This window comes from Homalodisca vitripennis, chromosome 4 (assembly GCF_021130785.1).
Source record: "Homalodisca vitripennis isolate AUS2020 chromosome 4, UT_GWSS_2.1, whole genome shotgun sequence".
Taxonomy (NCBI): domain Eukaryota; kingdom Metazoa; phylum Arthropoda; class Insecta; order Hemiptera; family Cicadellidae; genus Homalodisca; species Homalodisca vitripennis.
The window spans coordinates 52,617,793-52,689,881 of NC_060210.1; the positions used below are offsets into that span (position 1 = coordinate 52,617,793).

General features: G+C 34.1%; 2 protein-coding genes across 3 annotated transcripts in view; one reads left to right on the forward strand and one right to left on the reverse strand.

Moving 5' to 3' along the window:
• Positions 1-6,118: 6,118 nt before the first annotated feature.
• Positions 6,119-57,817, reverse strand: LOC124359317 (8-oxo-dGDP phosphatase NUDT18). 2 transcript variants are annotated; one of them, XM_046811969.1, is made up of 6 exons: positions 57,479-57,817; positions 51,177-51,367; positions 46,179-46,346; positions 17,081-17,262; positions 16,845-16,950; positions 6,119-16,754 (listed from the first exon to the last, which is right to left on the reverse strand). In XM_046811969.1, the coding sequence occupies exons 1-6, from the start codon at positions 57,582-57,584 to the stop codon at positions 16,509-16,511; spliced, it is 999 nt and encodes a 332-aa protein (XP_046667925.1). In that variant the 5' UTR covers positions 57,585-57,817; the 3' UTR covers positions 6,119-16,508. The 2 variants fall into 2 exon arrangements, with proteins under 2 accessions (XP_046667925.1, XP_046667926.1); XM_046811970.1 differs by lacking the exon at positions 57,479-57,817 and adding an exon at positions 51,491-51,709.
• A 6,148-nt stretch (positions 57,818-63,965) lies between these two features.
• The window catches only part of LOC124359318 (protein takeout-like), a 14,198-nt gene continuing 6,074 nt past the window's right edge, over positions 63,966-72,089 (forward strand). The window contains exons 1-4 of the mRNA XM_046811971.1: positions 63,966-64,071; positions 68,609-68,742; positions 69,816-69,905; positions 70,579-70,726. Of these exons, the coding sequence (XP_046667927.1) occupies positions 68,673-68,742; positions 69,816-69,905; positions 70,579-70,726 (308 nt within the window). The 5' untranslated portion in view covers positions 63,966-64,071; positions 68,609-68,672. The remainder of the gene's footprint in view (positions 64,072-68,608; positions 68,743-69,815; positions 69,906-70,578; positions 70,727-72,089) is intronic.

The following is a 72,089-nucleotide window of genomic DNA, read 5'->3' on the forward strand; positions in this document are numbered from 1 at the left end:
TGTAGAACATCGTTCCAGAATGTGGAGGGGAAATAATTCTAACGTGTTTGACATCTATGCATCCAATACAATTTGGGAAATTCCAAATATTGTAGAACTCTTGGCTGGTGCGAAGAAACGTATCTGACGTAGGTACAGGCATGTGTATTGGTTGCAAAACATTCCATAGTTGTTTCACAGTTTCGCTTACTATTTTGCTTACTGTTGAAGCTCCAATTCTAAATGTGAATGATAGGCTTCTAAAGGATGCGCCGGTAGCCAGATATCTGAAATTAAAAGCACTATAACAGTTAAGGGGTTTTATCTAAATTTTTACTAAATAACAGAAAGTAACAACCCTATTCCTCGCTACATTCACCAAGTGTGTCTGCAGAGATTTTTCCCAGAGGGGGCAAAGCCTACCGGGGGGTTTGGGAGGTACAGTATAGATTACATCCTTCAAGAAAGCGAGGTCTAAGGGCCCTCTCCTTACATTAGAGTTCTATTTAATTTAGTAAACACACTGAATTATTAATTCATTATTTTATTTCAGTGAAAGAAGCACAACAGAAGTGGAAGGGACTTCGTGATTACTACAGAAGTGAGTTCCGAAAAACGCAAAAAGAGAGATCAGGCCAGGGAGCAGATACTGTTTACAAACCAAATTGGCCTTACTTTATGAGTTTGGATTTTTTGAGAGAACAATTTCAGGTAAGACCCTCCAGTGGGAATATAACATTGAGTGAACACCGCTCTGAAAAGAGGAAAGCAGTTCAAACCAAAATAACAGAGGTGAGTGATAATAATCCTGATAATGAGGAAGACGAGCACAATGTAACTGATGATACACTGATGAATGACAATACCCCATCAGTAGCAACCACTACTGTTAACAATGAAACCCAAACGTTTACTCATACTAATGACTTTCGAAAAAGAACGGGTAGGCAAGATCACATACAACAGTTAGTGCAGCTTGAAGAAAAAAAACTTTCAATGCTACAAGAAAAAAAAAGAAAACAAGAACTGGACAAGGAACAAAAAAAGGATGACGAAGACTTCAAGTTTTTCGAAAGTCTAAGCCCCCATCTTAAGTTGATTACTGGAGTGAATAAATTAATGTTTCATAATGATGTTCAAAATTTAGTCATGAAATACGCATACGGTAGTGGGTATGTCGACTCTTCATCACGTTCTACCCCTTTGTCTAGTCATGGTTCTGTGACTGGCCCTTGTACACCAATCTCGATCGATGAGGACTCGTACACTTTGCTTAACATTGGTAATATGCCTGATGCTGAGTCTAGTGTTCATATGTGGAGTGGCAATCCAAACTAATTATTTGTTTGTCTTTTTAAAACTTCATTGTCAATTAATTGCAGTTAATAAATTGATTCGTTTTGATCTGTTTTTATTTAACTATAATATTACTGTACCTACCAACATGAATGGTCTAATAAATATGCAATTATTCTATTCTCAATAACTTCCTAATATTAACGATTAGTCCTATAAATTACCAGACATGTGTTAACCAGTACCCTTACACAGAATACGATTATACACATAAAGGTGAAAAGTATTTTAATTTATTTCAATTTTAATACTGTAAATCAATATTTTATTACTTTAACGTATTTCATTTAAATATATATATATATATACGAGGGTCGTCCATAAAGTAACCGCCGCTTGGGCGTAGCGCGATAAGTAGTGGGGGTAGCGCCGCCATTCTTACATCGGCGTGCGCAGCCGTTCAGTACGCTTCTAGCTGTGCAAGGGAGAGCATCGTGCGATCGCGCGTTCTTTTGTTACAACGTAAAAACATGAGCGCCGTGATAGAAAATCCCGCCAAGTGTGAAGTGCGTGGTGTAATAAGATTTCTGTGGTCGAAAAGTTACACAGCAGCTGAAATTCATCGTGAATTGAGTGCGGTGTATGGCCCAAACATTATGGGCAAAGGTGTAGTCCGTCAATGGGTTCGTTTTTTTTAGAAATGGAAGAACGAACGTTCACGATGAAGACCGGAGTGGTAGGCCATCTCTCGTTAGTGATGACTTGGTGAACAAAGTGGATGAGAAAATTCGCGAGAACCGTCGCTTCACAATCTCGGAACTTTCAGATCATTTTCCGGCTACGACGAGCGATTCAAAACAAGCACTGTGGTCTTCTGACAACTGGTGTTGTGTTTGTCCATGACAACGCCCGCCCTCATACAGCTCAAAGAACAACAGAACTTTTGGAAAAGTTCAAATGGGACGTTTTTGACCACCCCTCCTACAGCCCGGACTTGGCTCCCAGTGATTTCCATCTTTTCCCGTACATGAAGCGGTGGCTTGCATCTCGGAGGTTTGCGAGTGATGAAGAGCTTCAAAACGCTGTGATAGGTTGGCTACGTTCTCAGGCGGCAGATTTTTTTAAAGACGGAATTTCAAAAACTGTTAAAAGATATGATAAGTGCTTGAATTTGTATGGTGAATATGTAGAAAAGTAGAGAAAAGCTGTAGTTGTAACACTTATATAATAAACTTTTTGTATCTCAACTGGTTTATTTTTTATTCCAAAACGGAGGTTACTTTGTGGACGACCCTCGTATATATATATATATATATATATATATATATATATATATATATATATATATATATTAAATATTACGTTTACTTTAATGTGGAGTTGTATCGTTAAGATTTTGGAAAAAACACCCTGATTAGCAAATGCATAATAAATTTGCATAATAAAACTTACCTGAGTGTAATAAGTAGCTTCTCGTCACATTCAATCGGCTGCTTTACAAAATTTGTATATTTGACCTCCATATGAGAAGAAATTAAGTTCAATATATATTCAAAGGTACTGTAATCCATTCTGGTGTACTGGAAAAATCTATCTGGATATTTCTTCAACTGGGGAAACAGATTGTGGTACTCTCCAAATTCCTTACGCTGCCTATTTACAGGGTGCACTGCACAACTTCTATTACCTAAAACAATCATTTTCAGTGCACTATTCTCATACAACACAAAATCGTCATCACTGTCTGAAGACATATTGAAAAGTGAACAACTGAAGCCTCTTGATTAACCGCGTTGATCGCCGCCGTAGGTTCCAACTGGCGACGAGGTTCCCGAGGTGGAAGGGGGAGCAGTGGGCGGAGTCCTAGGCCGGATGGGAGAGGCAATGCCGATAATCTCCTGAAGAGTGTTGTAGGAGGATGCACACAAGCCAAGCTCCTCCTCAGGAAGAAGAAAATCGGCTCCCGGATGTTCTTCCACAAAATGAGCCTTCGCCTGCTTCAGAGCGTAGCGGTGTTGCCGGCAGGAAAATTCCACGTCGCAGCATACAAAGGAGATGTCCCATCACCCCCCAAGTCTTGGTTAAGATGGCGTTTATTGCCCTCTCTTTTTCTCACGCACTGTATCCCCCCCTCGAGGCACTCCGGGCATTGGAGGCGCTGTCCTAGAGGGAGGGCACAAAATAAAGCTTTTTCCATCGCGCACAGAAATTTAAAAAGGAAATAAACAAGAATTATTTTCAAAATGATAAAAAGATTTATAAAAAAGTGATCCAGGCGGCGAAAGCATATGATGTCTCGAGTAAAATTCTTTCCTCCAAAAACGTTTCCAAAACTGTGTGGGATATCATTAACAATAAATCCAAAACTTCCAAACAAATCAAAGTGAAAATTGGAGATAGATTGTTGCAGGACGAAGCCGAGGTTGCCCATGAGTTTAACGGGTTTTTTTTGCATCTGTTGCTTGTGGGCTGGATCCTCGGCCGTCTGAGCCCCAAGTTACCCAATCGCGAAGACAGTGCCCAGCAGCATCTATGATGTTGGCGCCAGTTCTTGAGAAAGAGCTAACCGAAATTATCCAACAGCTCCCAGCTAAAAAAATCAACCGATCTTAATTTAATGTCCATGTGGCTCATAAAAAGTGTTCCCAACACATTCTGAGCCCCCTAACTCAACTAGTGAATTTGTCTTTCCAAACAAGAGTTTCTCCCTCACTCCTGAAAATGGCTAAAGTAACTCCCATTTTCAAAAAGGATGACCCATATTCCATCAATAACTATTGGCCTGTCTCCATTTTGCCAGTTCTGAGCAAAATGTTTGAAAAACTCTTTTTGGTAAGAATGCTTGGATTTCTTAATAGTCACAACCAGCTCTCTGATGACCAATAGGGCTCCAGAAAGGGCAAATCGACGGTAGACGCAGTAGTGAGTCTAGTCGAAAGAGTTGTAGAGGGATTAGAAAGTCGAAACCCCACCTTAAGAGTGTTTCTCAACTTATCCAAAGCATTTGACTGTGTTGACCATAATATACTGCTTGACAAGCTGGAATTGCATGGCCTCTTTTGTGGCTCAGTTCATTCATAAGCCACAGAACCCAAGTGGTTCAAATATCAAACCAACTCTCAACACCAATAGAAATGAAGTATGGAGTTCCTCAGGGCTCCATACTCAGTCCAATTCTTTTCCTGGTCTATGTCAATGATATAAAGTCATCACTACTGCACGAGAGACTCGTGCAATATGCTGATGACACGGCTCTCTGTTTCAATGGAAAATAAAAGGAAGTGTTGGAACAGCAGGCTTTTGTTGACCTGAATAATTGCGTCCAACACTTCCAAAGTCTCAATCTCACAACAAACGCCGCAAAATCCAATTGTTTGAACTTCTCTTTGCGAAGTGGAGATTCTGGGTGTGGGCCTGCCATAATGTTGGCAGACTCCGTTCTAAAAGAAACAGAATCCACTAAATTCCTTGGAATACACCTTGATCAAGGGTTAACATGGAATGCTCACATAGACTCAATTTGTACCAAATTAGCCTCAGGCATTTATGTTATGAGGTCTTTAGCCAAATACTGCCCGAGTCAAGTACTGATGACGGCATATTATGGTCTGATTTACCCACATCTTACCTACGGATTGGTGTTGTGGGGCTCTAGTGCAAACAATCAATTTTTGAGAGCCTTCAAACTTCAAAAGAAAGCGATTTGAATAATTGCAAAATTGAGTTTTAGAGAGTCGTGCCGACCAGCCTTCAAACACTTGCAACTGTTGACTCTGCCCTGTCTGTACATCCTGGAAACAGTTTCATTCTGTATGTCCAAATGTACCCTGTTAGGGGCCGTGACGTGCACGGATATGAGACAAGAGGCAGAGACAACTACCGTTCTGGAAAACATAGAACGGTGGTTTATGAACACTTGCCTTCGCAAGCAGGTGTCCATTTTATCAACAGATTGCCAGCTTCCATTAAAAATGCACCAACACCTAAGGTGTTAAAAACCCGTCTTAAACGCTTTTTAGCGTTAATGGCATTTTTTAATGTCGGCGAGTTTTTGGCATGTTACTGGGAGACCACCCTTTTTGAAAATAGACCCTGGTGTTGAAAATGGTGAAAATTGGCGAGTGACTGGAATTAATGAATGCAAAATATGTATGTATGAATGTGACACTGTGGTATGTTTGCAAAATTTTAGACTAAATGGCAGACTTTTACCATATAATGTATATTGTTTACGGTAATAAAAGGTTTGAATTTGGCCCAGAGACAGGGCACAGAACAGAGTGCGCTCCATCGGAGGGGAGAAGAAGCGGCTGTCATAATATATATGTATAGTATTTTGACAATGTCTATTGCGTCTATAAAAATGTCTAAAAACAAATAAAGAATCTTGAATGTTTTTAAATGAGACATCTTCCATGATAGTTACACAAAAATAAGGGTATAAAAGTACATAAGGTATACATTCTTCTTACGGGGAAAACTCTAGGTCATTTCACTACAGCCGACTTGTAATTCAAACAAATTTATAAATAATGGAGGATAGAGGTTTTTAATAAAATAATATTTTTTTTGTGAGTTCTCTTTTATTAACAAAAATAGATAATATATAAAATTACTAACTGACCTTATACAATCATAACATTTCTTGATTATACTTAGGAAATATATGCTATATTATAACTAAAGAACAATAGTTTAATCGGCAATAAATCATTTTTTATTACAATTACAATAATATATCTGTTATCTATTAGACATACTGTGAATGGTAACAAGAACATAAAGGATGACACATAACAAGTCTAAATTCTTCAAATACAGAACTTTCGATACATGCTTAAGGGGGGGGGGGGGTTATAATTTCTGTAATAGAGAGAAGTGTCCTGTACAATAGGCAGTGTTCACTGTTAGATTTACTCCGAGTGAATGTGAGTTTAAACATAAACCAAATTTATACAGAAACAGTATGACAAACTTGCTTGACAAAAACAGGGACTTGCTTTAGTTTTGTCTTTGCTATTCTTTTTTGTCAGTTAATTTCATTTTCATGAACCATTTTTGAGATGCAGTGTTTCAGCACAGTTACACATAGCCCCACCCCCCTCCTGATAACCAAATTAACAACACGTTAATAATTTTGAATGCTGAAATTTGAATGAAACTTAATTTAATTTGTATTATTATTTAGTTGTGTATTTGATACATTTGTTTGGAAACATTACTTTTGATTCAAGAGAGTTCAAATTTCATTTGTAATAAATGGTTTTATTATTATATTAAAACCATACTCATTTTAGATGTACACAATCACTTTTTCATCTTTAATATTATTATGTGAGACATAAATTTATAAGTAGCTGTATGCCACATAAATAATAGTCATAATGCTTTTTTACAACAATCAATTCATTTATTATTTAAGTCTTACTATATTAAACTGTTAAATTTAATTTAAAGTATAAAAAATAAAATAAATATAGAACTCATTTAAGATTCAGTATTTACAAATTAAACCAAATTTTTTATATAATTTTAACATTTAAAAATGGGTATCATAGTTTATATTATAATTTATATTTTCAAATGCTGCAACTGCGAGGCACATCCAGAAAGTAAGTGAACTGAGGCTCTCACGACCAGAGGGATTTTTTTTACATGTTGACTACATTGCTGTGTAGCCTGATTCCTCCTCTCCGCTAAGAGATCGGAATTAGTTCAGTGTGTTGAGAACTGTGAGAGACGCAACAATATGTTTTGCAAAAAATGTCAATCCAATTTCCAAACAAATGCAAAATAAACTCGGTCCGAGGTTTATGATATAAACCATATGGTGGTAAACATTGCACCATTCCAAATGGTCGAGAGGGAAAATTTATCTCTGTGTTTTGTGCAGTATGACGTAACATGTAAAACAGCAATATTGCTTCAGATTATATAAAAGAACCATTTGAAAAATTCTACATGCCTTCAGAGAAGATGCTTTGAGTGTGAAAAAGATAAAAGAGTAATGAAACAAGTATGAGGGCAGCTGCTCTTCAGTGGGCAGTTAACTTATTTCTGAAAGACCAGCAAAAAGTTAAAATGAAGTTATTGATCAGGTACATGTTTCATTGACATATTAATGCCCTTGAATTATTTTAAGACAGATAAGCACCAGTAGTGGTTTACTTTATTTAATTTTAACATAAGATTTGGCCATGCACAAGGTTGCTGCAAAATTTGTTCCAAAGACTTGTCAGAACAGTTTACTTCTTCTGATCTCTATGTTCTGTTTGAATTGTTTACTAAATGTTCCAAGAAGTTTCAGGCATTCTGACTTTTGCGGAATGACTAGACTGCTAAATGTTTCAGTTCAATCTAGTTTACGGCGATTAAAATATAATAATCAAAGTGTTCTGGAATGTAGCATGTAATATACCGTTCCAGAATGAAATTAGCCAGGAATAATGTAGGCAAGAACCTGTTGGAATGGAACGCCTGGAACTGTCTCGTGGAACTAATTCTGAACTCGCAATGTTCCGTTTGGAACCATTCCAGACCCAGAACAGCCTGGCACACCTCTACATAAAAAAATTATTATATCTTTATAAAAACTGAAATTTTAAATAGAACAATTTTTTTGTAAAACATTTTACTGTTATGCGTAACACATTGAATATTAACATGGATTGGTATATGTAGTAAAAATATAGACAAACAATAATATATAATGCTTTGGCTGCTTTTTTTACAATTTTTAATTAATATAATAGAAAAACATGAATTTGTAACTAATATCTTTTCTAAAATTAATAGGTTGATTCTCAAAAAATTTAGCATTTTTATCAAACGGCAAAACAGACTATCTATCAACAGGTAAAATGACTTTTTTATAATCGATTTTTTAAATACCAGTTACCCATCTCAACTCATATTTATGTTAGTAAATTTTCAGTTTAAAACTGAAATTCACCATATAATTAGTTGTGTAATAAATAAATTTACATTTAATGTGTTTATAATACAAGTTTCTAATTATTACATTTAATGATGTATATATAACAGTACGCTTAATGGTTTTGTGTTTTAACAAAGTACACATTCATAACTCTTAACATCTGTAGGGTGAGGATCACTATTTGTGGTTAGGCCCTACATCACTTTAATTACCTGGCAATTCTTTTACTGTTAAGGACGACTATCACTTGATATACTTTCTTACTGCTAGATAAATTTTTATAGAAATCATACACGAAATGCTCAATTACTTAGAAATCCCAAAGGAAAGGGATATTCAGAGATATTGTGTAATTGAAGTGACATTTTAACCAAAAACAGACCATTAAAATCTTAATCTGACAATAGTTAAGCAGTTCATGATTAGATTGTAAGATTGCTGTGCAATCACACGCCAATCTCAAAACTGTCTGGGAAAAACCTTTACGTGATATCACTAAAATTTTGGACAAAAGTATTAGTATATTAGTTATATATAATATATAAGCTCAAAGAGAGGGGACAACTTAAAAAGCTACATTTTCATTTTATTACCCCTTCAATATAATGTAGGGTACAAGAGGAATGATTTCTTTAATTTAAGAAAGATTTATTAGTATTTTTATGTATAATATTGTTAAAATTGACTTCATAAAAAGATATTATAAGAGTGAGTATTATTTTATATTTTAACACAATAATTAATCACACTTTTTGCTTAAGGAATGATGAATTGAAAAACTTGGGATTGAAATAAAAAGCATATGCTTAATGTACTGAGTTATGACAAATTATAATGATTGCAGTTCACACTGCACAAACTCCAAAGGACAGGAAGTCTTTTTAATGGGTCTTTTACAAGGTAAGTAGAAAATTACATTTTATTGTTTGAGCAAATAAAATCGAAATATTTTAATAACAAGTTATCGGAGTTATATTGTTATTTATTATAACAACTGTTACTACTCAATTGTGTTGAAAACCAAGCGTGCCATGGTGTACCAGCAACATGACGCAGAACTTCATTTCCAATGCTTAAATTTGTATTAAATAAATTTAAAAAAAATCTGTTTCTTTCCATCTAGACAATGTATTTTGTTAATGTATGTAATTAGACTATATGAATGTAAGTGAATACATTAAATTTAAACATTATCAGAGAACCACCCTAGTAAGGATATTAATTGCGTATTGCACTGCAATCCATAAGGAGATTATAATGTAACTATAACAATTATTGAAATATCATTTAAATAGTAATAATATAATACTTTTTTACAACTCCATACATACTGATTTCTTCTCACTATATAAAAGTAAAATGTTGTATGTTTATATAATTGTTTTGGCTACCAAATTGAAACTAAGCAGACATTAACATGAAATTAACACGCCTTCACTGCAGCTCTATCTTGAGTGATAAATTTTCTAATTAGACAGCAAGCGCACTAGGGCATCTACTGCAATGAACATGTTAATGCTATATATTCAAATATATAAAAGATGCACAATGTTTAGATTTTTAGCTTATAACAGTGCATTACATTAATGTATTAGGATGAGATGCAATGAAGATATCAATGTATAATCTAGGGAACCAACAAACCACTATTAACAACTACATACTAAATTGATACTTTTGTCTTCACAATAAATCAATTATTCCCTACACAACCTTTAACCTCCTACTGCTAAACCAGCTATAATACTGGACTAGTATAAACCAACTTAATTAAATGTAAACTGTAAAATATGACTACAATACCTCTTATCAACTTAATACTTGCACTGATCGTTTCCAGTCCCATATCAATTAATGTTATCCTATAACAGCTCTTGACATGATTATACAAGGTTTATTTATTATAAGTGCACAGCAACAAAGTAACAATGTACTGATTCATATTTTCAGACACTATAAAAGACTGAGACTGGTGAAATTGATTAAATTATAAGTTAACCAAATTCCTTCAAAAATCAACTGACAAGATTTATAAATTGTTTGTACTTAAAGAGAAGAACAAACTATATAACTAAGAGACTGGTTACTATAATTAACAATACCATTGTTGAGCAAATACCTACATAGACAAAAAAGTACAAAAGCAGTTGTATTTTACATACATTTATCTGTTGCCGTTGTATACATACAGTACTTTACAAAAAAGTAATAAGTACAATTTTCATTACTAGTTAAATAAAATACTGAAGCTAAGTAATATTAATTTGCATTAATACAAACTAGAACTTATAGACATAATACATACATTACTATGTAATTAAAACATTACCTTTACATTAAAGATAAAACAGATATTGTACCCTGGGAAATGTACATTACTGGAGTACAACACAAACATTATCAATGAATTAGCAGAGATTACAAAACACAAGTAACTCTTCATTTAATTTTACATATTGATGTGAAACATTCTCTAAATCATACTATAATCTACTGCATATATGTGGGTGATTTTGCTCCATACAAAAGCACTGAACAAATGAACGAGAACAGTTCAGAAAATAACCTCTGTTTGCTCACTATATGGAAATTGGAGAGGGTAGCATGACCATTGTTGCGTTAATAAGCACGCCCCGTCAATTGCTATCCAGTCATGGTTGCAGACAGAGAAGGTTGTCTAAGATTTAGTTAGTTTTCTGTAGCTTTTCGAAATGTATTTTGTTATCAAAATTCTGCCAAGTGTGAGGTGCATGCTGTCATAGTTTTCAGAGGCAGCAACTCACAGATAACTTTATATATGGACCGAAAGTAACGAGTGGAGAGTTGTTAGGAAATTATTGTAATTAAAAAAAGCCAATAACAACATGATAAGGAGGAACATGATAGGAACAATAATATCATGATGAGGAGAAAAGTGGAAGGCTCTCTGTGGTCCACAATGAACTCGTTTAAAAAAACAAAACAAAAAACCATGTAAGTATTTGTTACAATAAATGTTCCATTATCTTAGAGCTTTGTGATGAATTTCCACATTTTCCAGGACTGTTTTGTAGAAGATAGTGGCAGAGGGGTTAGGCTACCACAGTTCTGTGCTCAATAGATCCTAAATGTTCTATCAGAAAATCTCAAATCTAGAGAATATCCTCTGCTTTACACTTCCTTACACCCTACAAACAAGAACAATCATCCTTCAACAGAACTGTAACGTGCAATGAAATATGGAGACCAAAGGACAATCAGGTGTGGGGTCATACACACAATGAGCAGAAACTCAAAGATGCAGTCTCTGGCTGGCTCAAGGCACAGGTGGCAATTTTCATATAGAAGAAATGTAAGTTTGTATATATATATATATATATATATATATATATATATATATATATATATATATATGATAAGTGTTTAAATTTATATGGAAATTATGTTGAAAAATAAAGGAAGGACAGAGTTTTAAGATGTATTATAAAACGTGTTTGATTTACTTCTGAGATTATTTTCCGAATAGTACTTGTAATTTTACACTGACTCCAAAAATAATTTTTTATCACCAGTTGGCCTATAGTTTTTTATGAATTAGAATAAAATAAAAGAAATATAATACACAGTGTTAAAAGAAAACTTTAATTATGATACAATAAACTCATAAATATTTATAACAATATATAAATATATATTTATATTTATTTTAATATTTAGTAAGACATTTCAGAAATAAAGAGAGATTGTGTGTATTTTTAATTTCAATATTTTCATCTTAATAATTGGCATTATGTGTTTTTATGTAGAAGAGAAGAGGGTCAAGCCTCACTCCAAAGAGATGATGGGAGAGTGCACATAACTGTATTGGTAGCCATTTTCAGTGTTGTATGTTAAGAATGATCTTAAACCCTAAATCATGTTTTCCCTTTAGAATTTTGTTATATGTCCATTTTAAAGGTACAACTTCTACTCATAAACAACTTTTTACTTTTCTGTGATTATGGTTAATTAGTTACTCAATGAGAAAATTTCTCAGTAGTTTTTACTAAATTTTCCAAATATAGAACTAAACAAATTTTACAAAAACTACAATGACATATGGGTGCATATACACTATTCTTTAAAATAAGTTAGTTTGCCAGATTCATTTTAAAATTATTTTTATATGAAAACTTCTAAAACTGATGTTGAGGAGATCCTGGACATAACAAAGAAACATACTGATTGTTTGACAGAGAAAAGTGAATAAATACAGTTTGTCAAACTCTCTTCCAATCACTTGTTTACTTGAATGATCTATTTAAACTGACTACATAAAATAAATCTCAGAAGTCCTTTCAATCTAAGCTACTTTTAGGTAGGCTAAGAGAATGTTTACATTTTGTGGGTGGCTCTAAAAAAATTTGCTCCAATAAAAATAGAATACTATATAAATTATAAAAGTAAGTACTTAAAAGCCTCAGAGTATCAATTGGCTATACTTTCTAACATTTTATATTTAATCCACTCAAAGCCAATATCGGTTGGACACAAAATCCATAATACAGCACTACAAACTGTTAAAAACCAATTGTTAACCTGCTTGGTATCAGTATTATGTAGCCATGTACATAAAGTAAATACAATTTCATAAATTTAAATAGTTTATAATACACTTAAATAAATAGAGCACTTGATTAGAAACTAATGCTATAAATCATAATAATACATAACTTAAAAAAAATACTTACAAAATGTTACAGTGACTTTACTTTGGATGCATTTTCCAACACCATTAGTACATTATATCTAAATGTATAGATTTGTATACAATGTATGTTATATATTGTATAAATTCTTATGTACAATACAGCATTTGAAATATTATTATTATTAAGTTATTACAGTAGCATGCTATTATGCCTCGCGATGAGTATTTTTCTATAGTTTATCTGCTAGGTATTCATTACTTAGCCTAAAATGTGTATAATTGATGGTCATTTGTATTAATGCTGTGTATTAATAATTTATAAACATTAACTTGGGCTGGGAAACTTGCAATTGTTCACAGAGCATAAATCATAATGTGGCTTTTTATTAGATATTTACAGTATTAGCCATAATAAACAGTACTGAAACTGAATCAGCTGTAGTTGCCTTCTCAATCAGCTGATTCAATTGTCGATTGTTGCCACGGCTTCGTGTTCATTACTTCTTTCTTATTTAAGGTTAATCTTTGCTACCATGGTGCTAACAACGGTAGAGAAAGTTTTTATCGTAGAGCATTATTTTCGCTCATACGGAGTTGGACGAGCGTGTGGGCAAATTTTGTCATACACTGCATTACATTTTCAGGAACATTTCCACAAAAATCCGCCAAGTAATGCTGTGATTCTTAGTGTTGTTGAAAAATGTCAAAGAACAGGTACTGTTTTGACACAGCGAAAGGGCTTTTCAGGTCACCCAACTACTGCCTGAACAAAACTACGGGAGAGTGTTGCAGCAATGTTACGGTCACAGAAAAGAAGCCTAATGCAAGCTTCTCTTAAACTGAATATTAGCAATACGGCAATGCGAAGAATGTTTAAAAACATTGGTGGTTTTCCCTACAGGATACAAACTGGACAACCTTTGAACTGTAGGAACAAACTAGCCAAAGTTCAGTACTGTGTTTCAATGTTAGCAATATGCTATGAAGAACCTGATCTGAGTGATGTATGTTTACAGATTAATGCCATGTGCACCTTAATGGTTTCATAAACAAGCAGACAACACGTTTCCTTGGATTCGAACGTCCTGACCTTGTAGAGAGGCCACAGCATAGTAAGCGTGTAATTATTTGGTGAGCCGTGTCTAGGAGGGGTATAGTGGCCCATAATTCTTGAAGGCAACAATGGAGAGACTTACTGTAAATCAGTATCGATATAGAGCCATTCTTGATCGTTTTGTGAGAGACCTCAGGAGATTTTGTCGTGCACAAAACCTGCCGTTAAATTCACAGTGGTTCCAGTAAGATGGCGCAACTAGTCACACAGCCGTTAACAACATTGCTTTCCTCCAACAAACCTTTGGCAACCGTCTCATCTCCCTTAGAACAAACTTTCCTTACCCAGCCCACTCCCCCGATCTTACAACACCGGACGCCTACGTCTGAGGAATGTCGAAAGAAAACATTTTCCGTGAGGATCCACCATCTACCATCGTTCAACTCAAAGTAAAAATAACCATGTGTATTAGGAGAATGGAACAACCCCTATTCATAAAAATGATGCAAAACCTACAAAAACGGTACGAGTGTTGCCTCAAACTGAACGGGGGTCATATTGAACATGTTAATACCAGAGTTTAACCAATTTTGCTTCTTTTGACTTATATTTATTGGTCAATTCTATATGTAATGTTACTGTGTTTACCATAATAAAATATTAACATTTCAGTACTGTTTATTTTGGCTAATACTGTATTTATTGAATTTGGATTTCAAGTTGATACTTTATAATTAAGTAATTTGATAAAGAGGGTAGTAAATATAGATTTAAAGATCTTTTAATAATACAAAATATCTTAATAATAGTGATGGACGTGACTGCCAACTGTAAAATATACTAAAATATCATATTAGCAGACTACTAATATGCATTACAAGAATAAATAAGTAACAAACAAAATAACAATAATCTTTAAAAGAAATACAAGCTTTACTTTATAACAACTACAATGTTCTGAAAAATATATGAAAATCTTTATCCATGTTATTATGTATTTCACAGTGATAGAACCTCTGCATCTAAACTATGATACATTTCAGGGGGGAGGAGAGGGGTGTGTAAAAACACCAAAGAGGAAAATTTGAAATACTATAGATGAAATTTAAATATTTAAAGTCTTCGATGAGGTAGGAACAATAATATTAAAATATTAAATTTAGGCCAGACTGACAAAAATCAAAATGATAAATATTTGTAGCCCTTTGAGTCTTATTGGTGCACCAATGCATTCTGATGTAGACAATCGGTTATACCAGTATAGATTTAATAATGTACTCTTATGAAATATTATAATCTGTTGGATTCAGAATTATTGCTCATGAAAAGTTGTTAATCCTTTCTCTCTTTCTAACCTGATGGTCTTTATTCTGTTATCATTCAATGTTTTAAGCTTTCACCAGCTGTTAGATATATAAGTTACAGTGTCACATTGGAAACAAATTCTCAATGAAGGTATAGCTGAATGTATTTCTATTAAAGATTAAATTTCAAGTTTATCAGACTTAGGTGAACATGACAGTGATAAATGAAATGTTTTATTTCATTATGAGAGTTACATCATTGTAGTGCTAAAACTTATTGTGAACAGAAATAATTGGAGCTGTCAGGATTAAAAGTATTTTTGATAAATAAATTGCTATACTTTTTAAGCAATATCAATGATACATGACTCAAAAATTTGTATGAGAAAATCCCAAAGGCACTATGTTTAGTTCTCATTATCCTAAACAATCTTACAAAATAAATATTCATGTATTTATGCATAAGACACTCTTCAAAAAATTTTTACACAATGTTACATTAAACTAGATAACTAATTCTGTATACTATTAGATTTCAAAATTTGTAAACAAATAAAAAAACATTAGATAGATTTTAAGATAAATTCTTAATAGTATAATAATAATTATTATTATTATGATATCAAATGAAAGAATAAAAGTCAAATGAAATTCAGTCCAATATACTATACCGGTGCCAATTGTAAAATTATATTGCTTCCCTTCCACAGCCAGCATAGCTTGAAGAATATATTCCAATTTTATTTTGGAAACATTAAGCAATAATATTGTTACTAAAATCAAAGGTAGTAATGAAAACATATTTATACACATATTGAAGCTGAGGGATTGCACTGCAAAGTCGAAGGCTAACATTAAATAGATTACTAATTGCTAAATAACTCACAACAATATTTGTATTATAGAATAAGCTTACAGTGTTGTAACCAAAATAAATAATAAACATTATTTAGTGCTTCATCAATTATAAAAAAAACTCAATTAAATAGAATATGCAAAAAATTTTTCTTTTTTAGAAATAAATATTTTGTGACACTTAACATTCACAAATTTTGTTCTCCAACTTAGCAATTCAAGAAGTTTACATTGCTGAGTGCTCTTAGCACCATAACATTGTATTGTGAATATATACAATTTCACTGATTAGAGTTAATCAAATAAAACAAATACAGGAAGATCAAACAATAGAATTAACAGTTTTTTTTTTAGTTATTTCAAACATGGAATTGGAAGTTGAGTGATAGGGAGATGAGGTTGAGGTTTTGAGTGCTAAGAGATGACATGGAGAGGAACAGTAAGATTGCGAGGTACCCGTTGCAACAGACGATCACCTAGCTCTCGACTAACCATGAGCCAAGTGTACTTATCTATTGGGAATACCTCCTCTAGGGGAACTCGGAAGGCAATCAGTATTGTCATGCACAGACCATCGTTGGAGCCCTCCGGCTTCCCGCAATGTTCAACATTCAGCACTCCGTGGGGCTTGTGGGGAGGCACGTCTGCACCAAATATTTCCTGTAGCAATAAAATAGTGTTAAGGTTTCCATAAAACACAAGAAGAAAATTAATAACAGGTGTCCACTATTAAAAGAGAACAATACTCACAACCATGAATTTTCGGATGGTGGAATGTAAATTGTGATGGTGATTAACTTCACAGATTGGCAAGTGTACTTCAGTCTTCTCTGACAGCAGAATGTGAACTCGATTGCTGTAATGATAAAATAAGTTAAGCGTTTTGTAACAAAGTATATATTGCAAACAGACGAGTATAAGAAAAACAATGTAATTAATATCCAATTGGAATATATGATACAATTGATTGAAATCTCTTAACTAACCTGCTCTTTTGACGAACCAGAATAACAAAGCGCAACAGCAGTTTGTGATGAGGCCTGACGGAAGGGAGAAGATTGGGATGTTGTGGTTCAGGTCTGGTACGGAACACATGGCCTCGCTCTACAACAGGAAGTATGTCCTTGCAGCGTAGACTTAGCTGTTCCGGGTCATTCACCCACTTGGCCTACAATGTGTACAACAATAAAAAGAGGAAGGGAAAAAATGAAATACATAAAACAAAATCTGTATCAATGTCTGTATATATTTTGCAGAGCCTGACACAAGTGTTGAAGTGTTGTGGTTTATTATCAGGTATGCTTTCTGCAAGTAATTTATTTTTGTCTGCGTAGCTTTAACGAAAGTTTTACTGACGAGGGTGTTAGCATTGGCAGCACTGCTTAGAGAGTGATTTGTTTTATTTACATAAGAAAAGAGTGAGGAGGAGACCTCTGATTGCTAAAAAGACATTAGTTAGCATTACTTCTTCAGTGACAGGAACTCAGGATGGATAAAGTTGGGGGTAGGAGCTGTCTCCTGTCGAGTTCTCTAACTACATCCTAAATGAGGAATAGAGAGCATTATCTTAAGTCATGTGGCTGTCTAAGAAACGGAGGTCAGATATTTTCCAGGCTCTTCCAGTAAAAGCAAGTAGGGGTGATACTCTCTCTGGTCTGGCTCTGGGAAATCTTTAACACTAGAGATGTCCCAGGCACTCCAACAATTATCCTTTACAGTAAATTAGACCTATTCATCAACCCTTTACCTCAATACCTCGACAATTATGATTAGTGAGTGATATGCTGCTTCTCGCCATCCGTTGGGTTGCACAGATATAAGTGACACACCAGTTTTTCGTGTACCCAATCTAGATTTGACAGTTAGCTATAAACCAGTCAGAAGTAAACTCTCCTGGGGTTGCTGATACCTCACACTCCTAAGTACCATCATTTTAGAAGCATGGTTAAATGTGCTTACTGATAATACCAATGATATAAACAAATTATCACCATTTAAATTTTTCAGTGTAGGATATGAAATAAGCAACACACCTTATATGGTTTTCAGTATTGCTAATAAGTCATATTAATTTGTACATACATTTTACCCAAAATCTGCCATAAAAATGAATAAATGAAGGATATTGAGAGATAAAAATATACCACAAATAATTTTCTAAGAAAGAATTAAATACTCAATAATTAAAATCTACACGGCTCTGAGCATTAAAAAGTTTTTTGTAGTTTTACTTATAATTTGCAAATTTTGGATCCCTATATTCTAAGTTTATTTTTGAAAACTAAAATATAAAATTGTTGGATATCTAAAACACTGTATTTTTTGTACATATTTAAGTTTTCCTAAGTATGTAGAAAAATCCATGTACCGTACCTTAATTATATGTTATGTAAATATAAATTTTTACATTATTTTGAAACTGAAAAAAAAACAAAAAATAAGGTGTTTACTTAGTAACATATTTTTAATGATTGTTACAAACAATTTTTGGGTTATATTGTTATATGCAAATTATTATTTTTTACTGGTACATCAAAAAAACTGTTGATTTTGTTTATTTGCTTTTTTATAATTTTACCATAATTATTTTTTATCTTGAATTGTTGAAATTTAAATTTTTGTTATAGTAATTAGGCATATTTGAGCTATTCTGATGTATGCTAAAACTTGTTTTGGGAAGAACCAACCAAATTAAAAACTGCACATTCAAGCAACAATTTTACAACTAATTTTAGTTACTTTTTGTCTGAGAGAAATATATAATTCCCTCAAATAAAAATAAGTTGTCTATTCTACACTAAAACCATATAATACAAAAGCATGTGATATTTACAAACTATATGATTAATTTTGGTTCAATGAAAACTTTGTAAATCAGCTAAAACAGGCCAGCCATTATCGAAAACAAATGGACAAGAATGGCAAGAATGACAAGAATGCTTTGTTTTCTTAGCAAACACAACCAGCTCTCTGAAGACCAATTTGGCTTCAGAACGGGAAAATCGACGGTAGACGCTGTGGTGAGTCTGGTCGAAATGGTTGTAGAGGGGTTAGAGTGTCGGAATCCCACCATAAGTGTGTTTCTCGACTTATCCAAAGCATTCGACTGTGTTGACCATAATACACTTCTTGACAAACTTGAATCTCATGGCATTCGAGGTGTGCCCCTGCTGTGGATTAAATCATTTCTAAGCCATAGAACACAGACTGTCCAAATTACAAATCACCTTTCAAGTCCATTGAATTTGAGATATGGAGTTCCCCAAGGCTCCATCCTCAGTCCAATCCTTTTTCTGGTCTATGTCAATGACATCGAGTCATCACTTCTGTACGGGAATCTCGTGCAGTATGCTGATGACACGACTCTCTGTTTTAACGATAAATCAAAAGAAGTTTTGGAACAAAAAGCTTTTGTTGACCTTAACAATTGCGTCCAACACTTTCATAGCCTCAATCTCACAACAAATTCCACAAAATCTAATTTTCTGAATTTCGCCCTGCGACCGATGGACGTTGGGTGTGGGCCTTCCGTCATGCTGGGAGACTCCACATTAGAAGAAGTTTACTCCTCTAAATTCCTTGGTATATACCTTGATCGAGGTTTGACATGGAATGTTCACATTGATTCAGTTTGTTCAAAATTAGCATCTGGCGTTTATGTTTTAAGATCTTTAGCCAAATACTGCCCAAGTCAGGTTCTGATGGCGGCGTATTACGGCCTGATTTACCCACATCTTTCCTACGGAGTGATTTTGTGGGGAGCTTGTTCAAACAATCAAATTTTGAGAGTTTTCAGGCTTCAAAAGAAAGCGATTATAACAATCGCCAACATGAACTTCAGAGAGTCGTGTAGACCAGCTTTCAAAAAATTGCAGCTGTTGACCCTGCCATGTCTCTATATCTTGGAGGCAGTTTTATTCTGTAAGTCAAAATTGACGTGCATGAATATGAAACGAGAGGCAGAGACAACTACCGTACTGGGCGACACAGAACGGTGGTTTATGAACACCTGCCCTCGCAGGCAGGTGTCCGTTTCATCAACAGTTTGCCGGATTCCATGAAAAACGTACAAACGCCCAAGGCGTTAAAAACTCGTCTGAAGCGCTTTTTAGCGTCTAAAGCATTCTATAGCGTCGACGAGTTTTTGAATTATAGTTGGGAGACCTCCAATCTAGAAGACTAACACTGGCGTTGGCAGTGGAGAGAATTGGCGAGTAAGTGGTATGGATGAATGTAACGATTGTATGTCTGAATGTGGTATTGTGAACGAATGTAAAAATTATAGATTTATTCGGTATGACTTTTGCCACATAATTGTAATATTATCAACGGCAATAAAAGACTTGACTTTGACTTTGGACAGTTCCTAAAGTGCTCTTTCACACGATCCGGCGCACGCCGTGCGGCGCCCGCCTGGGAAGCTGAATGTTTTCACACGAGGTCGGTTTCGTCCGGCGCGTGCCGTGCGGCGCTCCCATATTTTGACTGTTCAGTACATGCTCAACTATTGAAATGTTAACACCGCGGAAGAACAAAGTGCTAGCCATTTACTTACTGTGGAGACGGCGAAGAAGAAGAAATAGGCGGTATTGGATTCACCCATTGCTTCAAAATCGACATACTTCTGGGTCCTTCAAAGTTTTATTCAATTCATTGCGGAACAGTGAGGAAAGATTCTTTTCTTACTTTCGTATGTCAATCAAATCATATGATGAACTTTATGACAAACTGAAAGACAAGCTGCAAAAACAAGATACAAACATGAGGAACTCCATCCAACCTATGGAAATGCTTGCCATTACAATAAGGTAAGTTTATAAATGTGTTAGTAATTTGTATTTGTAAATATAGTCGATATGTCATTTAAGGTTAGTTTATACAAAAATATTACAAATATGTACATGGATAACATTTATTGTATAAGAAATATACAAAAGAGTAATACTGCTACATAAGAAATTTTATATTTTTACTTTTATCAAATATTAAAATCATTTGAATCTCCTTCGAAATCCAAGGACAAGACACTTGATGCTGGAGTAGCTGTAGCACGATGCGGGGTTGGTGTCCGTGATGGTGGCGTTGGCTGCTGGTTGCTTGCTTCTTGACTGGTTTGTTGGTTCATTGAATAGTACTGTTCACTGCTGGTTGAGGTATGTGGGTGAATCGGACGAATATATGGGTTGATGTAGGTCTGGTTTGAAAATTGCGGAGCAAATTGCGGTTGTCGTTGAGAACAATACACGTTTTGAGGCTGACTCCCGGGATATGGGTAGTGGACTTGCTGGTATTGCGAAGTAGGGACCTGGCTGGTTCCTTGACCCTGTCCTTGGGCCTTGACGTTTTTTAAAACCCCGAGAACGCCTGGCTGAAATTCAACAAACTGGTCAGTAGTAAAGGTCTTTAAAGTTGGAACCATACTTCTGAAGAAGCCAAAGTAAGTTTCTTCTTCGTCATACGGCTGTTCTAAGATTTTCATCATCTTCAGTTCGAACTCGTCTTCGTTTCTCTTCCCTTTTCTTGTTATTTTTGGTTTATTTGGCTGCGCTGGAATACGAATTCCTGTATTGTCTATTATATCTCCCGTTGGTGATACAGGATTATTGCCTTCGGGTACGTTGATGGATGACTCTGTGTCATGTTGGTGAGCTATATTCTTCAAAAATTGAAGTTGGTTGTGATATATCTATTTTTTTATTTTACTAGCTCCAGCTCCTGATCTTTTTGAATCCTTATCTTGTCGAATGTGCTTCATCCACCTATCCCTTATATTTCGCCATTTCTTCAGCAAGTTGTCCTCTGAAATAAAAACCCGCATTATTTATTTGATTATCTATTGAGCATGACAGTTGGAAATAAATTGACATTTTAAGGGGAGACGGTATCTTTTAGGGATAAACAAATATAAAAATCTTTTTACGTAATACCATGTTACTTGAAATATATTTTGTTTTACTTTAGGTTTGTTGGCTGCCCTACTGTTCAGTGTCTATTTTCAGCAACTGGTGACAGCTGTAATATGTTTATATTGTATTCGTCCAAAAGAAAAATCAAACGCTGCCTTCATGGGAAAATCCAAACCCATAACGAAAGTTCAGTATGGTTTGGTTTCAATGAAGGAGCAGTAGGAAAGCTAAATGTTTTGGATAGGCTAGGCATTCGACCTGGAAAGTTTTAGATTTTAGGACTAAAGAGAATCGACTCCAAGAGAGATAAAAAAAGCAAAAGAAGACAAAAAATGTTATGAAAAGGAAAGGAAAAGACATTAAATATGAAAGTACCTAGTTGGTTTTAAGAGTAAATAACCTTGTGAAAACTTTAATTGTACAAGTTAGTTTTTTCATATTTAGGTACACATATTTAACAAACTATGATAACTAACTATGAAAACTCGAAAAAAGGCAGTTATAACATCTGTTGTTCTTTGTTCTAGGTACTTGGCTTCTGGCAACACGTTTACTGACCTAAACTTCTACTACAAACTTGGAATCTCTACAATAAGTAAAATTGTAGAAAACGTATGCAGCAGTTTATGGGACGTCTTGCGTTCGGAGTGTTTTCCAGAGCTGACGGCAGAGAATCTGAAGGAAATATCAGAAGGATTTTGTAATAAAACACAATTTCCCCATTGCGTTGGGGCTGTGGACGGAAAACACCTCAGAGTTGTCAAGCCTGAGCATAGCGGTTCTTTGTATTTCAATTACAAAGGTTATTTTTCTATTGTGCTAATGGCGGTGTGCGATGCAAATTATCGTTTTACCTTCGTTGACATTGGGGCTTACGGATCAGAAGCAGATCCATCAGTTTTCCATAAATCAAGTCTATGGAAGAAAATTCAGGATCAAGCAATAGAATTTCCTAAATCTGAGCCTCTCCCAGGGAGTGAATTACCTAATATGCCTTATTTCTTCCTAGGAGACGAAGCATTCCCCTTAAGTACTAAGCTTATGCGTCCTTTTGGAGGCCACAACTTAACTGTTGAGAAAAGGGTTTTCAACTATAGATTAAGTAGAGGTAGAAGATTGATTGAATGCACATTTGGCATCATGAGCAATAAGTGGCGGATCTTCCATCGACCTATGAATGTGAACATTGATTTAGCTGTCAAGATAACGAAAGCCTGTGTAATTCTACACAACTTTGTTAGAGTGAGGGATGGAAATAGGTTAGAAGATGCATCTACTGTTGTTGGATGGGAAGATTTGCCAGTACGTACCCATCAAGGAACTAACCAGTCATTGCGAGGTGGGATCAAGTCCATCCAGGTTAGAAATGTTTTGGCTAAGTACTTCATGACAAACGTTGGATCAGTGACATGGCAGTTAAAAAAAATCTAATCACCACCCGTGGACAAAAATGTGAACTGTTTATGATATTAAGGCTAATAGTTTTATATATAGTTAAGTAAAAAATAGTAGTCTATTACAAATTCATAACAACAATGTCAGTGTCCTAAACTTTGCATTAAAATTCGTTTTAGAAATATATTAGTGTTTCATATTTATGCAACTTTTTCCTTCAAATTTGAAATATCTTTTTAATTTAATTTTTCTCAGGTACTTTTTTGCTAGTTTCCCACAGACCTTCTTTTGACATTTTAACAGTTCTAGTCTTTTTTATTTACCCAGTACTATTCAAATGTAAATAATCCGGTTATTTCTGATGAACACATTTATCACATGCTATGTGTTTAACTATGAAAAACTTCTAAACGGTACTTACCCAACCGTTTCTTTTCTGAAGCGGATTTGTCTTCAAATCCAGGAAATAGCGCATGACAGATTTCTCTCCAAGCTTCCCTGTTCATGTTTCTGTCTTTATACGCCTCTATCGACTTGTCCCACAGCAGTGGTCTTTCTTCCACAAACATAATTAATTTTTCCATGTCAATATCTTCATCAGTTTCGACTGCCACTACCTCTTGTGTTTCACTCATTTTTACTTAAAAAAACACACACAAAACACTTGAACAAAAACAATACCGAAGTATACGTACGTCTTCACTCTCCAGTGGCAAACCCAAGACTAGAGGTTGGGCCGTGCGGCGCGCGCCGGACCGTGTGAAACCCCCAATATGATACAATAGCCCTTCGCAGAGTAGTCCGGCGTGGACGTCGCGTGTCAGGCGTAGGGGAGTGCGGCGGGAATTTGTGCGCCGCGCGGCGTCTGCGCCGTGCGGCGAGCGCCTGATGTCGTGTGGAAAGACTCATCTACTCCCATAGCCCAACGCCGCATCAGGCTCGCGCCGCACGGCGCGCGCCGGATCGTGTGAAGGAGCTTTAAGGTAAAAAAGATTTGTAGTTAAACTGATCTCTAATTGGTTAATTTTTGTTATTTTGCCCTTGAAATACTATCGTCTCACTGTGATATCTTGTTAAAAACAAATGGTTTATTCAATATTTGCGTTCTTTGTTAAGTAAAAAGTAGGAAAGACTTTTATTCACTGACGGAAATGAAAGTACTAATTCAGAAGATTATGAAAGATATGAGAAATACAGGTCAGCTGAATCAGTCAGTATGGTTGTGTCAGCTGACTTTCAAATTTGTTCTTTTGTTTAAAAAGCTAAAAATTTAAATTATAAAATTATCTTTATAAACAGACACAAAGACACATTTAATCACTTTAACTCACCAATTAGTGTGCACGGTTCTCAATACATCTACTATCATCGGGGAGAGCGTTCTAAAAGTGACAAGCCTGAACAGTAAAGAACCTATTAAATTGTTGTTCGATAAATTGGAATTGATAGTAATTTGGCTCTCCTTCTAGTAGGTTGTTCACTAATATGAGATAAAATTGAAATGATCAGACAGATGAATAGGATATTTGGTTTTGATAGTTAAATATAGAATAGAAAGAATGTGGAATTTAGGTATATATAGTAGTATAAATTTTAGTTGAAGTTTAAAGAGAGACAATTGCTGAAAATATTGTGTAATGTACTCATGATGTCTGAGATTAAAAATAAATCTAAAATAGTAGTTCTGAGCATGCTGGCTGGAGTCCGTTCGAATGCTCAATAGTCATGTCACTCATCACTACGTTAATTAAATGGCTTCAATATCCAAGTTGAGTGGTGACACAAAAGTGGCTAGTTTGTTTGGTAAACAGTGAATGCATTGCAAATCGTTAGCGTAAAGATTAAAATTTTGACATTGCTGATATTCAGTAAAGTAAGATTCAACCCTTCATACAATCATTGGAGAAACCATACTTCTTTAATTTGATAAGGAGGAGGGGGTTGTATATGCAGTCGAAGATCCTGCAGAAGTCAAATAATATTTAAATGGTTACTAGTCTTTTGTCCATTGCCAATCAGATATCATCAGTAACATTCAATAAGGTTATAGGCATACTGTGATTAGATTTGAATACAGATTGGAATTTGGTCACAATATTATAGTTATTAAGAAGAAAACTGTTGGTTTACTACTCTTTTGAGACATTTCGAGAGACAAGAGAGAATGCTTATTTGGCATAGTTCAGAAGGAGTTAGAGTTAGATGTTTTCTGCAATGGGCAAACCAGGGCACACTTCCAAACATCAGAAAAAACAGAAGAATTCAACGAATATTTCAAAATAACAACTATAATACACTGTGTGATTGATAAGGTACCCTTTAGAAAGCATTAAGGTATGTTATCATTCCCAACCAGTTGCTAATCATCCTCGAAAAAGAACCAGCATCCAGCCACATCCTGAGGAAAAGCCCTCAGCTTGGCAACATAATTGCAAACTGCACATTAATATATTAATAAATTTACAAAATAGTCATTAATTACATTGAGGTCAAAGGAAATAAAGGTTTAGACATTTAATTTTGTCAATACCTAGACCCTTAACCTTATTCGATAGCGACCTCGAGGATTCCTGCTGAGACAGATTTCTTTGGTAAAACCTAACTTTGGCATTTCTGATTTGCTGCTGCGTAAGATTCCTAATGCGTAGACTTGTGTCCAATCTTGCGTAAACTTTTACCTCTTGGTCTTAAGGAAAACTGAGCCTCGATGTTTCTTTAAATCTCTTTTGAAATCATTTATTCAAGGGGCGGAGGCTTTAGAGATTCTTTTTGGGACAATTAGTGCATGTTTATTAAATAAATTGATAATAAAAGAGTTAAAATTAATAACCATGTAGTTCACGTTATTGGCGGCAGTAACCTCATGCAAAGCAGCAGTATCCGTGAGAAGGGCAGAATGATCTAATCCTCTGTATTTCCAGTACATAATGGTTTTTGGTATACATTTGGAGTTCAGAGTTAATAGGCAAAAAAATTAGATCACGCTTTGAAAGTTCAGGGACAAGAAGTTGTCCGTGGTGCACTACATGAGCCGGGTCGGAGACAACCATGATATCCAGCGAAGAATCAATTGTGGTAGTATGGTAAGTAGCTTGAAGTGGAAATAAAGTCCAATTACAAGATTACAACATTGTAGACAAGTAAGTAGCAGGTCCAATTAAGTCAAGAGTTCAAGTCTTCCATGATTAAGATATTCAAATTCAAATGACTTTATTTGTATCATATATACAAAAGGGCGAATTTAGGGCCATGAGGCCCTGTCTTACAATTAACTCTAATATAATAGTATAGTACTTAAGTCAAATAAAACTACTACATTAAAACAAAACAAAATTATATAATAAAGGTCTCTTTAAGAATTTAGTACACATACATTCATACAATAAATTCATACGCACATTCACTAGCACCCTATCCGTCCTTCAAGACCTACCCCAACTAACCCATTGCTGACATCGTTTCTAGCAATTTAGCTTTCAGTAAGGCTGCAAACCGGTTTCGACTCCCTACTGACTTAATATGGTTAGGAAGGGAATTTCATGCTCGACAAGCAGTAACAACAAATGATTTGTTGTAAGTTGAGGTTCGATGGCGGGGAATAAGAAGAGTTGATGAGGCCATTCTTGTCTCTCTTGCGCTTGTTTCAGAGATCAATTTAAATTTGTCAGCCAGATATATACAGGCTCTCCAAAGTTAAGACTAGAATACACCAAATTAAGAATTTTTAATAATCTTGTAAAGGCCAATCTTAGAATAGAATTTTGAATATAAATATGCGTTATATGGTTGTCACGTCTTAGATCAAATACAAAATGTAAACAGTAATTTTGGCATCGCTGCAATTTGTTAGCCAGATCCACAGTCATTTCATTGATTATAGAGTTACAATATGAAAAATGAGGAAAAATCAGTGTTTTCACCAGTAAAAGTTTCACACGTTCTGGTAAGAAGTGCTGCATCCTCTTTAGTGAGTGTACTGAAGCAAACACCTTCTTACAGATGCCTACAACAGCATCACACCATCCAAGAGTTGTGTTCATAGTTATACCCAAATTTTTCAATTTGTCACAGTATGGAAGAGAAACGTTATTTACAGTAATTTTGGGCATATTATTTGTGTCTATATAGTTCTTTAGTCGTGAGTGAGAGATGATTATCGTTTGGGTTTTGTTTTCGTTAAGCTTCAGTCTGTGTTTCGTTGTCCATTCCACAAGTTTTTGAATGTTAAAGTTTATATTGCGTATTGTCGTGTGTATATCATGGACCCCACAGTGGGTGTAAATTTGTAAATCGTCAGCGCACATGTGATATCTAGTGAATGCAAGTACTGTACAAATGTCAGTTACGTAAAGTAAAAATAAAAGAGGTCCCAGTATTGAACCTTGCGGCACACTACAAGTCAGCATCCTGTAGTCGGATACTTTGTCAGCCACACTTACACACTGCCGCCGATTCGAGAGATAAGATTTAATCCAGGTAATACTACCCTCGGAAAATCCTAAAGCAAGCAGCTTTCTTAACAACAAACCGAATATAACACAGTCAAATGCCTTGGAGAAATCAAACAATGCCATAATAGTGTACTGACTTCTATCCATCGCTTGGCGAATGTCATCAGTAATACATAGAAGCGTCGTTTCAGTGCTATGATTTGATCGAAATCCTGATTGAAACTTATTCAAAATATTATTTTCTTTGAGGAATATTGAAATTTGACAGTGCACTATTCTTTCCAAGCTCTTTGAAAGAGCAGGGAGAATGCTGATTGGCCTGAAATCTTTTGCTTCAGTGAGAGAAGAAATTTCATTTGTTGGACATATAAGGGCAGACTTCCAATGTTCAGGAAAAACTCCAGTGGTTAAAGATTTGTTATATATAACAGTAACCACAGGAAGCACAGCATAAAAGATTTTTTTCAGCATCTTAATATATATTTTATCAGTTCCGGTGGCATTACTTTGAATCCTGTTTATAGCTTGTAGAGTGTCAACCTGGAGGATATGTTGAAAAGTGAATTTCTGTATGGGAAGATGGGTGGAGGTTGGTTGTCTAGTTCTTGCAGAAATGATTCAATAGCATTTGCATTAGTTGATTGTGATGCAGTAATAAAAAAATCATTAAGTTCATTTAATGGTATATTGCAGTGAATATCTGTTTTCTGCTTAACCATACCTAAAGATTTAACATTCCGCCAAATTTCAGTAGATGAAGATCTTTTTTCAGGAAACAAACTGTATATATATCGCAGCCGAGAGTTACGAAGGTCCTGTTTAACTCTATTGCGGAGCTGACGATACTGAGCGAGGATGTTTGGGTCATTAGTTCTACGAGCTCTGCGGTACAAAGAGTTGCGCTGAGCCATAAGACTGCATATAGCAGGTGTTAACCAGGGGACGAGGCGCTTCTTAGAAACTCTCCTTGTAATTAATGGAGCGTGCTTATCATATAGACCCAGAACAAAGGAATTAAACCTCTCAACCATTTCATCGACTGTTTCGAGGTGGGTAATGGAATCCCAAGGCGTATTTTCAATATCACAAGCAAAAGATCATTCATCAATATTTTTTAAATCTCTGTAGGTTATAAACAAAGACTTAACACTACGAGTTTTAGTTTTTAGAACACAGTATATGAGGTCATGATGTGAGATGCCAGGGACTGGAAGCTGCCCATGAAGGAGGATCTCAGAAGGATCACTGACCACCATAAGGTAGAGTAGGGTATGGGAAGTAGCAGTGTGATGTATGGGATTCAGTGGCAGTATAGTCAGATTGCACAAGTCAAACATAGTAGTCAGTTGATTGTAGTCGTAATTGTGTCTAGTCATTAGAAGATCTGTGTTCAGGTCCCCCATCACCAAGACACGAGTGTAGGTCGGTATGTAGCGCAAGAGAGCATTTTCGAAATCGACCATGAAACCTACCTTCGGAAGCCGGTAGCAGATCCCTAACAGGTGGTGCTCATAGCCTGGAAATACAATTTCAACTAGCATAAATTCAGGCTTAGCTGAATACTCAGAAGGTGAAGAATATAAAAGTTTGTATTTCAAACCCACCCACACATAAAGCGCAACTCCACCTTTTTAATTAATCCTGTCATTCCGCAAGAGTGAAAAACCAGGCAGCGCTACTTCATGAGACAAAACTACCGGCTTAAGCCAAGTCTCTGAAATACCTGTTAAGTCAAAATTATTATACCTAAATATTGAATTGACCTCATCAATATGTCCTAAAAGGGATTGAGAATTTATGTGAGCAATTTTGAGATGTTTTGGATAGGGATCGAGGCGGGCAGAGAGAATGTTGGCTATGGAGGGAGAGGAAGGAGCCGTTCCGGTGTTACAACCATCACTGTGAGGGTCAGTCGCGAGGAGCAGACCCCAGAGGACAGAATAGCGCATGCACACACAAACACACACACACACATGCACGTGCGCACACGCACGACACACGCACGACACACGCACATACAATACGCAAACATAATCAATTCATTTTTGTACAACAAATTAATCATTGTCATTCAAAATTGTTTCAGCCCCTTTGCTCAAAAATTGTTAAGGCAACAAACGTATTCAAAAGTTCTACTTCTTATGCGGGTTTATACTAAAGTGTATATTAACCTGGTCATTTTTAAGATTAATGCAAATATTTTAATATCAATAAATGATCTTATATATCAAATAAAAAATAAAAAAATCTTCTCATAAAAAAATAAAACTGCATATAAACGAATTTAACTTAACTGAAATGATAGCAGTTTAAACGATAATTGTGTAAGATAAATAACTAAATAAGTTAAATAAAAAATATCATTAAATATAATTCTTCTATTGTTGCAAAAGTAAGTAAATAAATAACTAAAAATATTCTATTGGTAAAAAGTACTTTGTTGAACAGAAGAAAAAGAAAAGTTATAATTTTACATTAAGAAATCTGCCTTTTATTCAACTTCATCGAACGTGCCTGTTAATGCCCAGTAATATTTAGATCCTAGGACTGTATTATAAAACTGTACTTTATTGTGCATGCGAAGTCTCTGTGGTTGTTGGCGCAGCCGGCAGATCTTCTATCCTGATGGCGCTGCATCTCCGTCCTTCCTGGTCTATGTACATTGTTCTCCCATCCAGAGTCCGAAAATAGCAACGGCTCTCCCGTCCAGACAGGCTTTTGTCAGATCCTCCCTGATTATAATTCCAGACCCCCGTAGCTTCTTCTTCTCGCCGAAGACCTTCCGACGATCCCAATAGCTTAAGAAGCGCACGATAATCGGTCGATGCTTCACAGTGCCATCAGGCTGTGGTTTGGGGACTTAGCGCCTATCCAGTGGGAGCGGCAGATATCAGGCTCCTGAAGGTGAACACCGAGCTTCTTCTGACAGATATCGATGACCAGTTGATCTGTGTCCTCTCCAGTCGTCTCAGGTACCCCAAACACCCGAAGGCAGAACCGACGCTGATATTGTTCGAGGTCATCTGTCTTGTGATTTAGCTGCTCGGTCAGTGATGCCACTTGTCCTTTTAGCCGGGTGAGTTCGTCGGTGTACGTCCTCAAAGTGTCCGCAATTGCCGCTTGGACCGATATTTTAATATACTCGGCCAGCTTGTCAACAAGTGTACCGAACATATCGTCCTTTAATAACACCTTGTGGATACACTCTTCGATAACTTTGATATCAGTGTTTTTAGACATCTCGACAGTCGCTAGCAGCTTATTGCTGGAGCAGTCAAAAGGTCGGTGCAGATATCGATCGCTCAGCCTTGCCGGTGGTGAGTTAATCATATAATAATTATACGATTTGTCGCAAAACCACTAAAGTTAAATATAAGGTATTTTCACACAAGTGCAACGCAAATACCCAGGAGTAAATTAGCATATGATATGATATATATGTTATTATTGTTGATCTTTACATCTCTGCTACAATTATTGATCTTATGTTTTGTTATGTCTCTAACGAAACATAAGATCAATAATTGTATGGTCAAATTCAACAAGGTACTCGATATTTGGGGGCTTATGACAAATTCCAACAAGAATATGACTTCCATTTACACTTACATCTAGAAACAGAAAAAAACAACCATGTCGTACGATTAAAAATGGACCAACACTTTAAAATAATATAGATATTACTTGGAGGGCTTAACCTTTAGGGGTCCATAGGCAAACTCAGTCCTACATCGCTATCTCGGCCATTCGAATCCAAGGCCGGACTCTGTCAGACATCTGTTGAATATCCAACAAAAAAGTCAACCGGACTCATATTTTATCAATGTAATGTCTCTGTAGATCTTGTGAAATGATTTTAATAACCAGTCACAAGTTACCTTACACTATGGTTTCACTTTCGGCATTATTACAATGCATAGTTGAAAACCTGCATCTGATTATTTTCAGACGGCCAATGACTTGTAGCTTCTGCTGCTGATTGGTCAAATATTTATTTGAAGTGGTTTGTTTGAGAATAAATATCATCAACAAGAATCATATTACAAAAATTACAAAGAGCCTAAGCATAACTGTGGAGTAATGCGTGTATTTTGTAAATAGGTTCAGATATTAAATTTTCTTTTTTTCCATTTTACATTTTATGCACAGTTTAATACGCTATTGTTATAGTAAGGACTTATTTATTTTTAGTTTTTTTAATTATTGTACTGATATAATATTCACTTTTGAAGTGAAAAAGAACCCAAGTAATTTATGTATGCCTAACTATGTTTTAAATAGTCTACTCTGTTCAAAAGAGCACACCAACTAATCCACTTCTACAGCTTACCAATTTAATTAGTACTACATACTTTCATGAGCTAAAATGTGGGTTTTTTTAACGAATCAAATATATTGTATATACAATACAATATACAGCCATGAACTTAATTATGTAGGTACTTACAACATGACTAACACTTATGATGGGTATTTCCTACAGTTTTGACTCAAAAAGGAATAAATTAGGTAAAAACCTTAACAAAAATGTATTAAGTAACAAGAATAAACCTTTAAACACTTTAGTAGTTTTTATTAGTACAATGTACATTTCAGATTAAAAGAATCTATATTCAGGTACTTGTAGGGGGTAAATAAATGAAGTAAATAAATAATTGAAACCAAATTGACAATTAAACCAAATCCATCCTAATCTAAATTTTTACTAATGAAATTGAAGAAAGTAATACAATGAACTACCTTTATTTGATTATAACCAACATCAACATAAAGCACATTTTCAAAATTTACAGAAACCAAAATATACAGATTTAGTTATCCCTTCCTCATCAAATGACACATTTCACAAAAAAAACTGGCTGCATTCAAATCGATAATCAATAGATTATATAAAATTCCAATGAAAACTTAAAATTTTGATAAAGAAATTAAATATTATTAAATAAATCACCCAAAATAATGGATACTAGCCGAGCATGAATGATGAATTATTGAAGAATCACAAAAAGAAAGAAAATAAGAGGAAAGATATATCAAACACATTCAATCTAACTATCTTGAGAAGCACTGCCACAAAATTAACAAATCATTTTATAATCATGGATATCAATTAGCTTTCAAAACTTCTAATAAACTCTGCACTATAATCAAAAATAGAAATAATTCAACACACCAAAATCAAAAAATTTAACAATAGTGGAGTATACACATTAAAATGTGATCATTGTCTAAACCACTATATTGTACAAACCAGCCGATCCTTCAAAATTTGATGAACATATAAAAGTTCATCATCAAATTCAAAATATGCTGATCATCTAAATAACACTGGCCATACATAGAAAAAAATTGAAAACATCTTCAACTTTTACACACTTGCAAGAAAAGTGACCTACTTTAGAACATCTTGAAATTTACAAAAGTGCCAAAACTAACCCCAATATATTATTAAAATGACAAAGATTTTTTAACAAAAAATGTATTATTTGACAGACTTTAAACATTATAAATTTGATCACATATAAAAATAAAATTTAGCCACCAAGGTAGTTAAAACATATGTCAATTTTGGTTGAACACACTAAATCTGAAATGTACATTGTACAAATAAAAACCAACAAATGTGTTCAAAGGTTTATTCTTGTTATTTGTACCTAAACATTTTTGAGGCTACATTTCTAATAAAAAATAATGAATACAAATTTTATTTTTGCATTGCCTAACTTTTTACAACAATGATATGAGGTTCTTCCTTGAATAAAATAAGATTTTATTACAATTTATTGGTTTATAGTGACAAATACATAAGGAATATTGAAATATAGGCATAATCACTTGAGATTATTAATTGGACCTGGTGAGTCAATCTGGTGACAAACATGTAGGCCCCAATAGGTTAATAAAAGTTTATTAGTTAACCAAGAATAATAAAATGAGAAAACTTGAAATCATACTTTGCATTAATTCTTCACCAAACTGTAACATATACAGTGTGTCTTAGGTAATCTGAAACGTTAATCCCTAGACATCAGTTATTTCCATAGTATATATTCAAATATTATATTGTTAGGAAGAAAATTGAATAAACTGGTAATGTATAAGTGGCATTATATCAAAAATCATGTTTACTTAGGTGAAAAACATTGATCTAGCCTCCATGTACCATCAGCTGTTTCTAACTACTTAGTAAACTATGAATCATTTTGCTTGTGTTTGGATGTGTATTTGTTTGGTTATGTTCATTTACTTGTTCATAGTGATACATGCTATAAATGCACTTATATAGAGTATTTTGTCTAAAAGTAATTACTATAGTGTTTTGGAAATAATCTGTTTGGGAGTTTATATTAATGAGTAAATCGAAACTGTTAGTATTTTCCATAACGTTGCTCTATTTCAACAACCACGCAGATGTTCTATTTTTTGTAATGTATCCAATTTCATAACTGTCACTCCAAATGTAAACAATTATATGTCAATTTATTCATATATATTTGGTGAATATTATCGTAACAACAACTTATTGTTAGTTTCCATGTTAATTTTTCTTTTTACAAAATTGTAAAAAGAATAATTTTTGCAATAGTTTTTGTAAATATTTTGTCATGTAACTGCATAGCAAAAAGTTTTACATCAAAACTGTAAGTGTATAACTTATTCTAAATTTTGTGCCAATTCCAAAAATATATAGTTATTCTAACTTTAACCCAACAACAATAAAAAGAGGAAGGGAAAAAATGAAATACATAAAACAAAATCTGTATCAATGTCTGTATATCTTTTGCAGAGCCTGACACAAGTGTTGAAGTGAGCCTGTTGAAGTGTTGTGGTTTATTATCAGTTATGCTTTCTGCAAGTAATTTATTTTTGTCTGCGTAGCTTTAACGAAAGTTTTACTGACGAGGGTGTTGGCATTGGCAGCACTGCTTAGAGAGTGATTTGTTTTATTTACATAAGACAAGAGTGAGGAGGAGACCTCTGATTGCTAAAAAGACATTAGTTAGCATTACTTCTTCAGTGACAGGAACTCAGGATGGATAAAGTTGGGGGTAGGAGCTGTCTCCTGTCGAGTTCTCTAACTACATCCTAAATGAGGAATAGAGAGCATTATCTTAAGTCATGTGGCTGTCTAAGAAACGGAGGTCAGATATTTTCTAGGCTCTTCCAGTAAAAGCAAGTAGGGGTGATACTCTCTCTGGTCTGGCTCTGGGAAATCTTTAACACTAGAGATGTCCCAGGCACTCCAACAATTATCCTTTACAGTAAATTAGACCTATTCATCAACCCTTTACCTCAATACCTCGACAATTATGATTAGTGAGTGATATGCTGCTTCTCGCCATCCGTTGGGTTGCACAGATATAAGTGACACACCAGTTTTTCGTGTACCCAATCTAGATTTGACAGTTAGCTATAAACCAGTCAGAAGTAAACTCTCCTGGGGTTGCTGATACCTCACACTCCTAAGTACCATCATTTTAGAAGCATGGTTAAATGTGCTTACTGATAATACCAATGATATAAACAAATTATCACCATTTAAATTTTTCAGTGTAGGATATGAAATAAGCAACACACCTTATATGGTTTTCAGTATTGCTAATAAGTCATATTAATTTGTACATACATTTTACCCAAAATCTGCCACAAAAATGAATAAATGAAGGATATTGAGAGATAAAAATATACCACAAATAATTTTCTAAGAAAGAATTAAATACTCAATAATTAAAATCTACACGGCTCTGAGCATTAAAAAGTTTTTTGTAGTCTTACTTATAATTTGCAAATTTTGGATCCCTATATTCTAAGTTTATTTTTGAAAACTAAAATCTAAAATTGTTGGATATTTAAAACACTGTATTTTTTGTACATATTTAAGTTTTCCTAAGTATGTAGAAAAATCCATGTACCGTACCTTAATTATATGTTATGTAAATATAAATTTTTACATTATTTTGAAACTGAAAAAAAAACAAAAAATAAGGTGTTTACTTAGTAACATATTTTTAATGATTGTTACAAACAATTTTTGGGTTATATTGTTATATGCAAATTATTATTTTTTACTGGTACATCAAAAAAACTGTTGATTTTGTTTATTTGCTTTTTTATAATTTTACCATAATTATTTTTTATCTTGAATTGTTGAAATTTAAATTTTTGTTATAGTAATTAGGCATATTTGAGCTATTCTGATGTATGCTAAAACTTGTTTTGGGAAGAACCAACCAAATTAAAAACTGCACATTCAAGCAACAATTTTACAACTAATTTTAGTTACTTTTTGTCTGAGAGAAATATATAATTCCCTCAAATAAAAATAAGTTGTCTATTCTACACTAAAACCATATAATACAAAAGCATGTGATATTTACAAACTATATGATTAATTTTGGTTCAATGAAAACTTTGTAAATCAGCTAAAACAGGCCAGCCATTATCGAAAACAAATGGACAAGAATGGCAAGAATGACAAGAATGCTTTGTTTTCTTAGCAAACACAACCAGCTCTCTGAAGACCAATTTGGCTTCAGAACGGGAAAATCGACGGTAGACGCTGTGGTGAGTCTGGTCGAAATGGTTGTAGAGGGGTTAGAGTGTCGGAATCCCACCATAAGTGTGTTTCTCGACTTATCCAAAGCATTCGACTGTGTTGACCATAATACACTTCTTGACAAACTTGAATCTCATGGCATTCGAGGTGTGCCCCTGCTGTGGATTAAATCATTTCTAAGCCATAGAACACAGACTGTCCAAATTACAAATCACCTTTCAAGTCCATTGAATTTGAGATATGGAGTTCCCCAAGGCTCCATCCTCAGTCCAATCCTTTTTCTGGTCTATGTCAATGACATCGAGTCATCACTTCTGTACGGGAATCTCGTGCAGTATGCTGATGACACGACTCTCTGTTTTAACGATAAATCAAAAGAAGTTTTGGAACAAAAAGCTTTTGTTGACCTTAACAATTGCGTCCAACACTTTCATAGCCTCAATCTCACAACAAATTCCACAAAATCTAATTTTCTGAATTTCGCCCTGCGACCGATGGACGTTGGGTGTGGGCCTTCCGTCATGCTGGGAGACTCCACATTAGAAGAAGTTTACTCCTCTAAATTCCTTGGTATATACCTTGATCGAGGTTTGACATGGAATGTTCACATTGATTCAGTTTGTTCAAAATTAGCATCTGGCGTTTATGTTTTAAGATCTTTAGCCAAATACTGCCCAAGTCAGGTTCTGATGGCGGCGTATTACGGCCTGATTTACCCACATCTTTCCTACGGAGTGATTTTGTGGGGAGCTTGTTCAAACAATCAAATTTTGAGAGTTTTCAGGCTTCAAAAGAAAGCGATTATAACAATCGCCAACATGAACTTCAGAGAGTCGTGTAGACCAGCTTTCAAAAAATTGCAGCTGTTGACCCTGCCATGTCTCTATATCTTGGAGGCAGTTTTATTCTGTAAGTCAAAATTGACGTGCATGAATATGAAACGAGAGGCAGAGACAACTACCGTACTGGGCGACACAGAACGGTGGTTTATGAACACCTGCCCTCGCAGGCAGGTGTCCGTTTCATCAACAGTTTGCCGGATTCCATGAAAAACGTACAAACGCCCAAGGCGTTAAAAACTCGTCTGAAGCGCTTTTTAGCGTCTAAAGCATTCTATAGCGTCGACGAGTTTTTGAATTATAGTTGGGAGACCTCCAATCTAGAAGACTAACACTGGCGTTGGCAGTGGAGAGAATTGGCGAGTAAGTGGTATGGATGAATGTAACGATTGTATGTCTGAATGTGGTATTGTGAACGAATGTAAAAATTATAGATTTATTCGGTATGACTTTTGCCACATAATTGTAATATTATCAACGGCAATAAAAGACTTGACTTTGACTTTGGACAGTTCCTAAAGTGCTCTTTCACACGATCCGGCGCACGCCGTGCGGCGCCCGCCTGGGAAGCTGAATCACACACTGCTGAATGAAGCTGAATCGGCACACGAGGTCGGTTTCGTCCGGCGCGTGCCGTGCGGCGCTCCCATATTTTGACTGTTCAGTACATGCTCAACTATTGAAATGTTAACACCGCGGAAGAACAAAGTGCTAGCCATTTACTTACTGTGGAGACGGCGAAGAAGAAGAAATAGGCGGTATTGGATTCACCCATTGCTTCAAAATCGACATACTTCTGGGTCCTTCAAATTTTTATTCAATTCATTGCGGAACAGTGAGGAAAGATTCTTTTCTTACTTTCGTATGTCAATCAAATCATATGATGAACTTTATGACAAACTGAAAGACAAGCTGCAAAAACAAGATACAAACATGAGGAACTCCATCCAACCTATGGAAATGCTTGCCATTACAATAAGGTAAGTTTATAAATGTGTTAGTAATTTGTATTTGTAAATATAGTCGATATGTCATTTAAGGTAGTTTATACAAAAATATTACAAATATGTACATGGATAACATTTATTGTATAAGAAATATACAAAAGAGTAATACTGCTACATAAGAAATTTTATATTTTTACTTTTATCAAATATTAAAATCATTTGAATCTCCTTCGAAATCCAAGGACAAGACACTTGATGCTGGAGTAGCTGTAGCACGATGCGGGGTTGGTGTCCGTGATGGTGGCGTTGGCTGCTGGTTGCTTGCTTCTTGACTGGTTTGTTGGTTCATTGAATAGTACTGTTCACTGCTGGTTGAGGTATGTGGGTGAATCGGACGAATATATGGGTTGATGTAGGTCTGGTTTGAAAATTGCGGAGCAAATTGCGGTTGTCGTTGAGAACAATACACGTTTTGAGGCTGACTCCCGGGATATGGGTAGTGGACTTGCTGGTATTGCGAAGTAGGGACCTGGCTGGTTCCTTGACCCTGTCCTTGGGCCTTGACGTTTTTTAAAACCCCGAGAACGCCTGGCTGAAATTCAACAAACTGGTCAGTAGTAAAGGTCTTTAAAGTTGGAACCATACTTCTGAAGAAGCCAAAGTAAGTTTCTTCTTCGTCATACGGCTGTTCTAAGATTTTCATCATCTTCAGTTCGAACTCGTCTTCGTTTCTCTTCCCTTTTCTTGTTATTTTTGGTTTATTTGGCTGCGCTGGAATACGAATTCCTGTATTGTCTATTATATCTCCCGTTGGTGATACAGGATTATTGCCTTCGGGTACGTTGATGGATGACTCTGTGTCATGTTGGTGAGCTATATTCTTCAAAAATTGAAGTTGGTTGTGATATATCTATTTTTTTATTTTACTAGCTCCAGCTCCTGATCTTTTTGAATCCTTATCTTGTCGAATGTGCTTCATCCACCTATCCCTTATATTTCGCCATTTCTTCAGCAAGTTGTCCTCTGAAATAAAAACCCGCATTATTTATTTGATTATCTATTGAGCATGACAGTTGGAAATAAATTGACATTTTAAGGGGAGACGGTATCTTTTAGGGATAAACAAATATAAAAATCTTTTTACGTAATACCATGTTACTTGAAATATATTTTGTTTTACTTTAGGTTTGTTGGCTGCCCTACTGTTCAGTGTCTATTTTCAGCAACTGGTGACAGCTGTAATATGTTTATATTGTATTCGTCCAAAAGAAAAATCAAACGCTGCCTTCATGGGAAAATCCAAACCCATAACGAAAGTTCAGTATGGTTTGGTTTCAATGAAGGAGCAGTAGGAAAGCTAAATGTTTTGGATAGGCTAGGCATTCGACCTGGAAAGTTTTAGATTTTAGGACTAAAGAGAATCGACTCCAAGAGAGATAAAAAAAGCAAAAGAAGACAAAAAATGTTATGAAAAGGAAAGGAAAAGACATTAAATATGAAAGTACCTAGTTGGTTTTAAGAGTAAATAACCTTGTGAAAACTTTAATTGTACAAGTTAGTTTTTTCATATTTAGGTACACATATTTAACAAACTATGATAACTAACTATGAAAACTCGAAAAAAGGCAGTTATAACATCTGTTGTTCTTTGTTCTAGGTACTTGGCTTCTGGCAACACGTTTACTGACCTAAACTTCTACTACAAACTTGGAATCTCTACAATAAGTAAAATTGTAGAAAACGTATGCAGCAGTTTATGGGACGTCTTGCGTTCGGAGTGTTTTCCAGAGCTGACGGCAGAGAATCTGAAGGAAATATCAGAAGGATTTTGTAATAAAACACAATTTCCCCATTGCGTTGGGGCTGTGGACGGAAAACACCTCAGAGTTGTCAAGCCTGAGCATAGCGGTTCTTTGTATTTCAATTACAAAGGTTATTTTTCTATTGTGCTAATGGCGGTGTGCGATGCAAATTATCGTTTTACCTTCGTTGACATTGGGGCTTACGGATCAGAAGCAGATCCATCAGTTTTCCATAAATCAAGTCTATGGAAGAAAATTCAGGATCAAGCAATAGAATTTCCTAAATCTGAGCCTCTCCCAGGGAGTGAATTACCTAATATGCCTTATTTCTTCCTAGGAGACGAAGCATTCCCCTTAAGTACTAATCTTATGCGTCCTTTTGGAGGCCACAACTTAACTGTTGAGAAAAGGGTTTTCAACTATAGATTAAGTAGAGGTAGAAGATTGATTGAATGCACATTTGGCATCATGAGCAATAAGTGGCGGATCTTCCATCGACCTATGAATGTGAACATTGATTTAGCTGTCAAGATAACGAAAGCCTGTGTAATTCTACACAACTTTGTTAGAGTGAGGGATGGAAATAGGTTAGAAGATGCATCTACTGTTGTTGGATGGGAAGATTTGCCAGTACGTACCCATCAAGGAACTGACCAGTCATTGCGAGGTGGGATCAAGTCCATCCAGGTTAGAAATGTTTTGGCTAAGTACTTCATGACAAACGTTGGATCAGTGACATGGCAGTTAAAAAAAATCTAATCACCACCCGTGGACAAAAATGTGAACTGTTTATGATATTAAGGCTAATAGTTTTATATATAGTTAAGTAAAAAAATAGTAGTCTATTACAAATTCATAACAACAATGTCAGTGTCCTAAACTTTGCATTAAAATTCGTTTTAGAAATATATTAGTGTTTCATATTTATGCAACTTTTTCCTTCAAATTTGAAATATCTTTTTAATTTAATTTTTCTCAGGTACTTTTTTGCTAGTTTCCCACAGACCTTCTTTTGACATTTTAACAGTTCTAGTCTTTTTTATTTACCCAGTACTATTCAAATGTAAATAATCCGGTTATTTCTGATGAACACATTTATCACATGCTATGTGTTTAACTATGAAAAACTTCTAAACGGTACTTACCCAACTGTTTCTTTTCTGAAGCGGATTTGTCTTCAAATCCAGGAAATAGCGCATGACAGATTTCTCTCCAAGCTTCCCTGTTCATGTTTCTGTCTTTATACGCCTCTATCGACTTGTCCCACAGCAGTGGTCTTTCTTCCACAAACATAATTAATTTTTCCATGTCAATATCTTCATCAGTTTCGACTGCCACTACCTCTTGTGTTTCACTCATTTTTACTTAAAAAAACACACACAAAACACTTGAACAAAAACAATACCGAAGTATACGTACGTCTTCACTCTCCAGTGGCAAACCCAAGACTAGAGGTTGGGCCGTGCGGCGCCCAACACACCAAAATCAAAAAATTTAACAATAGTGGAGTATACACATTAAAATGTGATCATTGTCTAAACCACTATATTGTACAAACCAGCCGATCCTTCAAAATTTGATGAAAATATAAAAGTTCATCATCAAATTCAAAATATGCTGATCATCTAAATAACACTGGCCATACATACAAAAAAATTAAAAACATCTTCAACTTTTACACACTTGCAAGAAAAAAGACCTATTGTTAACTTTAGAACATCTTGAAATTTACAAAAGTGCCAAAACTAACCCCAATATATTATTAAAATGACAAAGATTTTTTAACAAAAAATGTATTATTTGACAGACTTTAAACATTATAAATTTGATCACATATAAAAATAAAATTTAGCCACCAAGGTAGTTAAAACATATGTCAATTTTGGTTGAACACATTAAATCTGAAATGTACATTGTACAAATAAAAACCAACAAATGTGTTCAAAGGTTTATTCTTGTTATTTGTACCTAAACATTTTTGAGGCTACATTTCTAATAAAAAATAATGAATACAAATTTTATTTTTGCATTGCCTAACTTTTTACAACAATGATATGAGGTTCTTCCTTGAATAAAACAAGATTTTATTACAATTTATTGGTTTATAGTGACAAATACATAAGGAATATTGAAATATAGGCATAATCACTTGAGATTATTAATTGGACCTGGTGAGTCAATCTGGTGACAAACAAGTAGGCCCCAATAGGTTAATAAAAGTTTATTAGTTAACCAAGAATAATAAAATGAGAAAACTTTAAATCATACTTTGCATTAATTCTTCACCAAACTGTAACATATACAGTGTGTCTTAGGTAATCTGAAACGTTAATCCCTAGACATCAGTTATTTCCATAGTATATATTCAAATATTATATTGTTAGGAAGAAAATTGAATAAACTGGTAATGTATAAGTGGCATTATATCAAAAATCATGTATACTTAGGTGAAAAACATTGATCTAGCCTCCATGTACCATCAGCTGTTTCTAACTACTTAGTAACCTATGAATCATTTTGCTTGTGTTTGGATGTTTATTTGTTTGGTTATGTTCATTTACTTGTTCACAGTGATACATGCTATAAATGCACTTATATAGAGTATTTTGTCTAAAAGTAATTACTATAGTGTTTTGGAAATAATCTGTTTGGGAGTTTATATTAATGAGTAAATCGAAACTGTTAGTATTTTCCATAACGTTGCTCTATTTCAACAACCACGCAGATGTTCTATTTTTTGTAATGTATCCAATTTCATAACTGTCACTCCAAATGTAAACAATTATATGTCAATTTATTCATATATATTTGGTGAATATTATCGTAACAATAACTTATTGTTAGTTTCCATGTTAATTTTTCTTTTTACAAAATTGTAAAAAGAATAATTTTTGCAATAGTTTTTGTAAATATTTTGTCATGTAACTGCATAGCAAAAAGTTTTACATCACAACTGTAAGTGTATAACTTATTCTAAATTTTGTGCCAATTCCAAAAATATATAGTTATTCTAACTTTAACCCGCGAGGACTCGTGTTGTGATAAGTTACGTAACAGCTCACGTGGTGAGATTTTTTCTCACCTTTAGAATCAGGTTAAATGAAAGCCTTAAGACAGTTACAAATACCTATTTATTAGCTCAAACTGAATTTAAATAAGTAATAATGTATAACAAATTGTATACACATGTTTTTGTTACAAAAATAATAACATTTTTGAGGCTAGAAGGAAAACAGAAACGAGAACAAGTTAAGAATTTTCGATAAGCTCTGAAATGTTGTACTGATGTGGTGAATTATTGGCTGTCTTCTTCTTCACTTATGTAGCAGTCGTTGCACGTGAATGTCTGCTTTTTGGTGTGCTCCTTACATAGCAGTTTTTTGGAGGAACAGCATCGATTCTTTTTTGCAGGGCAAAAGTCCATAACTGTTGTTCTATGATTAGTAAATAGGTCATTTGCCAATGGTACGGATGTGTAATAGTTATCCATGGTCAGATTCCTACCTTCATTCAATATCGGTTCTGCAACTCGTTTGACAACACTGGCAACGTCGTTGGGAATCTTGTAAGGACCGTTGGGCTGTTTTGCAGGGTAAATCTCCATGATGACGGTGAAAAATGTTTTGGCATCTGCTACAGCATAGATTTTGATGCCATACTTGGCGGGTTTATTGGCAATATATTGGCGAAATGTAGATCGCCCTCTGAAGGGCTCAAGCATTTCGTCAATGGTGGCAAATGCACCTACATTGTATGTGGCGCGGCAGTGGCTTATAAACTGTTCAAAAATGTCTCTTATTGGGACTATGTTGTCTATTTTTTTCCTTGCATTTCGTGTTTGCCTGTCATCGAAACGAATTTCTTGTACAAGAGAATGAAATCTTCTCTTGGACATTATAGTGCGGAAGATATCTGGGGCAGTTCCATCTGTTGACCAAAGTTCTTCAGTATTTAAATGGTTTCCTTTCTTTATACCAATCAAATACAACAAGCCAAAGAATGCCATGATTTCTTCTTTGTTAGTAAGTGGGCAATCTCGTTCACCTCGAGAATAGTTTTGCTGCATTCGTTGTAACTGCTGGCTTGTAAACTGTACTATTTTCTCTATAATATCATCTGATATGAAAGCTTTCCAACAGTCAGTTACTTCAGTTTTGTCCCTATAAGCTCTTTGTATAGAAGGGAGCTTTTGAACAATATTTTGAGGAGCAGTTCTTGTAACTATTGGTTTATGAACATGCAAAGCTGTGCCGTCATTGCCAACATAGGATAACATAGCTGCATATTACTTGCTGTATTCCGTGAAGTGCTTGGAAGTCCCGTATTGTTCTGTGACGTGCTTGGAAGTCCTTGAATGAGTGGTGGGTTTGGAGCAGTAGAAATATGTTCATCAGGATGCGTATCAGATTGTTCGGAGTTAGTGTTGTGCTCACTATGTTCACTTTCGGCATCGGTATCAGAATGATTTTCAGTACTAACAAAGCTCTCTATTTCTTCTTCTTGAAGCAGCCAGTTAGCAATATTCTCATCGTTGACATTCATTATGAAACATGGTCTGCAAAAACTAATTAAAAAATACTGAGGTCTGCACACTATATAAAACATAAACTAGTATTAGAAAAAATACTAAAAGTGTGATCAAACGATGGAGAACGAGTAAACAACAACAAAAAATTAAGAACTACCGAAAAACTTTTACAAGAAAATCACTGACGGGGTCACTCGCGTGGTGAGAAAAAACTTATCGAGAGCAGTCACACGGTCGCTCGCGTGGTGAGAATACGACTGGCGGGGTGAGAGGGGTGCTTCCCCCTCCCGACCACGCTACTCCCACCACTCAGAGCAGTGCCTCGATGCGTGTATATCCTTCCATAGATGTCTGTTGAGGATCACATGCAGCAGTTCAATTAAAATAAAATTATTTAAATAAATAAATTTTAAAAATGCACTTGGGTGAAGTTGTTTCTCACCACGGGAGTTCCCCGGGTTAACCTCACAACTTATTTGTTATATGGCTTTGTATGAAAAAGCAGGTGTAATTACTGCTCTTTTGAAAAGAGGTTGATCTCTTAAAGAAATAATATTTTTCATAGATAGACATAATCTTATGACTGCATTTATACTTACAGTATATAAGTATGATAGTTAAAACAAAAATAAAATGAAATACTAAATTTTAATTATATTTTATTTAAATATGAACAGTATATAAAAAGTTTTATCTTTCACCAAGAGTCACCTGCGTTTGTGGCCTCCCTGTGAAACTGGTTTGGCTTAATGTTCGACCAAATGGTAGGACAGAGTGAATTTCACAATTGCAACCAGGACAGAAGAAATTAGTTTTCTTTTTGGAGATTTTACTCACATACAGTATACAAACGAAAGTTCGGTTAATTGGAGAGTTTCACGAGTTTATGAGCAGGGCCAAGGACATCACCATGTGGAAGAACAACTTCTCTGGCTGACTCACACATCTGTGAGAGAAAACTTACTAGGATCTACTACACGTCTGCTACACGGTCTGTCAGTTTTACCTCAAAGTCAAAATAAACTTCGTCATCACTAGAAATAGGATGAACCAAAACAAGCTCTCTAAGGTCACATGATTGGTCTCTAAAGCTTTCACCCATAATAAACAAATAAAACTATAACCTACGAAAGCTAAAACACAGTATTAACAACACTAAATCACTATAAAAGACATTTGTCCACAAATACTATTAGTAACTCCAAACATAAAACCTGGCACTTATTTACAGTTTCACAACGTGGATGGGGCAACAATGTGGCTGTTGCATATTATGTTCACGTCAGTTGTCCGATAATCGAAATAAGAACAATAAATTGTTACTATGGTTAATGCTCTGCCACAATATATCAAATAAATATCATTTATATGACCTTTAATACCTAAACTTTAAGTAAATGTACGTGTCTACATTGGCGACTAATATTCGTTGTTGCCAATTCATACAGACCTTCGGCGATGAAAATTCTCTTCATGCCAGCTGTAGGGTTAAGTAAAAACATACTTTTGTAATATTTTTATACAATTACTAATTTATGGAATAGTATAATTTGGAAAATTTAAGAAAATTTCATTTTGTTTATTTAACTTTCAAAATTGTATAACGCTTGTTAATCTTGATTTTTGGGTAAGATGACAAATAAGAATGAGTTAAAATACCTGCAAAGATTCTGAGTCAGCTTGGGCCGGAGTCTTGAGGATACCACCCGTGATTCGGCCAGTGAGCACAAAACGGAACCAAGCTTTGCTGGCACATTCCACCATAATCAGGGATGTGGGCTCCATTGTCAACCCTGTCTCCTCCAGTACTTCTCTCTTCACTGCCTCCTAAGCATACAATAACAACCATAATTCATGTCTCAATTATCATGCCCTTTTATTTGTTCTCCATGCATGTTGTGGAACCTAGTTAGTTTTAATCTACTTACATGATTGTTTCTGATGGTGAATTCTGTTTGATTGAACTACTACCAAATGTATCTACACAAATTTAACTGCATTGTATAGAGGCATCATCATTGTACAGTTACTTAACAAACTTGTTTCCTCCTAAATAACACTCATCTTGTGTGAGCTAAATTATCTATCATATTGACAGATAATGTATTTAACAAGAATAAATGTATAAGAAACACCAAACAATGCTGGATCTTGCTTTCCCCAAATTAATTTATTAAAACACAATTTAAAGCTTTGGATATTTATTAAAATGATCTTGATGTTTAAGTCACTTGTTAAAGGGATTTCCAAGAGAAATTGTAATTTTTGCACTATTGTTAAATATGACTTCCCTGAGAGTAGTAGAAAAATGATTTCCTTTAAGAATTCAACACAACAATAACCTTTTTAACTTCTTTTTAGCTCAATCAATCCTTCTGTACATATCCTTATGTATTGAAAAATACTACATCATTATTGACTATGTATGACTTGAATGGATAATAGGATTATTGACATTTTTATAGTTAAGTGTTATAATAAAAGAAACATAACAATCAGTAAGATATGACTGGACCTAAGAGGATTAGATGACAAATATAAACTTTTACGTGTTCATCGGGAAGTGTTACTGTATTTGTTTTGTTTTGTAACACTTAACCCTTTTAATGACTATAAGGAAGTATGTAAAATGCACAACAAGTGCATTTAACTATATGGACTTGTTAAAAATACGAGGGCTGTTCAATAAAGAATGATCATACTTTTTGTACAGCCATAATCAACGACACTAAAATTTAATCTTATGATATTACATTAGCTTATCACGCAGTTGTAGTTCCATTGTTGAGACTCCTGATGAGAGGCAGGCAAGTTCATACATGTTCAGTATTGCCTACCGTTGCAATGGAGGTATCATGCGAGGAACAATACGTGGAATTCTGCTTTTGTCTCAAAAACTTTTCAACTGAGATTTATACAATGTTACGGGAGATATATAGAGAGTCTGTTCTTCCTACAGCACAGCTCGAAGGGGGTTTCAAATTTTTAAAAAGGGAGACAATCAATTTCAAAGGAAGGTGGACCAGGTGCTCCAGTTACTGCTCATACGGAAGAAAACATCAACACTGATGCTATCATTGTGAGAGAGGATCGATGAATTACCCTGAGATCACTTCCTGAAATATTAAATATTTCATTTGGTAACAACTACATGTTGGTGAGAGAAATATTATATATGAGGTGTGTTGTGCGCAATGGGTTCTAAGATTGTTATTTCCGAAATAAAGGACATTCACATGCAGTGCTGCATGTAGTTAAAATTGATGTTATAGGAAGTTCCGGAGTTTCTTTAAAATGTCATCACTGCTGATGAAATTTGCCTACATCATTTTCCTGATCCTGAGAACAAACAGCAAAGCTCAGTGTGGAAATATCCTTCATTACCATCTCCCACTATCAGCTCACAATACATAATTATAGAGCTATACCAGGAATTGCACATGTTCTAAAGATAAGGTCTGGCACAGAAGGGTTATTAAAGGTGAGAAATATCCGTAATTCTACTATCCTTTCAACAACAAAAATTTCAAGATCCTACAAAAATTAATTTTTTCTCTTGATTGTACTCCTGCAGAATGATATAGGACATGATCTGTACTAAAGCAAAACAGTGATAAAGAAGAGTATCACCCTAGTAAAAATATGTTAATATAGCGTCTAAATTTATGAAGGTGAACTTTTAAAAATTAACAAAATCTGGTTGCAACGGCTTCATGACATTATCAGATTATTAGTGGAATTAGTACTTTACTTAGTAACTTTGTAACAGCGTTATTACGGCAGTAAATCTATAATCATATGTGGCTAACATACATCCCATTATCAACATTTTGAGTTAGGATTAACAATTTCTTCCAGATACAGATTTGTTGCATACAGTTCTTAGTTATAGATTGTGTCCAAGCTGTAATATTGTACTCCAAAACCAAGACCACACATAGTAAAACCTTATGACATAAATCAGAATAGTGAACATTTCTGACTATCTCAGATTTATGCAAATAGTTTTGATCAAATAGGCTCAGTCTAGTTGGGTTAAATCAAGAGTAAGTTAACTGGAATTAGCAATAAAGTCGGAAGGTATCACATTGCAGGGCAAGGAGGCTAACTGGATAGTAGAAGGGAGGTTTTCACTCAGACTTAACCATGGAACACACTATTGTGATTTTGAATGGGGTCTAGATCATTTCTTCTAAAGGATAGGATTTGGAATTCAATGGTAGAGCACACATGGCAAAATGGAAATAAATAGATAAAGTTGGTTAAAAAAAATCAGTCAGTACCTATGTGGACGAATTACAGTTATCACAGAAACAGAATATGAATTGGTAGTGCTGTGGGCAATTACCATAAGGATAAAAGGACAATAAGAGTAGTCAGTGCTGTGGATGAACCACAGAGAGGCTAGAGAGAGAATGAGAGTCGGTAGTGATCTGGGATAACCACAGTTAGAATTGAAAAAGAATAAAAGTTGGTAATAATGTATGTAAACCACAGTTAGGATCGAACAAAAAGATATCAGTAGTACTATGGGAAAACCACAGTTAGGGTCAGAAAAGAACAGGAATCGATAGAGTTCTCTATTAACCACAGTTAAGACAGAAAAAAAGAATAGGTAACACTGTTTAAGAGTAATAGTTAGAATTTAATTGTGTATAAGTCGGTAATACTGTTTAATAACCACAGTCAGGATCGAAAAAGAATGGAAGTCAATAGTGCTATGGGCAAACCACAGTTAGGAACAAAATAAAATAGGAGTTGTTACTGACGTAGGCGAATCAAACTTCAGCGAATCACACCTATGATAAAATTAATAGGTTACGGTATACTTATAATAGGATAAGAGGTTAATTGTGATGTAAGACACCATTTTCTGTTTCAAAACAGTAAATGCACAATATTTTAGGTAAGTGAAACACAACACTTCAAAGCAGAGAGCTTTGGAATCGTAGTTGAGAGTAGTTGGTCGGTACGCTCTATGGATCGGGCTGCACTAGGTCCAGGATGGTTAGAAACTTAGGATAGTAGACTAGTGCGCAGCCCTGGGCATAATGAGTGGAGCCGCGGTGGAGTGTGTGCAGGCAGAAGGAACCGGTTACAGCTGGTCATGCACACATGAGTCCCTTGCACCTAAGCTGCATGAGTAAGACTAAAGTGCCTGGCAGGTGGCACTTTAGTCAGGTGGAAGTAATCGTCATGAGGAATAAGGTTGGTTTAATGTTAAATTAATAAAATGACAAACTGGTAAAGTCTTTGCTAAGTTAATACAATGTGAAATGCTAGGGAGTCATCTATTTTGCAACTGAAATTACTACCTGTGTATCATCTGCACTGGAACATGTTTAGTCTGAAAATCTCCACATCTTGCAATCTATTATGACCTTGATCGATGAATACTTTATCCTGCCTTAAAAAACTGGAAGGTCCAGGTACTATGTTCATTTTCTACTAAACTGAAGAGTATGGTAGATGAGATAAAGCTAACAGCCATTCAGCTAGGAAAGGTATCTGATTCTTTGTACTGGCTAATGATTGAACGATATTGTTTTATGACTGGACTAGCTACAGTTATTCCTAGCTTTTTTTTACACAGAAACTACTTTTATCTTCCTTCCATTTAATGGTAAACAAGTACATAGACTGAACATACCACAAAGTACACCATAAACCATTTTAAAGTACACTATAAGCACATAAGCATCAAGTTGGAAGACTTACGGAGTCACAGTTAGTCCTCTTAAGTGATTTCGTTCTTACCATACATATTGTTCTCTCACAGTCAATACTCAGGGGCCATATCTATACTTCCCATTCAGTATATTACGTATTCAAAGTTTTTACCTCAGCAGTTCCTCTTTTCCATATTTTGAAATGATATCACAGACTGAAAAGTAATGATTTCTCCCAGTAATACACCTAATCATACTTCATATCTTACTGAGTAAGCATGTGACATATATGAAGGAAGATTATGAGACAAACCACACATTTTCTTGTTTTAACCTACAATAGTAACACAGGTAATTTTTCATCACTTTATTTAGTTTAGATTCATGGTAAACCTCATAAATCACATAAACTAATTTGCTTGGAACAGATATTTAAAATTTTTCTAATTAATGTGTCTGTATTAAAATTGATTTTAAAATTAATTTGTTTTTGTTTTTAAAACAACTTTTTAAAATGAAAATAACTTTAAAACACAAAAATTAGTTAAGAAAATTCCAAATATCTGTGCTAAGCAAATTAGTCTATATTGGTGAATGAAATTATTGTTTATTTTGTATTTTCATGAATACATTGTCAAGATCTGAAGCAACGCTTAATTAAAACACTTAATGTATAAACAACAAAGACAGAAGTGTGATAAAAACAGAAACATCAATGGCGGAGAGATGGGAGACGTGGTGAGAGTAACCATGAATCGGTGAACATGGTAACTTGAGTGTAGATCTACATGATGTACAAATAGTTCATGCTTAAACATTGAAACAACTACTGTACACAAAGCAAACATATACCTACAATTCTGAATCCAATTCAGAATAAACTAGCCCTGTTAATTATTTTAATAAAAGTAATTTTTGTTGCAAAAATTATTTAATATTATAAACACAGGTGTCTTTTACGTGTAGATGAAAACACTGAAAATCTTACCTCAATGTCTTCTCCTGGCTCCATTCTTCCTGCAGGCAAATACCACTGTCCAGCACACGAGCTTTTTGCTTCTTGCATCATGAGAATTTCACCATCTTCATTGTAGAGTACTGCCATTACAATATATGTTACTGTACTCTTTGTAACGGGAACAAAGTCAGAAGGTGTTGAAGGCGTAACACCCTTTGCAGCTAAAATAAAAGAACACTTTGTCCATTACTACCAATAAAAGTTGATTAATAGTAATGATCTATTCTAATACTAATGAATTAAGTTCCTAATGATAAATAGTTGAATTTCCTTTAGTAACTTACCTTGACACTCTTATTACGCTACACCATCAAATAAAACCCATTGAATATATAAGCACTATATAATTCTATTCAAAAAGAAATCAGATAAACTGAAAAAGAAATCATTTTTCAAACTACAGAAGTAGCAGGCTTTGAGCTATGCTACTGTTATTTTGACTTTCTTTAGTCTCTTTAGTGTGGTAGATAGGTCAACAGTCCATTACCACACAATTGATTGTACATTATGCATGATGTCTTTTTATTACTCACATTTTATCTAATCACACTGCAATACGAGTGTTTGACTCACTTTTACAAATACCATCTGCCTGAAGTGTCCAATTATATATATCTTTTAGAGATGATAACATTACATCAACATGTATATAAAATTTCTAATTTGAGATTTTTGGTTAGTAACAAAGCAGTTACTCATTATAGTAACTAGGTTACACAGGTTTCTGGCACCTTGGAGATAGAGAGCAAGACACACAACCTTGTTGAAATCTTTTAGTGTAATATATGTTTTTGAATGAGTTGTTACTGAATATCATTCATTATTCTAAACTTGTGTTTTCATATAATTTTGAAATATGTAACTGAGTTACTCACGTTTAATTACAACAGACTATGAAATAATTTCAGGAAACTGTAACATTTAATGCTGTACAGGGTTATCATAAAAGAATAGTGTGGTTTCGAACATGGTTTAAAGAAAACCTGAATTGCTTACAGAATTAATTACTGTTGTTTATTCATCTAATTTGTCGTCTGAGTTTTTTTTACATAATTAATACATTTCAATATGTGCGGCCTTAGTCGCTTGACAAATGTCCAAACGATACTCAACTTCTCTCCAAATATTCATTAATATTTCTTCGGTTATGGTTGTCATTGCTTCATTAATCCTGTGTTTTCAGTGGTTCAGGTCGAGAATTTTTGACGTGACAACGTCTTATAATTCTATGGAGCCGGCTGCACGCACCAAAAATCATAACGTCCTGAGGCATTCCATTTAAGGCTTGAAGTGCAAACGAGAGCGCGGTACATCTGTTCGACATCTGTCTCTCTCCTACTTTTTGTCCATGTGGACAGCTACTATAAAATAATACATGTACATGTTTTCATCAACTATGAAGTACAGTGAAAAGTGAATATGGTTTCAATTGTTTATAGCAGCGATAAAGGTAATGATTCTTTCGATATTAAATATATGTTTAGTCTAAACTAAAAATTTCTAAAGTTATACCAGTTTTTAAAAAAGGTAATACCAAGGGATGTCTCCTGTTACAGGCCAGTGTTGATTCTGTCTTCTTTCTCAAAAATCTTTGAACGTATTGTCTACAACCAACTTCTAAAATATTTAGAGTTCTATAGATTAACAGATAAAGAACAACATGGGTTTTTGCCGGGCAAATCCACTATTACAGCTGAGATTGAGTTTATTGAAAACGTCAAACTTTATAAAATTTTCCACAAAACAAAGTAGACATAAAATTGAACCATTAATTATAATAGGTAATGATATTATAACACAAGAAAACTGTACAAAATTTCTAGGTCTAACTATAGATGAACACTTATCTTGGAATAATCTTGTACAGAATGTTTTAAACAAAATCTCATCTGGAATTTATGCCTTGCATCGTATGTCTAAGCTATGTGACTTAAATGCTTTATGAAAAATTTATTATGCATTAATCCATTCACATCTAGCATATGGGATTAGTATATATGGTGCAACATCAAAACAAAATTTAGATAAAATATTAAAAATGTAAAAGAAAGCAATTAGAGTTATATTACATCTACAGAGACACGATTCAGAAAAATATTTATTCTGTGAGCTTAAAATCCCTACCATATATAGTTTATATGTGACAGAAGTAATACAATTCGTAAAAAGAAATTCTGCTCAATCTCCAACACCTTGGCATGACTATAATACACGTAACCAAATTATCACTGACAAACACAATTTGACATTTTATGAAATGAAAACTGATTATATGGGGAAAAGATTTATAAATTATTTACCTGAGGAAATCAAAAAAGAAACTAACTATAACAAATTTGAAATAAAAATTAAGGAGTATCTTACGAACAAAGCACTTTACTCTATTAATGAATTGGTAGATGAGGCCATGGAAAATAATTGAGGCAATAGTTTTAATGCAATCAAAGTATTAAAAATTGTAAATATTAGTTGTAGGTTAGGTTTAGAAAAGCATATTATAGTATTTATTAGTATTGACGCTATTCATATACATTAGTATTTAGCATTTAAGTATTGTATATTTTATGGAATAAAGATGATTCTCTCTCTCTCTCTCTCTCTCTGATTTATTGTCGAAAATTCGTGCTTTCATCATTAAAATAAATAGCATCGGTCCGCTAGTGCAGCGATTGTAGATTATGCTATAATTGACAAAACTATAACAATAAGTTAACAGAACTATTTCACGATGAGTAAAAAATCAATGGGTTTACTATTTGATCAAAATAATTATCGAGCGTAGCTATGATTTCAAAAAATTACAACATAAATGTTAAATCTTCCACATATCATAACAACGTGTCTGAAATGACAGGTTGGACCAGCCAGCCATCAAAGGGAACAATCAAACACATTGAGGCGGGCTTTTTAAAAGCTAGAGTTACAAACATTTTAATGATGTTTCCAAATTTTAAATTTTAAATTCAAGATTTATGAACAATAATTTAATTACAGTTTATTCTTATAATAAATTATTCAAAATGATTACTTTTTTAAACAAATTACAATTAAATTTGCAAAAATAAATAATCCTAATAAATCGTCCTATTCTCAACAGAATAACACAAGTTGTAAGAGGTTAAATATCACACATGTTTAAAAGTTGCAGATAAAAGTTATAAAACAATTGCTGAACGCGCATTCATACTTGTAAAAACTATGTACATTGTAAAATAAAAATTGACATAATTGTATTTAAATGCGTACAAATAAATGTAACTTGATCAATTCCATTCTGATTTCCATTTACCTCCTCCTTTATATACATACAAAATATCCATCAAACAAATAAAATTAAAATTTTCTTTTGAAAAATGCAACCATTCCATCAGTATTTTCTTATGACGTTTTCACATTCAACTATCATCAGTAAACCAACTTTACAGACAACCGGTTTTTTTTTAATAAACAACGCTTTTGATGTACTCCCACAAGAAAAAAATCATAAGGTGTCAGGTCTGAACTCCTTGTAGGCCACAGCACAGGTCTTTGCCGGCCTATCCATCGATCTCCTAATCTTTTGTTCAAAGCTTCTGTGACCAATGCACTGAAGTATGAGGAAGCATCGTCTGTTGGAAATTAAGTTGATGAATGTTTTCAAGTTCATTTAGCTTAGGAAAGCAATAACTGGTTATTATGTCAAGATACACAACTCCATTAATTGTTTTTCCAGGAAAAGAAGAAAGGCCCTAGTACGCAATTTTTCATCACACCACACCAAACATTAACTTTAGACGAATCACATTGTTTCCAAACAATTACATGTAGATTTCCAGAGTCTCCAATTTCATGAATTGTGTCTGTTAACACATCTATTAATATGGAAAGTATCTTCGTCATTAAAAATAATATCATCTAAAAATTATTCGTTTTCACTTATTCTATCTAGTATTTAGACAGTGAAATAGTAACGGTTTACATAATCATTGGGTTTCAATTCCTGCAGTATCTGGATTTTATAAGCGTGTAATTTGAGTTTTTATATACAAATTTGTGGACTGTTGTTTTGGGATTACCTAATTCAACGCTTCGACAAGGGATGGACTTCCCAGGACTTCTAATTTCCAAATGTTTAATTAGTTCAACTGTTCCATCTGCTACACCTGGTCTGCCGGTTGATTTCTGTTTCTTAACTGATCCAGTTTCTTCAAATTGTTTAAGCCAACGTGTTATGTTATTTTTGTGTAGTGGATCTCTTCCAAATTTACGTCGGAACGTACGTTGAACTAAAATTACGGATTTCAATTCAGCCAACAGTAAAACACACTTTGCTTTATCATTATCTGAGAACATAGTAACTCACTAAACTCACCACAACAACAATACAAGAACTGATTTTGAGGTTAGAACAGCTTATAAACAAACTTTTGGGTTAGAGGCTTTCAGGATACCAGAATAACATCTACAAATTACCCTACTATCTTCCAACGAATTACTGAAACTGCACAATTCTTTTATGATATCAGTAAAATGTCTCATACAGAAAAAAAATAACTACTGGATAAATTAACCTTTTAGATTTATCCCTTTTAGTACCACAGACTCAAGTAATTTTTAATTTTTTCAAGAAATACTAAGAGTCACAATCCATAACATTCCATGCTCATATTAAGAGCGTTGAAGTGATAATGCAGTACTCTTCCATTTGATATAAGTGCAGTGTTGTTGTTTCTTTTACTGGCCTGCAACCAGTCCAGATTTAAACTTTTTTAATTTGCTACTGGAATAACAATACTTTAACCTGTTGGATTAACCATAGATGTAATAATGATTAAAAAAAATAAACAGATCTTATTGTTCAGCAATGTTTATTGTTGTCTAGGCCTATTATGAAGTTTTTCAAACACAGTTTCTATTTGTATGAGAAAACAAAAACATAAAATTAAAAATATAAACAAGTTAATGTAGCCTATTAAAAATATATAACTATAAGCTATCTATTGCTACAAGTAGTATCAAATTAAAACTAATGATAAGAAATCCAGATGCTTGTACTTTTAAAACACACAAGAGGTTGCACTTTCAGTAGTTTTCTGCACTAATCAGAGAATGATATTTTTGTGATTAACAATATTAGCAGCTTGGGAGTTTGTATTATCTCTTCTCATAAATTTCAACAAGTAACCCTTTATCTGTTTGTTTTGGGTCGCTTTTTTTTAAGAATAACACTTTTTTAATCCTCTATACTTAATTAATAGCAATATTCTCTCTTATAAATTCAAAATTATAAATACAATTAGGCACAAAATTTTCTTTTGGAATAGGCCTATAAATGTTCACGCAGCAATTTGCTCAATGTGCAACCTCTTGTATAGTGTAAATTTTACGTCAAATCGTACAGTACTAGTAATGTGTTTATATAGGGAGTGTTTTATATCCAGAATATTTTAATTAGAATATGCTAAGAGACAGTGATTTAATGTAATCAAAGGGGTTTATTTAAAAGATTTCCAATTGAGGGAAAATTGTAAATAATAAGAAAAGTTAGCGAGAGTAATTTACTTTTGCATGGCCTCTAGTGTTTACACAATAAGCGTGATCTCTAACATATTAAAATTCAATGATTTATTTCATGAAAATTATTAAATTATCTTCACCTCACCAAGACAAAGAAAAAAATGAACAGTATTTACAGAGGGTACTATATAACGTAATTAATATTTACATAGCCTACTATTTATTAAGATATATTATATCAATGTACAATTGAATCTTTTTAGTGTAAGTACCAAGTTATAATATATCTGATTATGTTCTTGTATTAATTCATTAAATTTCATTTGGAGGAAGAATTACCCTTATGGTTTCCTGGGGATAAAATGTAAAATTCTCACTGCCTTAATCTTTTGTATTCAGATTCATTAGAATTTTGATACGTTATCTGGTGCTTTTAATCTAATTCGTTTATGCACTATTCATGGTGTAATTTGACAGAAATATCGTAAAAGTGGTTTTTAGATAATTCTCGTCGATTCTTCCAAAACCCAATATTGACCAATTCTGCTTGGCCCCTCTGTAAAAAAATTGGATAGCAATAAGCTAATCGATTACTATAGTAGAAGGGCTACAGTATAATAAACGGCCACCAACACAATCAGGAAGTCGTCAGGTTAATCATAATATTCCAGGCTGTAAAATAACGTTACTACAAAGAAATTGTGACAACAGCTGGGCTTTATAAAATAAGACAACGATCAAGCTAAGCTAAACATTAAAAGTTTAAATAAACATACCTATCGCTTCATTTTGATCCGCCAATGAAAAGTCACATAATTCCTCGCTGTCTTGCAAAGCCGAACCTTCCAATAACAAACTTAAGTTGCTTTCAATTGAGTCCATTTTTCTACTTAGTTTTAAATCCAAGCTAAAATGAAAACGATACGAGTCAAATTTCTAAAACGAAGTTCATAGAGCGTGTCACTAATATATAACGGTATAACTTGATAGTGAAATTCCATTCATACTGTATTTCTCAAGACGAACGACAACAAACAACCTCTCCCAAGATTCATAACATTCCATGTAGATTTTGACATTTCATTTTCACATTCCGCTGTGACTAATGTGTCAGTTCTCACTCAGCTCACAGCTGTGTTACAGTTCCCAGATATAACATAGAGGAACAAACTAATTATAATGTCCTTATAAATGTAGTATAAATATGCATAAAAAATATATATTATCAGTAAACAAATTCAAGTAATCTAATGGTATATACACAGCATGTAGATAAACATTCTGTATATATCATAGCTGAGCCTTTGGTTATTATTGAATGAGTGGAGTATTTGCTGATGTTCTAAAATTAAATAAAGCAGTTCCTATCTTTAAGAGAGGTGATCCTGATCTTCCAAGTAGCTCTAGATCTATTTCGATTCTACCAATTTTCAGTAAAGGCATGAAGGTTATCATGACTCTTTGTGATTAACTCTATGATCTCTAGGTCTTGTTATATTTTTTGAGTAATTTGAGCTGTTCTCAAACGCACAGCACAGATTCAGGAGAGGTTACACAGCTGCCATAGTTGTTGTATCGCTTACTGAAGTGATTTTTGATACTTTTTAAGGAAATTCTACTCTGGTTTTATGTAACATAATCAATACTTTCGAAATAATCTATCATGATATTTTGTGAAGAAGCTTGTACATTACGGAGTACATGAAACTGCATCAAGAACCTTCGAAACCTACATTTCTAGCAGATCCCAAGTTCGATTTAGTTGGAGCAGTTCTGACCTGTAAGAGAGGTGATCCTGCCCTTCCGAGAAGATAGGCCTATTTCGATTTTACCAACTTATAATATGACCGTGGATAACTTGGATCCGGCACTAATTCCAAAGGTTTCACGCTATCCTCTTCTTATGATATTGCTTGATTATAAGCATAGAGCAAGCTTTGTGTTTTCTCTTATTTTACAGCATTATCTTGAATGATCTTACAGCAATGCGCTTACGCGTAACTAATCAAATGAAGGCATTCATCTCAAGTAATTAAAATGCGCGCATTGTTTAAACTAAAATATTTACGGCTTTAACAAACTCGTAATCGGACCATTTTGTTTTTAAATAACCAGGCACATGGCGCTTACCTCAACCATATATTTGTTATCTAAATTTTGTATAAATATTCTTGCTGAGAGTGATCCAGTTCCCTAGTTGTATAATAGAGAATATAATAACAAATACATTCACCAAACATGTATTCTCTCTCAGATGATATCGTAGATATATCTGTGATGAAATTATCATACATAGAAGCAATACACTTTTGTTTTCAGAAGATACGCCATTAGAAGAATGAACCAAATAAGTGATTCCCAAAGAGCCAGGACAGCCTATTTTACCTTGTTTGGATCACGCTTAATACATGGCTTAGTGGCCTAGGGTGGAACAACAGTCTAGAAAAACTTACAAAGAGTATTTATAGTACAAAAGGGGCTACTCGCAGAACTGAATTACCGTGACAGCTACAAAGAAACTTTTAGATAGCAGATCTTATTTACAGTAGTGGCACTCTATATACTTGTGTGACCATCATGTATGCTGTCATTTCTAACCAAACAAGAATAGGAAGCAAGATAAGCATGACAGTGATTGGCAAAAATGTGTTGGAATATGTAGCTTACTGATAGTGGCAGTTCAATGATGAGTCGAAAAAAGGAGCTTCAACTCTAGTTCGGGAAAAAGCGATCAGTGCGATTTGAACCCATTGCATGGTCCATAGAAGCATTGCTGGGTAACACAATACTGCACTATATATTTAACATTGTTATCGGTGCAATCAACTATATTAAAAACATTCCTATAAAGGTAAGATTTTTTTGAATATGCAACGACATGGGCTCTAACCACTCTTTTTTTTATTCTACAGAAGTTCTCGTTGGTTGTCTCTTGGCAACTCCCTTTATAACATGTTTGAGATGGGACACCAAATATATGCTTAACTAAATTATGAAAACCATTCCAATGCCAACAAAGTTATTAATAAGGAGTTTCTGTCGAAGCTTGCTTTTATTACTGTACTCAACTTTTGAGAAGTAGAACATACTATATAAATAATTGCAAGAGTAGAAATCAGATATTGGAAACTTGTTAGATACAGTAAAAGGTTTTAAAAAGAAACTCAATCTGTAGAAGGCTATTATAGCTAAAGGTAATTGCTCAAGATTTCCTACCTTGTAACAGTTTATTGAAGAAATTATTTGAATGTAGAGTACAAGCTTTAAATTACGTGCTTTCACTATATCTTCAAAACTGAGAGTGTATTTTGATGAATATCTCCTTGTTAACGATGCCAAATCTATAATGTGGATATCAAATCCATTTCACGAAGAAATGCATCTAAACATTGAAGAGAGCGAAGAACAAATAGTTAATATCCTAACAGATACTTCGTCAAAGACTTGATTAAAAACGAAATATTTATATCATTTTTGGAGTAGAGCTGTAAACAATAGGCTTCACCACAAATTGCTAGGGAAGTGTTGAGTACGTTAATAATATTGATATTTCCTACCTTTGTGAGGCTGGCTTCTCAGTTGTGGCTGTCATTAAATAAAAATTCAGACTAAATTTAGAAATTGAAAAAGAAGTGCGTGTTGCATTAGACTTTTAGCAACCAACTGGCCTGCTTTAAACAAATATTATGAACTTGATGAATTTGAGTAGATATGATCGGACTAGCTAAACTGTATATAACTTTTATGAAGCAATTATTTAATTATTAAAGTAATATTTAAACGAAAAGGTATTTGTACTTGTTATTTACTTGACTGTATATATTATTTGTTACTACACCAGGTCTAAGGATAAAATAATAATAGTGTTTTTCTCTAACAAACAGTAATAGTGAATGGTAGGCCTACATAGTTTTCAGAATTTATAAAAAATGTTTTACTTGAGATTTTTATGATGGCTGTTTTACAATAATACGCGAAAAGCCATAAATGTACAAATGCGAATGAATTATTATGTGGAATATAGTCACAATACTTTACTTTATTTCTTCATCGCTTCTATAGAGATGAGCAAGGAGCTGGGTCCAGCGGAAAGCAGTACAAATCTAGAAGGAGCCTTGAGTCCAAAATTTGAGAAACATTTGTTTACACATATACAGCCGTACCTGGTACAAAGTACTCGTACTCGTTTAGCAGTAAAAGTAACTGAAGCATTTTAGGAATATTCTGTAACGTATGATTTTAAATCAGTACCCATTATATTTGGCACTCGGTTACTGAAAGTACCTGATACAGGTAGAAGTCACAAGAAATAGTTAAAACTAACCTCATTTCCGTAGTTGATGCATGACAGTAAAATATTTAGCATTGTGAGCTAAATTAAATCACATGTGCAGTGGTATGCATTTCTTAAATAGAGCTTGAATTGTTATATTTTATTATAATTGATTTCACAGTTCCAATATAAATATTACACCACTGATGTTGAATATTACGGTTGAAGAAAGGACTACTGTGATGTGTTGGTATTCTAGTAGATGCATCATAATGCTTGCTGTACCCAAGTTATGTATGAAGAGAATAGTTTATCTGACACCACATCCCGAAAAAAGATAGTTGCTCAACCAAATTAGAAATTACATTATTTTGTCTTTGCTTTTATATACAGTATTTACGTAATATTATATTCTGTTTTAAACTTTGGTTCCCTTACATACATAAAAATTCCTTTATACGTACTGGTTTTTAATAAAATTCTAGTCACCAATTTAAAGTAATTCACTCTTCTAATTATTCAGTATTTTTAATAAATAATGAATAACAAATAACAAATCAAAATACTTTTCAAGATTTGGAGCAAAAGGGGTTCTTTTCAGTGCGCAATAGTGTTTTACATATTTGTTTTAATTGCCAGCTGTTTTGGACACCAGGGAAAAAGAAGAAACCATTAGTGACATCCGACCTCAGGGAACAAAGCAAATTACTAAATATTATGACCAAGCTGGCAAGGAAATGGCGGTGGCCAGCAATGCTTGGCATGTGAGTGTTGAGAGCCAGCTGAGTTTTCATATCCCTGTTGTAAGGTAAGGAAAACAATCACTTCATGCACCAAGTTAAGTATAGAGAACAACTTTTGTTTATACAGTAGGATAAAAATATATTTGACTTTATGAAATGTATATAAATAAAATTCTATTCCTCTATAAATAAAATTGTCACATTATTAAATTATGAGTTTTATCAAACAATAAATTTATCCCGTGAATAATAAAATTTATCTGAACGTGTTATTATATGTATGCTTGTTTTGACAATTGCTTACAATTTTTAGATTGAAGTATTATTGTGTTAAAATATTCAGGATTGTTCAAAATTTTATAAACTTAATACTAACATACGATAAACAAGATAATATTATTCTTAATAAAGTATGTACAACCAATGTCCTTTGGCCATATGCTAAATTATCCTTTTTAGTAACGGTAGATGTATGTGTATGGCATATTTTAACTTGCTTACAAAGTGTAGTATCAGAACACGTAGGTGGACTCCACTCCGCAGCCTGTCCCAGCGGCAAGGTCGAGGTGTTCAACTGGAATGGAACTGATGAACCTTGAATGTGATTGAGGTATAAATAAACGTTTAGTTTTTACTGCCACCCAATTATTGTATATTTTACTACGACCATCCACAGCTTGTGTAGTGCCTGACGCAGTGTTATGATTGGGAAACCTGCACAAGATATAAACATTACAAAATTAATAGTTGTAATATTGTAAAAGACGTTTTTGTGGCTGTAGACCAGTAGTCATCGCCTTAGTTCATACTGTGGTGGACCTATATCGTGTTCGGGAGACTGAGACATCCTAGACGCAGTTTTGTGAGAGATTGAGATATGGAGGTTTTAGGAGATTAAATTGTAAAATTAGGGAGATTTTAACGTAAACGGGAGAACAGCGGTGTGTGGGACACTGAGAAGTGTTGTTGAACACTGTTGCAAGACTAACAAAATGTATTACTAAATCGAAAAAAAATTCTTAATTTCACTCGTGTTCATAATAAATATAACGTTTCAATCTTTAAATACATTTATGCAACAGATGATAAAAATATAATTTATCAAATTTTTAAAAGAATAGAAAAATGCGAGAAACTATCACAATGTCCGTGTAAGGAAAATTACTGTAATAACGGAATACTTTAGAATCTTTTATTAGAACTGCTTTACACAGAATATTATCTCTCTAATAGGTAAATTGTATTATAGGTAATACTGATTGTATTATTATACCAAGTACAAAGAAACGAACTCTAGTCCGTAGCGTAGGCCTACGTAACTCAAGACCAACGCATCGCCACCACAGGCAAACGTTTTAGTTAGCATTATAATAAAATTAGCATATTAGCATTCTAATAATTGGTTGACAGGAACAACAGATAGAGCTCTGAAGTCTATAGGTATGTTACAATATAAAACTCGATAATTGATATTTAGTTATCTCACACGAATTGTTAACATTGTATTTTTATATTAAATTTAAAGACTGTTATATTTTACTCTTTTACAAGTAACAGGATTAAAATACATGTTTTATTACTGGTTACCTTGAATTTATTACGGATTAGTAATGTTATTTTCATTTTATTAGTCTTTTTAAGAATATTTTAAAGTTTACACTGTTAATTACAATTTGATTTCATCTATAGGACCACGTTATAAAAGTACAAACTAATACCTGTAAGAACGAATGCATTAATAATATTGATTATTTGCAAACAATAAATCTAAATTCAAATAACAGATAAAGTACATGTGTAGTTTTTATATGCTATTATGCATAATTAAAGAACTCCCCAGGATCCTATTTTATAAGGATTCAAAGATGCAAAAGTACGAGTAACTTAGCTCTGAACAAGATATCCTTTATAATATGGCACAGGGACACGACTTCCACTTTTTGTAAATTGTCTTATTTACTTTCGGGCGGCCTCGCCCAGACCTTGACGCAATCCCGTGTATGTCTTCAAACGTGAAGTCTACATTTTAAGTTTACAGACACCTGTAGATTTGAAATAATCAAATTTCATTACATTGTAAATTTATATTAATAATCACTGCTATTATGCACTGTAGTAGACCTTATTTTAGGGCCTGGACCATGTTGAGGGGTCGAGGAAGCGTCTCAACAGTATCCTAGTCGTTTAAACCGGTCAGTTTACTCAAATATTGAGGTGCCGACTTCAAGGTCACGTGATCAGACCACGTGGTCAGCCTGAGGGTTAGTGGCAGGTCAGTCTCAGTGTATGTGTTGAGTGCCGAGCTTGCCTCAAGGATGAGGTTTAAGATCTCTAGCGTTCCTGTTTAGATTAGGTAGGAAAACACCAATTATTAAGCTTTACGATAAGTTGTGTGCTGCAGTGTCTAATATTTTATAAAACTGTTGTTTCTGATTTAATAGACATACTAAATATAAAAACAACATTATAGTAGATTCTTGGTTTAAAAAACATACACATTCGTTCGTATTTTAATACTATGTGTATGCTTTGTTGATATACACATATTAAATAGAAACTTATATAACTTATTGTACAATAACTTTATATAAAATAATATGAATGGAGTAATTAGTAATTATAAAATAATCAAACTAAATGAATTGATTAAACAATGAAATCGTTGATTTCTTTTGCGCCAGAGCCATCAACTTTATAGTTGTTGTTATGTTTAATTTTAAATAACTAAGATCGAATATTTAAATGAGTGAATCACAGCCGTTTTTAATGGACGAAAGCCCCAAATCTGACACGTGGATTTCACAGAAGAATATATGCTTATGTCGGTCTAGAAATAATCAATCCCCCTAAACGACGGATTATATTTCATTATTGGGATGCATCCTGTAAAGTACTTAGTCTAAAGCAAGGTGAAATGGCTTTTAGTTATCACCAGCGAGAGACATAGAACGATAGAACAGTGTTTAGAGCAACCCTTCCTGCAACATGTTGAGAGAAACAGTCTTAACGAATATTCCTATAACAAATTGGTGACATAGGTGAGCGTTTTTAGCTTAGGAATCTTTAGTATATAATTTAATTATCATGCAATTCTTAAAATTATTACTTTTGTATTACTAAATAATGTAATACCAAATAAATTTCCAATAAAAAAGTAATTTATACCTGTCAGAAACATATCGCATTTAAAGGAAACTACGCAGTGGAGAGGTAATTATTTTTGTTCAAATTAGACAAAAACCTTTTTATAGCACACATTTCTGTTTTAATAGTCTAGTAAAAAAGATAATTTGTTATATATATTGTAAACATCGTAATCAGGAGCGGCGTTAGGGTAGGGCGCGGTTGGGCGACCGCCCAGGGGCGCCGAACGAAAGGGGCGCCGGGAGCCTTTTTTCGTATGTAATTGAATTGCAGTTAGGGGGCGCCGAAGAAATCTCGCCCAGGGCGCTTGTAGTGCTAAAACCGGCACTGATCTTAATGAGAACAATGATACAAACAACTTATGATACACTGAAATTGTCACAAATTTGCTTGGTTATGAGTCTTGCTAATAAGATGTTACTGAATAACCCGGAACAGAAAACAGGATGTGACGGGCTGATCCCAACCCTCTGCGCTCGTGAGTGTGGGGTGCGTTAGTGCAAGGCAACTACAGCCGCAATTCCTATTTGCTAATACTATAGTGTTTTTTTTCGTAGAGGACGGTTGTTAAGAACTTTAAGCGGAATGTTTGGATTTTAAAAGTGAAAATATTAGTATTTATTAAACAGCACAGTATATGAACTAAGTATTACTTAAGTATACCGTTTAAGGGGATTGTGTAGGAAATGATTGTTTAACGATAAGCAAACGAATGATGGTATTAGATTTCCAAATCAAAGCAAACATTGTAAACCAATTGGTAATTTTTATATGGGAGAGATTAGCGTGGGAGTTAGGTTTAACTCTGGATTGTAGATTTTATCCTGTTGGTTTAGGATAGTTACGTTCAAAAAAAAATAACTTTGAGATTGACCCGTATGTAGTCATTTTGTTTATGCCCAGAAGATGCTCTCATTTACAGTAATGAGGGACGCTTTCATCAACTCACGAATAGTTCTTTAATTTTTTATTTTAATCGAGAATGTTTATTTGTACGTGTTTCGGGACACAGTTTTGATGCATGTAATGTTTTAACAGGTATGGAATTATATTGGTCTCAAGCTATTTCACTTGAATGCCGGATCTCGTCAAAATCCCTGTCAGTGACGAGAGACTCCCATTTCCTCTATCCACCTCACTTTTTAAGGCCCGCCTCCAACTTGACGTCATAGCACGCGTAACTGGATGGTGTGCCGTCCCTGAGATAGTAACAGCCAACCCTTCTCAGTGTAACAGACATAGAAACTTGTAGGCTTCGATAGACTTAGTTGGACAACATTTGTAGTAACAGTTTTGAAATCGGTAATATTTGAATATGCTAAGCGACGAAACTAAAGTATAATAAGTACGATAAAATAAATCATGAAAATTGAAAGACCAGTGGGGCGGAGTCCTGAGGTCGGAGAGATAACCCGTTTCTTTGAATAAAAATAAAACACGATAGTATCGGCTCAAAGATTCTAGGGTTTATAATTGGGGGTGTAAAATGGTTGAATGAGATTATGCTCGTATCTAGATATTTAGAACACATTTTAATAGATACTATATTGATTATTAAAATACTTCATTATGGATTTATCCCAGCATGTTGTTATTATTGCTGACTTAATACAGAACCCTGTCTGTAGTTACATAACATTAATTATGTTATTGGTCGTTGTTATGTACACCAGTATATGAAACAGAGACTGATAAAGTTATTAAGACTGTTTGATAAGAAGTATTTTCTTTTTTAAGAATTTATAATACACATGTAATGGTTTTCTCCTTTGTGGACCTATGGATTTGCTCCCAACGCCATTCAATATAAACCATGATATGGTTCTATAGATTAAATATGCGTTATTGAATACATTCAATTTACTAATAAAATCCTCGTGTAGACCATCAAATAGACATATGAAACACGAAAAAGACATAACTCGACATTATATAAGTCTTTTTATTATAGATCTTCAGTTAAAAATTAAAAATGGTTTCATATAAAATTTAAGGCAAAATATAAAAGTAGAATAACTTACATTAAAAACATAAAAACCAATATTTAAGACTTTTATTGTTTTGTGAGGCCTTTCGATAGCTATCGCAAGGCCTCACAAAACAATAAAAGTCTTAAATATTGGTTTTTATGTTTTTAATGTAAGTTAACAGTGACCAATATAAGCTCCATCTACAGCATTAGAATAACTTTGTTAGACAATTTTGTAATTTTCGATTGAGGTTTAGAAAGGTGGCCCTCTGCTCCTCTTGAATACTCCACTAAGTACGCTTTATTATCATTGATTAACCTCGCAATTTGTGTAATGGATGCCTAATGTGCGCCATGGGTATTGCGCATGTAGTTGTGCATGTGTCAACCACCATTCGTCTTAGTCTTCTCTACACTGCTTTACTATACGACTGCAGTAGAATACCTTCATCTTCTACCTCCTTCAATGTAGAATTGGCTAACCATTAACCGATAATATGATATTATCTTTCCACATGCAATGATTTATACGAAGATTTAATGATGATTCGACATATTAAATGCTAATGGAGGATTATGAAAAGACAATTACAATGACAGTAATACAAGGCTATAAAATATATGATACTTATTTCTTTAAAAGTAAACGTATTTTGAATGACAAAGTTCATGGTGTTCAGATTTATAGTGTAGGTATAAAAAAATACAATAATTAATTAGAATTTCAATTAAAAGTTAAACGTTATAGTCTACTGGATAAAATGTGCAAGTTATTTAAAGTAGTTATAGATAGCAACTGTGTTCCAGTTTTTAAGTCTTCAGTAGATTTTATTGGCTGAGCGTTAGCGAATTCAACTTGTACAGGAGTCTACACTCTTGTGGTGTTGCAGTCACTAGAGACTTATTCTGGAAGTGCATTTTGAGAGTTGTCATAGTCAAGTAACACTTAAAAGGCATATCACATTTACTCTAAGGATGTAACCGTTTAATTAGATTAGTTACAGTTTTGAATAATTTTGCAAAACTCATGCTATTTTCATCGAAGGAATATTTTAAATATATATTTCACATCTCTATAAAAACATAAAGTTTAAAAATTTGAAACTTATGGAACACACACGCCTTTACAGATGTAGACGAATATGTGAATTATTGTATGTTTCATAACTATTTAAAATTAATTATGCACATGCTATTCTAATGGGACGATAAAATTGACATCATTTGACCCCTATAATGACTGCAAACAAAATCTTTTTAGGATAGGGTTTTCAGATCTTTCTTGTCACATGTACCCCGCAATGCATCAGTGCATCGAATTTTAATTTTGCACAACGTTTGAACATGCCCAAGCATGTTGATAATTTCTGTTATTTTTTTATTTTTGGACTCGATGCTTACAAAATTTACCCTTATCCAAACCGAGGTAATTCAATAACCAAGGACCAAGGCCATTGTCAAGACCAAATCAGATCAAAGTGGACAACAAAACGCAATCAAGATGTATTTATGTCATTTAAAATTGTAATACATTTCGAAAGGCTCAACAGGAACACACGTGCTTTCACTATTGTTTAGATAACAGGGGTCATTCTGTACTCCATTCAGAGTATCCCAAAGATCATAAAAACTTTCTTGGATATCGTCTAAAAAGAATAAGTTTGTTATTTTGTGAAACAATGAAAATAAAGTTTTATGTAACAGTTAGTTATAATCTTTTTATTTTAAGCGTGTACAATTTTCTTGTGTAAGTGCTTTTATCGATGTTGTTTTTCAGATCCTAACGGTTGCCTCGAGTGAGAACATTCAGGATTTGTGTTTTCTTGGAGCGCCGCAGCGAGATGGAGGTCCTAGGACATACTTTTATCTTCTTGGCGATGCTCATTGTAGAGGCCATCGCGTACCCTAAAGGTAAACAACAATCAGTGAGTGTTAAAAAGAATAACGAAGTTTAGAAGCTATTTTAATTTTACAATTGATACAATTATAGGTGTATAAATCGAACGTTACTGACTTTTCTAATCAGAATAATTTGGTATTAGATTCACATAAAATTGTATACCACATTTTTAGCTAAGCGTGATTGCAAAATAAAGGCATTTTTATTTCTATTTAAATAAAAAATAGTAAAACGTCAATAATTTTAATGCACGACTACAAAAAACACAAAACTACTTTTGTTAGTGTGTAAATGATTGTAAAAGAATTTTGAAAGAGGCCAACATTAATTGTTTTCTTACTGTGATTGCTTAACGGGAGGTGTTCGGCTTCTCAATTAATATTGAAATAATTTGTGATTGTCATGAGTGTGTGTACTCTTAATGTACGATGGGTGCCTGAGTACTGCACGCCTCAGGGTATGATACAGAGTTTGCCTTTCTCTCCTGTCCTTCGTCGTTTGACGGCCTTAGAAGTGATCAATTGAGCAACCTTATCGAAGAAGTTCTCCACATGTCGTCTCCACAAACTTTACCGAACTGAAGTTCCGAATGTAAGGATTCTAGCTTAATTAATGCACGTTACGTGAAGTTGGTGCACAACCTTCTTGTATGGAGGATTTCACTTACGATACTCTCATAAAATGGATATTAGACTATAATTAGAGTTTTTCTCCGGGTTGTATTATTTTAGAGGATGATTACTTGGTAACTATATAAGATGTGAAGAAACAAAGAAAACGCTATGAAGCAGGTATTACTCGATGGATGTCACTAACGCACACGGCAATAATTGAGACTAGATAGGAGGATGTTGTAAACTATACCTGTATAGCTACATGGCTTCACTTCGGTTTTATATAGCGGTTTTGGTTCCGCATACATATAAATAATGCAAACAGTTCCTTTAGTTTGAGTCGGGAGATGTTTTCTTTTGGTAATCCCTGTGGTAGGCCTACAGGATTGTAACTGGCTGAGCATTAATATTGTATTGTAAGCTATTGCATGATAAACTTCATTATGGAGCTAAAGATGGTCTGTTTTCAGGTTCGATATACAGATGTCAGCATTCTAGTCCTCAGCTGAATGATTGCGTGAGGGAGGGCTTAGCCTCAGTGATATCGCAATTCAGAGCGGGTAAGTACGCAATACATGACGCATAGAAACCAGTTTTAAATATGCATAAGCACACAATAGTAGTCGTTATAGTAGCCTATGTATTTTCTCCCTATATTTATGTTCGTTCTATGGATGACAACTCTTTTTCAACTGTTTGACCTTGACGCCTAATACCTCTGTAGTAGTAATAAAGCAATTTAATTCCGTCTTTCAAGTAGGAATTGAAATGAATGGAAAGGAAAGCGCACTGTTTCCTCAATTAAGTTTGTTAAGTAATTTGATTAATTAAATCAAATACCATTATATTTCTTTCCATAACTGAAGTTCTTAAGATCTATACGAGTATAAACGTGGTGCTTACGTAAAGCCCCAATCATTTGTATGAACGCTTATCGAATGGTTTATTTTATCCTTATCAATGGATGCAGTATGATCTGTATGAGAGATGACAACAAAATGTAACCCTTTAAATTTCCCATAAAGAACTACATAGAGGTTACTTGTAGTGGAGAAAACTGATAGTTGTACCTTGGTCAAAGCAGAGAACAGAGCTATGCTCATCTTTAGCACTTTAGTCACATAATCATCACATAGTCAGATTTTAATCGTGTACATCATTAGGTGTATGCCTTATATATATAAAACGCTCAAGGCACGTTCCTGTCAACACTGACTGTTATGTCGTGGCCAGGGAACGTGGAACTGGGGGTACCGCCGCTTGAGCCAATAGAAGTTCCCTACTTGCAGATCCGCCACGACGATCCTAACCTGAGTGTGGACCTTGTCATGAAGAACATAAATATTTTCGGCTTCACGGACATCAAACTGGCGAAAGTCACGTAAGTTATTCGTAATTATGTAGATCAATAGGAAAAAATAGATTTAATTGCTGTAAAAAATACCAGGAGTGACAAGCAAGAAGTTTCACAGGAGCATTATTGAAATATTGATTTTAAAAATACTGGAGTAAAAGAAATGTTAGCTGAGAAATAGAAATGGAATTATTTTAAAATTTGTATTAAATTGTGGCTTAGTCAGAAGAAATATAGATTTCACATGTGGATGTCTTATCCAAATGTCAACACATTCAAATATTTAGAAATATCTTCATTTTGAAACCTTATAAGACAACATTTTGATAGCATATACATTTTTTTTAAACGAATTTATTTTGTAATAATCAATATCCATATATGTGTTAAACATATTCACGAGTAGGCCTAATAAATAATTCACTGCTTTTTGTATCCTAATATTTTGTTGGCCGTATTCTGTGGAATATAAAAAAACTACATAAATACACACACTGTTGAAATAGCATTCTAAAATTCTTGTTCATTTTGGTCTATAATGCATAATTATTGTGATATAACTGTCCCTTTTCAAAATTTGAAAATACACCACCTTGAAACTTTAAAAGTAATATAAAAATAGTAAGAACAAAAGTTATTTAAAAATTGCTAGACTATTTAAATAATTCTTCCAGTCATAATTTATATTGTTAAATATTCGAGAAAAACTTTTTACATAATGCAAATGGTCGCCAACTATAAACTTTTATTTTCTCTTTTTAGACTAGCTAGAGAAACTAGTAGAAAGTTTAGTCTTGAATCGGTTAGAAATAAAGACAATTGTAGTGTTCACACCTACTTCCGCAGTCTGTTTGTATACCTTTCAAAACTTACTTAGTCGCTACATGAAAAATATAACGAGAAAACTTAAATTAATACTAATCAGTTTAAGTTGTCAATCAGTTGTATCTACTCATCAGTGGGAGTATTAAAAATACACTTTTGGCGTATAGCAGTGCACTTTACAGCACGAGAGTAGATCTCGAGAAAGACTTTTACACCGCGGTGTTAGGAAACATTTGCGCAGTGATATTATATCATCAGTGACCTTGGCGTGTTTGACTCAATCACGCAGCACGCAAACAGCATCAGCACGAACTTCATCTTAATCGGCGCATTCCAATTGCTCGGATCACAGTTGTTAAGTAAAGTTCCTGTAGTAAAGATCACTGTAAACTTCCTATAAAATTTCGAATCAGCGTAAAGTAGGGAAATACGTATACTCATCCAGTCACATGAAGTAAAATAAGCTTTTTTGCACTCAAAACGTAGAATTGGCATTGATTTGCTTTACTTGAATTTAATTAATTAACAATATTTGTTTAATCCTATCAGTCAGTGTAATAGCGCC

Coding starts and splice junctions, on each gene's coding strand:
- LOC124359317 (XM_046811969.1), bottom strand. CDS start 57,584: ATGGACTCAATTGAAAGCAACTTAAGTTTGTTATTGGAAGGTTCGGCT. Junction 46,347..51,176: donor AGCCAGGAGAAGACATTGAG/GTAAGATTTTCA, acceptor TTGTATGCTTAG/GAGGCAGTGAAGAGAGAAGT. Junction 17,263..46,178: donor CTGACTCAGAATCTTTGCAG/GTATTTTAACTC, acceptor TACACATTGTAG/GCCAAGTGGGTGAATGACCC.